Source organism: Salvelinus alpinus, chromosome 4, assembly GCF_045679555.1.
Source record: "Salvelinus alpinus chromosome 4, SLU_Salpinus.1, whole genome shotgun sequence".
NCBI lineage: Eukaryota > Metazoa > Chordata > Actinopteri > Salmoniformes > Salmonidae > Salvelinus > Salvelinus alpinus.
In genome coordinates, this window is record NC_092089.1 from 50,422,885 (window position 1) to 50,494,973 (window position 72,089).

The window sequence follows — 72,089 nt, forward strand, 5'->3', positions numbered from 1 at the left end:
TGGTACTTAACTTTTAGAAGGTTAGTAGCAAAGTTTATAATTTAAACCACCTAAATATACTCACATTCACTGAACATTTAGTAACTGCTTTTTATATAATCCTATATAATCATTCGCCATACTGTCACGTTCTGACCTTTATTTTCCTTTGTTTTTGTCTTTAGTTAGTATGGTCAGGGCGTGAGTTGGGGTGGGCAGTCTATGTTATGTGTTTCTATGTTGAGGTTTGTCATTTGGCCTGATATGGTTCTCAATCAGAGGCAGGTGTTTTGCATTGTCTCTGATTGGGAACCATATTAAGGTAGCCTGTTTTCACTGTTGGTTTGTGGGTGATTGTTCCTGTTCGTGTGTTCCTGGTTTTTTCTGTGTTCACTAGTTCGGGACTGTAGCTTAGTTGGTTTTTCGTCTGTTTATTGTTTTTGTTCATATTGAGAAGTATTCTAATAAATTATGGATACGCGCTGCGCTTTGGTCCTCCTCTCCTTCTACCAACGAAAGCCATTACACATACCTTATATTCCAATGCATCGAACAGAACGCATTTCCACCATTTTATTGGTGCGGCAGGTAGCCTAGTGGTTAGCGTGTTGGACTAGTAACCAAAAGGTTGCAAGTTCAAATCCCTGAGCTGAAATGGTAAAAATCTATCATTCTCCCCCAGAACAAGGCAGTTCACCCACTGTTCCTAGGCTGTCATTGAAAATAAAAAGTACATTTGTTCCTAACTGACTTGCCTAGTAAAATAAAAATGGGCTGTTATTTGATAACCAGAGTTTGATTTCTAAACCAGATTAGTTATCTTATTGCAGAGCACATTATACAACTGTTTTTAGAAAATATTGTATTACAAGGTATGCCATATGTGTGGGCTATGTATTGGCTAATATGCATCTGCAGCTGTTGTTTTTAAACCTTCATTCTAGCATACATGACACACATCTTTCTATCTGCATGCCTTTATTGGGTTTCTATGAAAAGTATATGATTGAATGATTCTTTAAGCCTGCAGCTAGTTACTTTAAATGAGACATATAATCGTGCCAAAACATGATTCAACAATTGAATTCACTGACAGAGGTAACTAATGAAACAGAAACTGAGATTTACATGTACAGTAGCTGGCTAGTCTGTAACATTGGCTAGCTTTCCATAAATTGGGTAAATAGTAAATGGAGTTACCTCTTCATATGATCAAGACAATTCGTATTGCATGATGCATATTTCAAGTGAACTCAAAAACAGATATTTATCTAATTTCAGTCTGGGAGCTAGCTAGCTATATCTGTTCCTCTTCATCAGACAGCAGCTGGCGTTTTCATGAGGTTGTGTTTACATCGTAGATAGAATCCGGCCATTGGCTGCCTTCATCACGAGGGGTATGTACGGGAGTTTGATTGGTTTCAAGTTTAGTAGTTCAGCAAATTTGCCCGAACGGCAGAGTGTTGAAATATACGTTTTTTATGAGAAAATATGAAGGAATTGAAGGTGCCAACACATTTTATAGTAAGAATGTTTTACTGTCATATACAAAAAATCAGCTACTCCCTCGACGGGGATCAATCAACTTCACGTTTTAAGGCTTCGGCCCACCATCTATAGTTTAATGTATAAAAATGCCGAGTTGCCCATTATTTTTGGCTACCATGGGTAGAATAAGAGATCTCAATGACTTTGAAAGAGGGGTCTCAAAAGGGCATGGAGGGTTTAAAGTGTTAAAGTGTGTGTGTGTGTCTCAGTTACCAGATCTCAACCAAATTGAACACGTATGGGAGATTCTGAAGCAGTGTTTTCCACCACCATCAACAAAACACCAAACACCAATGGTGTCGTATCCCTCCAATATAGTTCCAGACACTTGTAGAATCTATGCCAAGGCGCATTGAAGCTGTTCTGGCGGCCCATGGTGGCCCAACACCCTATTAAGATACTATATATAGGTGGTTCCTTTATTTTGGCAGTTACCTGTAGTTTAGGTCTACTGTATCAATATTGATGCAATATGGGTTTACCCCAAAGGGGGGCAGTATAGCACATAAAGCAATGAGGATGTTTTCAAGACTTTGGGGTTTTCAGTCTTCATCCCTTAGGATAATTGACTCATCAACAATACAGGCCAACTGGCCTTGTAGTCTCAATTGTAATTGTCATCAGATACATATGTGTACTATGTAATGTTGTCAGTCTGTTTCTTCAATCAATGAGAGTACTCACTGTGAGTAGGGCTAAGGCATTGGCATTGATGGCCCTTAATGATCACAGACATTATGCTCTCTCTGTGATACTGTTCCTCAGCTCCAATAGCGTGGATTCCCTATCAATGGATGGCCATCTCTAAATCAAGTGGGTGGCCTGTCACTCTCTTTCTGGCTTGACACATTTCCCACTATATATTTTGGAGTAATCAAGGCCTCCCTTTGAACGTTCCCTCTGGCCCCTACTGGTCTACCTCTCAGATCTGTAGCCATGAGAGAGAGAGAGACTGCTGTGCTCCAGAGATGGAAACCATGGATCAGTGTAGTCTCTGGGGGGAAGTCTCAGTGGGTTCATCTTAGGAGAGCTGGATGGAAGCCGCGAGCTCCACTGGATTTGGGGAGAGGCTTCGAATGGAGGACATCAATGGGTAATTGGTAATAACAGTGTAAACCCTAATGTAGTGCACCGCTGTTGGAGTTGCTGCTGTGACTGAGCCTGTGACTCTAGCAATGCAGTGGCCTCATGTGGCCCCAACCCCCCCATTCACCCCCATTGGTGACGCAAGAGGGGGGGGGGGGGGGGGGCGACAGTGGTTCAGAAGGGCCCCCGGTCTCTTGCTTCAGTCTATGGGAACTAACCAGGGCCCCGGGGCCTATTTTTCAGTGAATTATGAAAATGACAACAGGAAGGATTCCCGTCTCTATAATTTGCAGGGGGCTGGCTTGGCTAGCAGGGCCTAATAGGGGTGACAGGTACAGTACAAACAAGGGAAAGTGAGCAAGCACAGACTTGGCGATGAGGTTTCACACACATAGAGACTGTGTCCTAAAAGCCAAGCAAAAGTAATGAGATCAAGTGTTTATGATCCTGAAAAAGCGAGGGCACCTATATACTCTTGAGACTTACCATCAATTTCTCTCCCTGGAAAAGACGGAGGGAGAGAGAGAAAAAAAAGAGAGTGGGAGCTTGAATGTGATGGAGAGCTCAGTCCCATGGAGACGGGGTTGAGAATTTATGGTCAGGAAGAGGGATGAAAGTGTAATTTACAGTCCAAACTCTACCGTTCCCCTGCCCTCCCCTCTTGTAATGAGAAACGGCTGTTTTTGTTGCACAGGATGAAGGCCTGGTAGATTAGACCAGAGTAGACCCATCCCCCTAGCTATGACACATCCTTCATTTTTATTTCTGTCCCTGCTTTTACAGCCCCTGCCCAGGCTCCATCGTTTGGCCCAGTGCTCAGAGACTGCCGCCCCGCTTGCACCAGCTGGGCCATTCCCGTTCCACCTCCCAAGATGGCCTCCCGTCGCTCCCAGCGGCATGCAGTGCGGAAGCTGGCTTTCCATACTGTTGCTCCAAACCGCCATCACCTGGATGAACTGAAATTCCCCAAACGGCCCCACATTTCAAGCAGTTTTCCCATGCTTCAATGGAATAAATACAGTATTGTCTCCATATGGCCATTCACAGCCATTTTATACAGCCTATGTTAACGGTCCAGCACTGAATGTACCACCAACACAGCCCTCCATATACTCTATGTCAGGGATGGGCAACTTTGATGGGGTGGGGGCCACAAAAAAAATCTGAACTCATCATAAGGGGTTGCATAGCCACATCCATACCCACACATGCAGTCTGAGCCGGCCCTAGCCTTTTGGGGGGCCTAAGTTAAATTTTGTTGGCGGTCTCCCTCTTGACAGCAGAAAAAAACATTGTTTTCACATGCATTTCCTGCAATTCTACACATTTTGCCTGGGCCGTAGAGAAAATGTTGCAGATTTTAAGTAAGTTTGCTGCAATTCTACAAATGTAGCCATAGGGCGGAGAATATTTAGCAATTTTATAACCAATTTCATGCAAATCTACTCATTTTGCCATGGGGAAGAGAGAAAATGTGCAGTTTTACAGCTAATTTCCTGCAATTCTACACAATTTGCCATAGGGTGGAGAGAAATGTTTGCAGTCTGAGTGAAAGTGACTAAGACAATTAATGAGGGCCCCCGATCGGTAAATCCACCATGATTTTTACAAGTTTAGGTAGCTGTCTAGACTAACTTACAAATCTAAAACATTTTAGCTGACAGACTAATTGAGTGACTATCGTCCCTAGGAGGGGTGCGTCACTTGAGTGGGTTGAGTCACTGACGTGATCTTTCTGTCCGGGTTGGTGCCCCCCCTTGGGTTGTGCCGTGGAGGAGATCTTTGTGGGCTATACTCGGCCTTGTCTCAGGATGGTAAGTTGGTGGTTGAAGATATCCCTCTAGTGGTGTGGGGGCTGTGCCTTGGCAAAGTGGGTGGGGTTATATCCTTCCTGTTTGGCCCTGTCCGGGGGTATCATTGGATGGGGCCACAGTGTCTCCTGACCCCTCCTGTCTCAGCCTCCAATATTTATGCTGCATTAGTTTGTGTCGGGGGGCTAGGGTCAGTTTGTTATATCTGGAGTACTTCTCCTGTCTTAATTTAAGTATGCTCTCTCTAATTCTCTCTTTCTTTCTCTCTCTCGGAGGACCTGAGTCCTAGGACCATGCCTCAGGACGACCTGACATGACTCCTTGCTGTCCCCAGTCCACCTGGCCGTGCTGCTGCTCCAGTTTCAACTGTTCTGCCTGCGGCTATGGAACCCTGACCTGTTCACCGCACGTGCTACCTGTCCCAGACCTGCTGATTTCAACTCTCTAGAGAACGCAGGAGCAGTAGAGATACTCTTAATGATCGGCTATGAAAAGCCAACTGACATTTACTCCTGAGGTGCTGCACCCTCGACAACTACTGTGATTATTATTATTTGACCATGCTGGTCATTTATGAACATTTGAACATCTTGGCCATGTTCTGTTATAATCTCCACCCGGCACAGCCAGAAGAGTACTGGCCACCCCTCATAGCCTGGTTCCTCTCTAGGTTTCTTCCTAGGTTTTGGCCTTTCTAGGGAGTTTTTCCTAGCCACCGTGCTTCTACACTTGCATTGCTTGCTGTTTGGGGTTTTAGGCTGGGTTTCTGTACAGCACTTTGAGATATCAGCTGATGTACGAAGGGCTATATAAATACATTTGATTTGATTTGATTGTCAGTGCTTGACATAACAAGAGAAAAAATTCTGATGCACAACCACATTTCAGAATTGCACCTTGTGTATTCTACTATTCTAACTCTCAACAGTAAATTGAGACTCGACTTGATTTCCCATAAAACATTTTGGGAAATTGATCCCCAGGCCGTGAGCTGACAGTTTCACATCCCTGCTCTGTTGTTCTACTCTTATTGTGCCACTGAATGAGATCAACATTATAATAGAGACATAATGGAGACATAATAGAGCGGTTGGAGAGATTGACTGAGGGGACTGCGCAATGCTGTCAGATTTATGTCATTTTAATTTGGGCTTGTGCATCGTGGTTCAGTTTTTATGGAGACATTACATGAGATTTGTGCACTTCCTTCAGCAATGACAAACATATGCCGTGAATGTTGAGTTACCCAGGTGCTGTCATTATACATTTAAAGAGCCTGTGAAAGGCAGTCTTAATATGTGTGTCAATTATTATGGTGACTGTATACTTACTGGTATAGTACACAAATACAGATCATTGGTATAAATGTAGGCTACCGTACTGTATATCTATGGCATATACAGGCCAACTACTGTATGTGTGAAAAGTAAAAACCATTGAGAGACCACGGAGAACAAAAAGGAAATGGAAACATGGAAATGGAAATACTAATAATAATATTTGATTGCACAGGAAGAGACCGACTACTGTAAAATATACAATGATCATGCTAGTGTGTCTGCCATGTTTACTGAATCTGAAGTTTATTCAAGCTTTCACAGAAGTAATCAGATATATCATAATGATACTAATAGTCGTTATGATCAATGATATACTGATGTCGACATTTTCAGTACCACTATCCACAATATGAACGCGTATTTAACGTATACCTTCTCATGAAGCTAATATTTTTGTGTAAAGCAAATAGACCCAGGGAAAGCTAAACAAAACGTGACAATGATTGCTCAAAGATTAGTGTCAAACGGTACAAAAGCTTTAGTTGCTCTGTCGTATCAGGCTGACAGTAGTTGTATAATGCAATGATTATTTCCACTGACAGAGCTGTATATAGCACAGAACACAAAAGTCTGTGTAATATGTCAGACCCTGTTGCAAAAATACATGATTACTGAGCAGCTGTAGATGGTTTACATGTAACCAGAGGCATATGATTATGGAAATATTGATGCATTGATATATAACTGTGCCTTTACAATGGTCTCTCTCATCATATAAACTCAGCAGAAAAAGAAACGTCCTATCACTGTCAACTGCGTTTATTTTCAGCAAACTTAATATGTAAATATTTGTATGACCATAACAAGATTCAACAACTAAGATATAAACTGAACAAGTTCCACAGATGTGACTAACAGAAATTGAATAATGTGTCCCTGAACAAGGGGGGGGTCAAAATCCAAAGTAACAGTCAGTATCTGGTGTGGCCACCAGCTGCATTAAGTAGAGCAGTGCATCTCCTCCTCATGGACTGCACCAGATTTGCCAGTTCTTGCTGTGAGATGTTACCCCACTCTTCCACCAAGGCACCTGCAAGTTCCCGGACATTTCTGGGGGCAATGGTCCCAGCCCTCACCCTGCGATCCAACAGGTCCCAGACATGCTCAATAGGATTGAGATCCGGGCTCTTCGCTGGCCATGGCAGAACACTGACATTCCTGTCTTGCAGGAAATCACGCACAGAACGAGCAGTATGGCTGATGGCATTGTCATGCTGGAGGGTCATGTCAGGATGAGCCTGCAGGAAGGGTACCACATGAGGGAGGAAGATGTCTTCCCTGTAACGCACAGCATAGAGATTGCCTGCACTGACAACAAGCTCAGTCCGATGATGCTGTGACACACCGTCCTAGACCATGACTGACCCTCCACCTCCAAATCGATCCCGCTCCAGAGTGCAGGCCTCGGTGTAACGCTCATTCCTTCGACAATAAACGCGAATCCGACCATCACCCCTGGTGAGACAAAACCGCGACTCGTCAGAGAAGAGCACCTTTTGCCAGTCCTGTCTGGTCCAGTGACGGTGGGTTTGTGCCCATAGGCACGTTGTTGCCGGTGATGTCTGGTGAGGACCTGCCTTACAACAGGCCTACAAGCCCTCAGTCCAGCCTCTCTCAGCCTATTGCGGACAGTCTGAGCACTGATGGAGGGATTGTGCGTTCCTGCTGTAACTCGGGCAGTTGTTGTTGCCATCCTGTACCTGTCCCGCAGGTGTGATGTTCGGATGTACCGATCCTGTGCAGGTGTTGTTACATGTGGTCTGCCACTGCGAGGACGATCAGCTGTCCGCCCTCTCTCCCTGTAGCGCTGTCTTAGGCGTCTCACAGTACGGACATCGCAATTTATTGCCCTTGCCACATTTGCAGTCCTCGTGCCTCCTTGCAGCATGCCTAAGGCACATTCACGTAGATGAACAGAGACCCTGGGCATCTTTCGTTTGGTGTTTTTCAGAGTCAGTAGAAAGGCCTCTTTAGTGTCCTAAGTTTTCATAACTATGACCTTAATTGCCTACTGTCTGTAAGCTGTTACTTTCTTAACAACCGTTCCACAGGTGCATGTTCATTAATTGTTTATGGTTCATTGAACAAGCATGGGAAACAGTGTTTAAACCCTTTACAATGAAGATCTGTGAAGTTATTTGTATTTTTACGAATTATCTTTGAAAGATTTCTTTTTTTGCTGAGTTTATATAACATTTCCCATTCTACCAGATTGATACGTACACACACACATTAAGCTTATGTGCAGAAACACATACAATATACCCACACAAATATACATACACTTGTGTGACCACTACTTCACAAAAACATTTTGCTGAAATTCTGTAAACATACAGACAGGCACGAATGCACACACAGACACACGCACACATACACTCACAACACACATACACAACACACACAGTTTTCAATCCTAAACTTTTTATGTTGAAGATACCAAAACATTATTCTATTTGAAATTAAGAACTAAGCTATTGTGTGGGTAACCTTTGTCTAACACCAGATCAGATTGAACTAAAGCCGTATAAACGTTCTCTATATTGTTGCTGGTTTGTTTTGGAGTGGATTCTCTACAAACCAAAAATGTAATTAAAATATGTTTTCCTTCAAAACCACACATTTGTTCCAGTGCCTTTCTTTTGTTTAATCATAAAATAGAATTAAAATAAAGAATCTTAATACTGTTCATTTTCTCTATATCACTTACAACATCTACTTGCTACCATTCACAAAACATGAGTCGTCAACAATGAAAAATAGATTTTGAAAAGCACATCAGGGATTCTAATGGATTGTAGAGATCCTTGATCATTATGAAGACTCCATCTTGAAATTCTCATATTCATATTCAGTGTCTTCCACTGTTCAGCCACTGGGATCTCCATCTGCCAACTCCATGATAAACCTGGGAGCGGTGAAATGAAACATGTTGACCCTACTGCAAGGCTTACAGTGGAACCCTCCACATTGCACATTCACCCTCTTCCCTCCAAGTCTGATAAGTCCAAGACCTGATCCTCATTTATTGCAGCAATCCTCCAGTTCTCTTAGAGCATCTTCTAGAATGCATAGCAGCATTAATCCTTTTCTTCATCAGTTTGATATTGTCTCCTCTGTCCACTGTCAGTCTCTTAATAATGGCCAATGCAGGTGGGTGTTGCCTAGTCGCCTTGTTTTTGTCCCTCCTTGTCCCCACTAAGTCCCAACGTGAGTAAGGCCTAGGCTACAGTGCTAGGGGTAAGGCTGGGCGCAGTGGTGGCCTGGTTTTGGCCCTTTTTCCTCCTGCCGCCTCCCTTGCCACCCTCTCTTCCTCCTTTTCCTCCCTCTTTGCCCCCCTCTCTGCTTCCTTCTTTTCCTCCCTCTTTGCCACCCTTCTTGCCACCCTCTTTGCCCTCGTGGCCATGGCCTCGGACGTTTTCTTTGTCTCGCCTCCTCTGCTGGTCTCGTCGCTCGCCCTTATTCTTATTCCCATCTGGATAGAAAAACAGATTGAAATGCATTATAACACGACTACGACACCAAAATAACAGAGTAGTTGGGCTCAGCTTTTATAAACAGGGCTTTGATGGTGTGTGTTTTAAGTACAGTAGAGTCAGAATTAGCTTGGTAGACCTATGACATGAACCCATTAGCCCACATTCACAACAGTTCAATAACAAGTGGCATTGGGTGGATACCCCGGTTCCTAGCTTTCCTATCAGGCCCTTTTTAATACCGGCCAATTGCCACTAAGCCCCAGATATGCAGCTCAGGATCCAGAGCCTTCCATAAATGCCACCATGATGCAACACAGTGCTGCATTGGGCTGACAGGAAACACACAGCAGTGCCATAACGACAGGCCGGAAAACAGTAATCAAGCCTTTGTGAAGAGTGTGGCCGCGACTCCGAGCCGGACACGTCTTAACACTCGCAGAGACAACGGCTGATGGAACATAATAGTTCATGTAAACAGTTGGGAGCCGGTCGAGGTGAGCTCCTTTCTTAATGTCTGCCTTCCCTCTCCACTCCACCTCCCCCCGCACCCTTGTCTTCCCCTCCTCTTTCTCTCACTCTCGCTGTAGGCTGTTGTCTGGACTTCCACCTGGCACACAGTTCAAGTGCATAATTGCTCCCTAAATACAAACATCCATTAAGAGTAGCTTTCCAGGAACTCGGGATGGAAAAATCGTTCAGGAGAGAATAAAACAGAGTAATGAAAGTAAATCAACACGGTTGAAGTGGAGTGCAAGAGTCCTTCATGTCCGGTACATACAGCTATAGATTGTTCAACATGCGAGCACTCATTGACATCCTCTTGACATTGTTGATGTAAATTGCGCTACGCCACTACACCGCTAAGCCACAATGAGGTTAACATGTTGGAGCTCTAATGACAGCGTGTGTGGGTGTGTATCTGTGTGTGTGTGGCTTGCTCGTGGGTTCGATCAGGCGTGGGTGTAAACAACCTTTCACGCACATAAACGGGAATGGATGTTTGTGTCAGGTGTCAGACAGTGGTTGTTTATACTGGGCTGATGAGTACTCCCACGATGAGAGGAAACTGGGCAGTTAGGCTGAGGGATGTTTGCTATGAACTTGTGTGTTGAGTCTCCATGTTTCCTAGAAACAGAGACTCAAAACACTCACTAAGGGGGCTGGACAGCATTCGCTAAGGCTAACTGTTTGACAACAGGAGGCTCATGGAGCATTCTTGTTTGTTTGCTTTAATAATATTATATTTAAACAATAAGGCCAGAGGGGGTATGGTATATGGCCAATATATCACGGCTACGGTTGTTCTTATGCACGACGCAACGCGGACTGCCTGGACACAGCCCTTAGCTGTGGTATATTGGCGATATACCACAAACCCCCGAGGTGCCTTATTGCTATTATAAACTGTCTACCGACGTAATTAGAGTAGTAAAAATACATGTTTTGTCATACCCGTGGTATACGGTCTGATATACCATGGCTGTCAGCCAATGAGCATTTAGGGCTAGAACAGCAGTTATATAATTAAGTAATAAGGCACGAGGGTGTGTGGTATATGGCCAATATACCACGGCTAAGGGCTGTTCTTATGCACGACGCAATGCATCGAGCCCTGAATGCTGATTGGCTGCCATGGTATATCAGACCGTATATTAGCCGTGGTATATTGGCCATATACCACACCTCCTCGGGCCTTATTGCTTAATTATATAACTGTTGTAATAGGCCTACGCCTATTTTCTCCATTCTGCACCACGTGCTTTGTTAGCTTGTTTTCTAAGTAATTTGTTTGTTATTTGAATGTATTTGAAAGTACGCAAAGACAAAAAGCCATGATATTACTCAAATATGGTCCATCTCAGTATAAACCAATGAAAATCCCTATTTGGCAGTAGACCTGCAAACATTTACATATTTAAATGGTGCATATTTTGAATAAAGAGACCCCTGAAACTAAATGAGTTTCAATAAGCATTCCTATAATTTATTTAACGAGGACCTGGCAGGAGCACAGGTGTGCAGATTCTTTCCCTTTGTTCGGTAGAAAACAGACATAGGCAGACCCAATACAGTAGTCCACTAACTAGAAGTAGTTGATGTTACTTTTCTTGAGACACACGGGGCCAAAGTCATTAAAGCATCTGTCACTGTAGGGCCCTATTGGCCAGTTGGCTCCTGACATTGGGGGCTGTGTCACATTTCTTAGGGGAGTGTTGACAAGACTTGATTACTAGCTTTGTAAAGTATGCATGTGTTGCCTGCCTTGAGTAAATAAACAATTTCTGGGAGATTCATTTCTCCCGCTAATGAAAACAAAATGGAGACCATTTGAATTTGGAAGACATTTGTTTCTGTTTAGAGTAATGTGCTATAGTTAGTGAACCTGGGGAGTTACAGTAAGGGCCGTTTGTGTGAGTGTGTACAGCAGGACCTGGGCTGATTCTCTCACTGTGTAAGGACTTAATTAGACCCGTGACAAGCCCGCTAATGGACTGAGGGGGACTCCATCAATTTATGACAGCCATGATTGAAGCTCCACTCCATCCAAGCTAAACAACTATGGCCTGACAAAAGCAATCACGCATTTAGCAAATTCTGTTTTCGTGCGGGCCCATTTGTAAAAAGCTGCAGGGGGAAAAAAGGGGAGAGCTTGGCCAAATCGACACAAAGCGTGAGATCTGCAGACCAGTAAATCACTGGTGTTATACAAGCACTGCCCTCTGTGTTTTTTACAGCGGCCCCATCGGCCAAGTCTTGCAGATGGATTCACGGACTCGCTAATTTAGCACATGGCAAGTTTTTTTAAGCACATGAAAAAGGGCTCAGTCAAGGTCATGATACCCATCGCCTATGAATTAATTCACACGAGAACAACATTTATTTGTTATGCGCCTTGACAGGAGATCCTTACTCATTTTCACAACAGTGTATTCTGACACCAGAATAAGGAAAACAAGTTGAAGCTAATGCCTATCATCTCTCAATGCCACATCATACATCTCAATCATACGTCTCAGACTCCTGAGTCCTGACACACCACAGTCTGTTGTTCCAACACGGCATCCCGTTCCCTCGTTTCCCCTCCTTTCACAACACCACTCGCTACGTTTAGAAAATTGGCATTCGGCACTACACATTTATGGGGCATTTTATAATATTTCACTGTTAATTATTCTTCTCAATCCATGGTGGAAATTCTTTCCAGGATGCAGGCGTTATGCAGTGTAAATTTGCCTCTCATTTCTCAAACAGTGCTGTCCTGGTCCTGTCCAGTGTGAAGCAAGCCCACTCCTCCCTGAAAAATTACAAGCAAGAGCTCGTATATATCCTCACTCTAAGGATTTCTACATCTAATGTTGTATAATGTTGTTTCTGTGTGCATTTTTACGTATTCCATCTGTTACATATTGCATAACTGACATGATTCTTCATTGATTCTTTACACTGGGTAAACTGATGTTTGTTGAAAGCTGTTCAAAATAGTAGCAGCCCTGAAATCCAATAAGCGTACCACCCGCTCATAAAGTTTGGGAATATTGCTTGTTTACTGCACACTAAGTCCTTGTAAAGAAATGGAAGCTTCCAACTTTGATTGAACATGTACATTAATTAGCTGCCAAATTAAAACCAGGAATTACAGTGGGAAAAGTAGGAGATAGAAACAGTGACCAAATGGGCCCACCGTTGTCAGCCGATCCAAGCCATACAAAACAACTCCTTTCACTTCAAATCAACATTTACAAATCGACTCCAAACCTTTCTCTACCTTTTTATTGGGTCGATCACAAGGCTAAGCATCCCAGCCATGCTGGTCAATAAAGTTGACTGGTCCGTTTTATTTTATAAGGCAGAGTTCATTGAAACTTACTGACCGGGCCTCCCGAGTGGTACCAAATAATACAAAATACAAAAATAATACAATAAAAACACTTACTGACAAAAGGAGAGGCCTTTTGGTTTCTCGACTACTTGAAGAAATTCCATCTTATAAAACCAACTACTACTAGAAAAGTGTTATGGGCCAAAGAACAACAACGGAGTAGTACTAATTAGAGCATGATTAAGCTGTTATCAAATTGAGTGTTACCGGGTAGATTTTTAGCTGAGCAACATTAGCCAGCTCTGAAACAAGATGGCAGATGAATGATAAGAGCTAGAGCAAACATGTCAGAGCCCTGTAAACCTCATGCCTCGTTGAGCTTCAAAACAAACAGTCCAACCCCAGCTCTTATCGTCGTCCAACATAGTGCACTGCATGGCACCCTCCCATCTACCTTGCCTGTTTGGGTCTTTAGGAGTGTTTGTTTACATGGTTCCCAGTCAGAGGCTCAGTGTCCTTACTGAACCAACACTTTTGAGGTTCCAGGTCATGGTCATACATAGGGTTAGAGCAGGGAGTTTATGACTTCATCAGAAAAGGTGCTAATCACAATATTATTGACTTTGTAGTTGTGTTGAAGTGTTGTTTTGTCATCTTTCATCTACTGTCTCATTCCTGTCTTTTATCCATCCATATATTAATGATCTGTTTCACTCTATTTCCTCTCGTTGCCACTCTCCTACTGTAGGTATGTGTTAGTCCTCACCTCCTTTTCCACATGGTGTCTTCTGCACTGTGCACTTCTGTCTCTCAGTCTGTGGAGCACATGGCCGGGGGGATGACGCAGAGACCGTGTCAGGGCTGGAGGCATGAAGAAGCTCTTGCATTCTGGTCTGTGTGCCTTTCTTAAAGCCACACGTCTTGTTCTTCTTCATACAGGAACCCCATTGGCTCCATTCGCCCAGTTCACATTCTACAGGTGAGATAGAAAAGAACGGAAGTTAAATACAGTTTTACATACACACACATAGATCACATGCAACAAACCCCAAGTGAAACCAAGTAAGCTTTAGATTTCAACGGGTCTTACATGTTCACAGTGAGAAAATAATGCAGAGGAACTTATCTCACCCAGATCAGACATCACTCATTTGCCCTTGTCAAGCCCAAAGCCTCTATGTTACCAAGTATGTCCAGTTTATCTAGAGACCTCAACTGTTTTACCCCTAGTGACATGCTGTTGAGCTTTTTTTTCTTCTTTTTTTTCACCTTTATTTAACCAGGTAAGCCAGTTGAGAACAAGTTCTCATTTACAACTGCGACCTGGTCAAGATAAAGCAAAGCAGTGCGACACAAACAACAACACAGAGTTACACATGGAATAAACAAGCGTATAGTCAATAACACAATAGAAAAAAAGAAAGTCTATATACAGTGTGTGCAAATGGCGTGAGGTAGGCAATAAATAGGCCATAGTAGCGAAGTAATTACAATTTAGCAGATTAACACTGGAGTGATAAATGAGCAGATGATGATGTGCAAGTAGAGATACTGGTGTGCAAAAGAGCAGAAAGTAAATAAAAACAATATGGGGATGAGGTAGGTAGATTGGGTGGGCTATTTGCAGATGGACTATGTACAGCTGCAGCGATCGGTTAGCTGCTCAGATAGCTGATGTTTAAAGTTATTGAGGGAAAAATAAGTCTCTAGCTTCAGCGATTTTTGCAATTCGTTCCAGTCACTGGCAGCAGAGAACTGGAAGGAAAGGAGGCCAAAGGAGGTGTTGGCTTTTTAGTATGACCAGTGAGATATATACCTGCTGGAGCGCGTGCTACGAGTGGGTGTTGTTATCGTGACCAGTGAGCTGAGATAAGGCGGAGCTTTACCTAGCATAGACTTATAGATGACCTGGAGCCAGTGGGTCTGGCGACGAATATGTAGCGAGGGCCAGCCGACTAGAGCATACAGGTCGCAGTGGTGGGTGGTATAAGGGGCTTTGGTAACAAAACGGATGGCACTGTGATAGACTGCATCCAGTTTGCTGAGTAGAGTATTGGAAGCTATTTTGTAGATGACATCGCCGAAGTCAAGGATCGGTAGGATAGTCAGTTTTACGAGGGTAAGTTTTGCGGCGTGAGTGAAGAAGGCTTTGTTGCGAAATAGAAAGCCGATTCTAGATTTGATTGTGGACTGGAGATGTTTAATATGAGTCTGGAAGAAGAGTTTACAGTCTAGCCAGACACCTAGGTATTTGTAGTTGTCCACATATTCTAGGTCAGAACTGTCCAGGGTAGTGATGCTAGTCGGGCGGGCGGGTGCGGGCAGCGAACGGTTGAAAAGCATGCATTTGGTTTTACTAGCCTTTAGGAGCAGTTGGAGGCCACGGAAGGAGTGTTGTATGGCATTGAAACTCGTTTGGAGGTTAGTTAACACAGTGTCCAAAGAAGGGCCAGATGTATACAGAATGGTGTCGTCTGCGTAGAGGTGGATTAGGTAATCACCCGCACATCATTGATATATACAGAGAAAAGAGTTGGCCCGAGAAATGAATCCTGTGGTACCCCCATAGAGACTGCCAGAGGTCCGGACAACAGGCCCTCCAATTTGACACACTGAACTCTGTCTGCAAAGTAGTTGGTGAACCAGGCGAGGCAGTCATTTGAGAAACCAAGGCTATTGAGTCTGCCAATAAGAATACGGTGATTGACAGAGTCGAAAAACTTGGTCAGGTCGATGAAGACGGCTGCACAGTACTGTTTGTAATCGATGGCGGTTATGACATCATATAGTACCTTGAGCGTGGCTGAGGTGCACCCGTGACCAGCTCGGAAACCGGATTGCACAGCGGAGAAGGTACGGTGGGATTCGAAATTGTCAGTGATCTGTTTATTAACTTGGCTTTCGAAGACTTTAGAGAGATAGGCAGGATGGATATAGGTCTATAACAGTTTGGGTCTAGAGTGTCACGCCCTTTGAAGAGGGGGATGACCGCGGCAGCTTTCCAATTTTTAGGAATCTCGGGCGATACGAAAGAGAGGTTGAACAGACTGGTAATAGGGGTTGCAACAATGGCGGCGGATAATTTTAGAAAGAGAGGGTCCAGATTGTCTAGCCCAGCTGATTTGTACGGGTCCAGGTTTTGCAGCTCTTTCAGAACATCTGCTATCTGGATTTGGGTGAAGGAGAAGCTGGGGAGGCTCGGGCAAGTAGCTGCGGGGGAGGGGGGGCGGAGCTGTTGGCTGGGGTTGGGGTAGCCAGGAGGAAAGCATGGCCAGCCGTAGAGAAATGCTTATTGAAATTTTCGATGATCATGGATTTATCGGTGGTGACCGTGTTACCTAGCCTCAGTGCAGTGGGCAGCTGGGAGGAGGTGCTCTTGTTCTCCATGGACTTTACAGTGTCACAAAACTTTTTGGAGTTAGAACTACAGGATGCAAATATATGTTTGAAAAAGCTAGCCTTTGCTTTCCTGACTGACTGCGTGTATTGGTTCCTGACTTCCCTGAAAAGTTGCATATCACGGGGACTAGTCGATGCAATTGCAGTCCGCCACAGGATGTTTTTGTGCTGGTCAAGGGCAGTCAGGTCTGGAGTGAACCAAGGGCTATATCTGTTCTTAGTTCTACATTTTTTGAAAGGGGCATGCTTATTTAAGATGCTGAGGAAATTACTTTTAAAGAACAACCAGACATCCTCGACTGACGGGATGAGGTCAATATCCTTCCAGGATACCCAGGCCAGGTCGATTAGAAAGGCCTGCTCGCAGAACTGTTTTAGGGAGCGTTTGACAGTGATGAGGGGTGGTCGTTTGGAGGGAGAGGTCTATTTGGAGGGCAAGTTGGTCAGGATAATATCTATGAGGGTGCCCATGTTTACGGATTTAGGGTTGTACCTGGTGGGTTCCTTGATGATTTGTGTGAGATTGAGTGCATCTAGCTTAGATTGTAGGACTGCCGGGGTGTCAAGCATATCCCAGTTTAGGTCACCTAACAGAACGAACTCTGAAGATGGATGAGGGGCAATCAATTCACATATGGTGTCCAGGGCACAGCTGGGAGCTGAGGGGGGTCTATAAAAGGCGGCAACAGTGAGAGACTTAATTCTGGAGAGATTAGTTCAAACTGTTTGGGCATAGACCTGGAAAGTATGACAGAACTTTGCAGGCTATCTCTGCAGTAGATTGCAACTCCTCCCCCTTTGGCAGTTCTATCTTGACGGAAAATGTTGTAGTTGGGTATGGAAATCTCCTAATTTTTGGTGGCCTTCCTAAGCCAGGATTCAGACACGGCAAGGACATCAGGGTTGGCGGAGTGTGCTAAAGCAGTGAGTAAAACGAACTTCGGGAGGCTTCTGATGTTAACATGCATGAAACCAAGGCTTTTTAATTACAGAAGTCAACAAATGAGAGTGCCCGAGGACACGCAGGGCCTGGGTTAACCTCCACATCACCCAAGGAACAGAGGAGGAGTAGGATGAGGGTACGGCTAAAGGCTAAAACTGGTCGTCTAGTGCGTTGGGGACAGAGAATAAAAGGAGCAGATTTCTGGGCGTGGTAGAATAGATTCAGGGCATAATGTGCAGACAGGGGTATGGTGGGGTGCAGGTACAGTGGAGGTAAGCCCAGGCACTGAGTGACGATAAGAGAGGTTGCATCTCTGGAAGTGCTGGTTAAGCTTAAGTCATGACTCCATCTGACAGGAGCTGGTTTCAATCGTGGGGGAAATTTCTACCTTTTCAGGGAAAATATTTTGACTTTTTTGTGAAAAGCTGGGGGGTGTGAGGGGGTGAAGCAAGCAAACTTCATACTGACAAAAACAATGGCAGGGAAATTAGAGAATATATGACAAGAGCAGCTGGATTGAGCATTTTTTGGAAGGTAAGGGAGCAGGGGCAAAGCCAGAATGTCACCCTGGGGGTTGAGAGCTCCTCTCTAAAGAGTCAAGTGGCCTGGGGCATCCAGCTAGCACTAGCCTTGCAGAGTAATGCCATTAGCGCTCTATTTGCTTACTTGTGACAGAAATAATTTCAAAAGAAATCAATAAAAGTTCCTTATCATCCAGCAGGCCTCCCTCTGAAGTTCAGCTCGCTCGCTGGTGATTGAGAAACAGCAGAAAGAGGAAGAAAAAAGAACAGTGGACGAGGAGAGCTCAACAGAACACAGTTTCTCCACGTCAATGAAGTCTTGAACTGAACTCTCATATGGCAGGCGATATTCATCCGACAGGCAGAACATACTTGGCTGATGATAGCTGAAGGGTATTTAGTATACCATGTGTGATGGGTTAGGGTGAACGGGGTACATTATGGGGTCAAATATGCACCTGAGAAACATTTAAGACTTTGTGACAGGCTCTCAACACAAATATTCATCACACTTAACTTCATATGCTTAATACTCAATGTATGGGTAGTGTGGGACTTTCAGTAATATTCTCGGAGCCATTGACATTGTGAACTAACATTTTAGCCATCTTATTCAAAAGCTAATATGTGCCAAAAGGCAACATACCCTTAAACTCATAGTTCATAATCCAGTTCAGGGTCAGCTGTGAGTGAAGCTGTGGCAGGGGGTGAAAGGAAGAGAGGTCAGAGGTCACTCACCTACACACTCCATGGTCCCGTTGGTGGTGCTGAGGCCTTCAGGGCAGCTGGGGTAGCATCGCCCTCTGTGTGAATATAAGCCCTCCTTACATTTTGTGCAAAAATTTCGATTGAAACACTCCTCACAATTCTCTATTTTACATTCTGAAAGGAAAAGGGGGGAAAAAAACATGAGTCAAAGAGAGGAGAGAATAAGAAAATTAAAGCGCACTTAGTTGAGTTCATATTCATTGTGTTAACATAGTATACATGTACACGTTGCATTAACTGACAGCATAACACATCACTGTTCATTGTTCTGGCTTCAAGCTTCTGTGTTAATACAGAATAATACAGTATTACTATACAAAAACAGCAAAGTATGTTTAAAAATGTGAAGCCTTTCTGCTGCACGAAAGGATCCTCTTCTCCTCGGGGAGGACAAGAATGTAGCCTGATTTTTATCTCCTATGAGAGATTTATTAGTGATAAAACAATGGGGAGAGACTCTTTGGGGGGATTCTGCATGAATAACACCCATGTCTTAAAAGCATATGCATACCACGGCTATATTTCTTGGAAAGCGGGTGGCCGGGTACGGGCCAAGAGTAGAGAGCACATCAGCGGATTTCCAGAGGTCTCCACGCACCTTTGCCTCATTAAAAACTGAGCTTCTCCAGTCAAACAAACAACTACTTTAAATTGAGGGTAATTATGGGCACGGGAGAATGAAAAACAGACACCTTAAAGGACTACCAAGAGCCCCCCTTTCTCATCCCAACCCTTCTCCTGGCTCACCTTTTTCATTACCATCATTATCTTATTCTGAATTAATAACATTTTCTCTGCCAAAACCAGAGTGTAGAAACAGAGGCACGCTAAGCGAAGGTCACAGATGTAATCCTTACATCTCTGGGTTGGAATATATGTGAATATCCAGTCACAAAACACTAGACACCTTTCCCACAAACAACTAAAATAAAGAATGTCTTGTCGGCTGGAGTCTTGCCAGGAGTTCGAAACGAGCTAAAGGGAAGAATCCTCGTTGGGAATTTAATGCCCTAACCTCAATTATTACTTTAAGCTCTTGACAGCTAAATTTGACGTTAGTGATGTTTGGAGAAAATACTTTTACAAATGTAGACCTAATGTAAAACAAATGTGGCTAACAAGACATCTTGGGGATTTCGATATGTCCTAAACGGAAGCGGCTGACTGGATAATAACAGCAGGTTAGCCACGGAGAGGCTTGAGAAGGAGGTGGAGGAGACTAACCAGCATGCACAGCGGCCTTTCAGGATTCAGTGGAAAACATTGAAACAATAACGGCTAAGGTTAAGTTAATTTCCAGTGACAGTAAAACATTAACAAAAATGTGGGGATTAGAGTGAGCCAGAACTTTTGTTGTTTTTATCCAAATTGGATTATTTTCCCAAACCTGCTTCCTGAGTACCTAGCAGACAGACATGCTCTGAGGTTATGGCCCTGTGTTTATGTTCACAAACAGTACATATACAAATGTTTGTCAGGCTATTGCAAATACATGTCTTGAAGCACAGTACGCTCAATGTTGCACTATATTACAAAGTTACACTGAGGCCAATATGTTCAGGTAGATCCTCATTATGTATCTTGTTTTGTGATTTCAGGTAGCTACATGTATAAACAACGCTATGTGGGGTAATAACTATTGAACAGGCCGCTATATCGGTCCATGTTGCTGGAATGAGGAGTATCACACATACCAGCCCCACTTATTCCAACCTGAAACTTCTTCTGCTGATTGACTATAAGCTTCCCTGCTGCGAAGGCATCTGGACAGTTACAACTCCTCCAGGACGAGCTGTGTAAATCTGTATGCTATCTCATCTTCCTCTCAATATCAGGGCTATAAAATACTAGGGTTAAAGAGGAGGCAAACACTGTTCAAAAGAAAGCAATAAGTGCTTCTTATGCCTCAGTATGTACAGTACTAGTCAAAAGTTTGGACATACCTACTCATTCCAGGGATTTTCTTTATTTTACTATTTTCTACATTGTATAATAATAGTGAAGACATCAAAACTATAAAATAACACATATGGAATCATATAGTAAGCAAAAAAGTGTTAAACAAATCAAAATATATTTTATATTTGAGATTCTTCAAAGTAGAGCCCAGGTCATCTGATACAGCACTCCATCACTCTCCTTCTTGGTCAAATAGCCCTTACACAGCTTGGAGGTGTGTTGAGTCATTGTCCTGTTGAAAAACAAATGATAGTCCCACTAAGCGCAAACCAGATAGGATGGCATATCGCTGCAGAATGCTGTGGTAGCCATGCTGGTTAAGTGTGCCTTGAGTTCTAAATAAATCAACAACAGTGTCACCAGCAAAGCACCCCCAAACTATCATACCTCCTCCATGCTTTACGGTGGGAACCACACATGTGGAGTTCACCTACTCTGCATCTCACAAAGACACGGCAGATGGAACCAAAAATCTCAAATTTGGACTCATCAGACCAAAGGACAGATTATCTCCGGTCTAATGTCCATTTCTCGTGTTTGTTGGCCCAAGCAAGTCTTTTCTTTCCAATGGTGTCCGTTAGTAGTGGTTTCTTTGCAGCAATTCGACCATGAAGGCCTGATTCACATAGTCTCCTCTGAACAGTTGATGTTCGGATGTATCTGTTACTTGAACTCTGTGAAGCATTTATTTGGGCTGCAAATCCTGAGGCTGGTAACTCTAATGAACTTATCCTCTGCTGCAGAGGTTACTCTGGGTCTTCCTTTCCTGTGGCGGTCCTCGTGAGAGCCAGTTTCATCATAGCGCTTGATGGTTTTTGCAACTGCACATGAAGAAACTTTCAAAGTTCTGGAAATGTTCCGTATTGACTGACCTTCATGTCTTAAAGTAATGATGGACTGTTGTTTCTCTTTGCTTATTTGAGCTGTTCTTGCCAAAATATGGACTTGGTCTTTTACCAAATAGGCATATCTTCTGTATACCCCCCTACCTTGTCACAACACAACTGATTGGCTCAAATGCATAAAGAAGGAAAGAAAATCCCCAAATTCACTTTTAACAAGGCACACCTGTTATTAATTGAAATGCATTCCAGGTGACTACCTCATGAAGCTGGTTGAGAGAATGCCAAGAGTGTGTGAAGCTGTCATCAAGGCAAAGGGTGGCTACTTTGAAGAATCTCAAATATAAAATATATTTTGATTTGTTTAACACTTTTTTTGTTTACAACATGATTCCATGTGTGTTATTTCATAGTTTTGATGTTTTCACTATTATTCTACAATGTAGAAAATAGTAAAAATAAAGAAAAACCCTGTAATGAGTAGGTGTGTCCAAACTTTTGACTGGTACTATAATATGGAGAAGCACAGGACACCTCTGTTTGTTTCAAGACTACTAGCAAATCTTGGTCATGTTCACATTTTAAAATGTTTTGCATCAGAAAACTAAAATGGGTGTTTCTTATTTGGACAAGTCCAGTTATTCCCTCCCATTTTCGGTCAGATTTCTTCAGTTTGGTGACTAGTGAACATGACTTGATTCTGTTTTCAAAGACATGTACCTTATGACTGATGGAGAAAAACTAAAGGGCAATATCCCTGAACCATTTCAGTTCCATATTTGTGTTGCATCATGAGTTTACCTGTTAGGAAGTTTGTTTGTAATAGAAAAAAATGAAACATTACAGACATCTGCTATTAGATGATGTTGCAACAACCTATCTAACAAAACAACTTGCATACACCAAAACAACCTGCGTGTTCTACCTGTAACAAAATATAATGACTACAAGCTGCCTTGCTCTCTAATTGCCTATCATCATACGCACTTTCCTAAAAAATAAGAAGTAGATATAATTTACCTTTGAAGAGGCAAGTTGAGTTGTATGATTCACAAGGGAACTTGCCAAATGAATAATTCAGTTGTGTCCAGAAAATATAAATTTACTTTAAAAAGATGGATGTTTTGATACATAAATGGTAAAACTCAATGAATAGGGACTGTGAACTGGCATGAACCCCTGGCTCGCGAGAAAAAAAAAAAAAAAAGAAAGACATCCTTGAAAAAACAGACAAACAGTGCATTAGAAATGTTTTTCTTGTGAGTTTCTTCCATTCCTGTTTTCCACCCACAAGTAAGAGAAAACAGACCACGAGCTGGGCTCTTGGCACCCCTGGTTCAGAAAAAAGGTGTTTGCGCCACCAGAACCAACATGGAGGAGTTTTGTAAACATTAACATGTACACATGTATACCAACCCTATTCCACCCTATTTCAACCCACACCCCTTAAAGGAGGGCCGGACCTACTGATTTGTTCTCTGTATTTTTGTTTGCTCATTAAGAAATGCAGCTGCCTAGACTGAAGCCAAATGAGAGTTGTCTTGTGGGTGTGGTTTAATGTGGGTGTGTGTTTGCATGTGGGAAGTGTTAGTACATTTACTCTGCCAAAACAGTACACAGTTACAGTCACTCACCCTTCTAGACAACTTGAAACAGTCTAACCAGGTCTTGTGTCTGGAATTAGCCTAGGCTAGCTAGTGCTAGCCAACTTCTTTTGCCAATTAGCTTCAGCCGGGTGGTGTGCGACCGTTGAAAAAGTGTTTTGACTGGATAGCCTATGTCACGGGCTAGTTAGGGATCATCAATAAATTACACAATGTAAATGTCATGTTTAAGTTCTCATTAAATGCTTTCAATATTTCTATATGACTTTCTACAATTTATAATCAGTTTAATGGTTTTTAAGTCATTGACATTTGGAGCTATTGAAATGTTCAAATATTGTCCCATGTACACTACCGGTCAAAAGTTTCAGAACATTGTAGAATAATAGTGAAGCCATCAAAACTATCAAATAACACACATGGCATCATGTAGCAACCAAAACAGTGTTAAACAAATCAAAATATATTTTATATTTGAGATCCTTCAAATAGCCACCCTTTGCCTTGATAACAGCTTTGCACACTCTTTTTTTTATTTTTTTTATTTCACCTTTATTTAACCAGGTAGGCTAGTTGAGAACAAGTTCTCATTTGCAACTGCGACCTGGCCAAGATAAAGCATAGCAGTGTGAACAGACAACACAGAGTTACACATGGAGTAAACAATAAACAAGTCAATAACATGGTAGAAAAAAAGAGAATCTATATACAATGTGTGCAAAAGGCATGAGGTAGGCAATAAATCGAATAATTACAATTTAGCAGATTAACACTGGAGTGATAAATCATCAGATGATCATGTGCAAGAAGAGATACTGGTGTGCAAAAGAGCAGAAAAGTAAATAAATAAAAGCAGTATGGGGGGTGAGGTAGGTAAATTGGGTGGGTAGTTTACAGATGGACTATGTACAGCTGCAGCGATCGGTTAGCTGCTCGGATAGCAGATTTTTAAAGTTGTTGAGGGAGATAAAAGTCTCCAACTTCAGAGATTTTTGCAATTCGTTCCAGTCGCAGGCAGCAGAGAACTGGAAGGAAAGGCGTCCAAATGAGGTTTTGGCTTTAGGGATGATCAGTGAGATACACCTGCTGGAGCGCGTGTTGAGGGTGGGTGTAGCCATCGTGACCAGTGAACTGAGATAAGGCGGCACTTTACCTAGCATAGCCTTGTAGATGACCTGGAGCCAGTGGGTCTGACGACGAACATGTAGCGAGGGCCAGCCGACTAGGGCATACAGGTCGCAGTGGTGGGTCGTATAAGGTGCTTTAGTAACAAAACGAATGGCACTGTGATAAACTGCATCCAGTTTGCTGAGTAGAGTATTGGAAGCTATTTTGTAGATGACATCGCCGAAGTCGAGGATCGGTAGGATAGTCAGTTTTACTAGGGTAAGTTTGGCGGCGTGAGTGAAGGAGGCTTTGTTGCGGAATAGAAAGCCGATTCTTGCTTTGATTTTGGATTGGAGATGTTTGATATGAGTCTGGAAGGAGAGTTTGCAGTCTAGCCAGACACCTAGGTACTTATAGATGTCCACATATTCTAGGTCGGAACCGTCCAGGGTGGTGATGCTAGTCGGGCGTGCGGGTGCAGGCAGCGAACGGTTGAAAAGCATGCATTTGGTTTTACTAGCGTTTAAGAGCAGTTGGAGGCCACGGAAGGAGTGTTGTATGGCATTGAAGCTCGTTTGGAGGTTAGATAGCACAGTGTCCAAGGAAGGGCCGGAAGTATATAGAATGGTGTCGTCTGCGTAGAGGTGGATCAGGGAATCGCCCGCAGCAAGAGCAACATCATTGATGTATACAGAGAAAAGAGTCGGCCCGAGAATTGAACCCTGTGGTACCCCCATAGAGACTGCCAGAGGACCGGACAACATGCCCTCCGATTTGACACACTGAACTCTGTCTGCAAAGTAGTTGGTGAACCAGGCAAGGCAGTCATTAGAAAAACCGAGGCTACTGAGTCTGCCGATAAGAATATGGTGATTGACAGAGTCGAAAGCCTTGGCCAGGTCGATGAAGACGGCTGCACAGTAATGTCTTTTATCGATGGCGGTTATGATATCGTTTAGTACCTTGAGCGTGGCTGAGGTGCACCCATGACCGGCTCGGAAACCGGATTGCACAGCGGAGAAGGTACGGTGGGATTCGAGATGGTCAGTGATCTGTTTGTTGACTTGGCTTTCGAAGACCTTAGATAGGCAGGGCAGGATGGATATAGGTCTGTAACAGTTTGGGTCCAGGGTGTCTCCCCCTTTGAAGAGGGGGATGACCGCGGCAGCTTTCCAATCCTTGGGGATCTCAGATGATACGAAGGAGAGGTTGAACAGGCTGGTGATAGGGGGTGCGACAATGGCGGCGGACAGTTTCAGAAATAGGGGGTCCAGATTGTCAAGCCCAGCTGATTTGTATGGGTCCAGGTTTTCCAGCTCTTTCAGAACATCTGCTATCTGGATTTGGGTAAAGGAGAAGCTGGGGAGGCTTGGGCGAGTAGCAGCGGGGGGGGCGGGGCTGTTGGCCAAGGTTGGAGTCGCCAGGAGGAAGGCATGGCCAGCCATTGAGAAATGCTTGTTGAAGTCTTCGATTATCACGGATTTATCGGTGGTGACCGTGTTACCTAGCCTCAGTGCAGTGGGCAGCTGGGAGGAGGTGCTCTTGTTCTCCATGGACTTTACAGTATCCCAGAACTTTTTGGAGTTAGAGCTACAGGATGCAAATTTCTGCTTGAAAAAGCTGGCCTTTGCTTTCCTGACTGACTGCGTGTATTGGTTCCTGACTTCCCTGAACAGTTGCATATCGCGGGGGCTCTTCGATGCTATTGCAGTTCGCCACAGGATGTTTTTGTGCTGGTCGAGGGCAGTCAGGTCTGGAGTGAACCAAGGGCTATATCTGTTCTTGGTTCTGCATTTTTTGAACGGAGCATGCTTGTCTAATATGGTGAGGAAGTAACATTTAAAGAATGACCAGGCATCCTCAACTGACGGGATGAGGTCAATATCCTTCCAGGGTACCCGGGCCAGGTCGATTAGAAAGGCCTGCTCGCAGAAGTGTTTTAGGGAGCGTTTGACAGTGATGAGGGGTGGTCGTTTGACCGCGGACCCGTGGCGGATACAGGCAATCAGGCAGTGATCGCTGAGATCTTGATTGAAGACAGCAGAGGTGTATTTGGAGGGCAGGTTGGTCAGGATAATGTCTATTAGGGTGCCCATGTTTACGGATTTAGGGTTGTACCTGGTGGGTTCCTTGATGATTTGTGTGAGATTGAGGGCATCAAGCTTGGATTGTAGGACTGCCGGGGTGTTAAGCATATCCCAGTTTAGGTCACCTAACAGAACAAACTCTGAAGCTAGATGGGGAGCGATCAATTCACAGATGGTGTCCAGGGCACAGCTGGGAGCTGAGGGGGGTCGGTAGCAGGCGGCAACAGTGAGAGACTTATTTCTGGAGAGATTAATTTTTAAAATTAGGAGTTCGAACTGTTTGGGCATAGACCTGGAAAGTATGACAGAACTTTGCAGGCTATCTCTGCAGTAGATTGCAACTCCTCCCCCTTTGGCAGTTCTATCTTGACGGAAAGTGTTATAGTTGGGTATGGAAATCTCAGAATTTTTGGTGGCCTTCCTAAGCCAGGATTCGGACACGGCAAGGACATCAGGGTTGGCAGAGTGTGCTAAAGCGGTGAGTAAGGCAAACTTAGGGAGGAGGCTTCTGATGTTGACATGCATGAGGCCAAGGCTTTTTCGATCACAGAAGTCAACAAATGAGGGTGACTGGGGACATGCAGGGCCTGGGTTTACTTCCACATCACCCGAGGAACAGAGGAGTAGTAGGATGAGGGTGCGGCTAAAGGCTATCAAAACTGGTCGCCTAGAGCGTTGGGGACAAAGAATAAAAGGAGCAGATTTATGGGCGTGGTAGAATAGATTCTGGGCATAATGTGCAGACAGGGGTATGGTGGGGCGTGGGTACAGCGGAGGCAAGCCCAGGCACTGGGTGATGATAAGAGAGGTTGTATCTCTGGACATGCTGGTCTCAATGGGTGAGGTCACCGCATGTGTGGGGGGTGGGACCAAGGAGGTATCAGAGGTACGGAGAGTGGAACTACAGGGTCCATTGCAAACCAAAACAATGATAATGATAACTAGCCTGAACAACAGTATGCAAGGCATATTGATATTTGAGAGAGACATACAATAAGGCATAAAGTGATTGCAGGTCTTGATTGGGAGAGCTAGCTAAAACAACAGGTAAGATAACAGCAGCAATAACAGGGTGCTAGTCTAACACAGCAACAACAGGTAAAAATGGCGACGACTAGGCAGAGAGGGTCGGATTAACTACACACAGATCCTGAGTTAAAGCACAGAGCCGACAGATAAAACACAAATAAACAGAATGGAGTACCGTGAATTAATGGACAGTCAAGCAGGCATCAGCTATGTAGCCAAGTGATCATAGTGTCCAGGGGGCAGCCGTAGATGGAGCAGGGAGGCCTCCACTAAGCTAGCACGCGGCGTTTAAAGTTAGTAGCCTGGGGGGTGGTCTGCTCAGACGGAGGGGGTCTGCTCAGACGTGGTCGTGTCGACAGAGAATCCAAGCCAGATGGCGATGGCGAAAGAGAGGTTGTGAATTGTAGAATTGTGTTTGCTAACTGGTGCTAGCTTCGTGGCAGTGGCGCTAGCTGCGCTAGCTGCAAGCTAGCTGTGAGGATCAGAAGTAGTGGCTCAGGGATTACGGCAGGAATCCGGCGTTGTTGTCGAGAGACTCTTGGCATTCTCTCAACCAGCTTCATGAGTTAGTCACCTGGAATGCATTTCAATTAACAGGTGTGCCTTCTTAAAAGTGAATTTGTGGAATTTCTTTCCTTCTTAATGCGTTTGACACAATCAGTTGTGTTGTGACAAGGTAGGGGAGGGTGTATACAGAAGATAGTCTTTTACCAAATAGGGCTAAGTCTTTATTATGGCAAGAACAGCTCAAATAAGCAAAGAGAAACGACAGCTCATCATTACTTTAAGACATGAAGGTCAGTCAATATGGAAAATTTCAATAACTTTGAAAGTTTCTTCAAATGCAGTCTCAAAAACCATCAAGCGCTATGATGAAACTGGCTCTCATGAGGACTGCCACAGGAATGGAAGACCCAGAGTTACCTCTGCTGCAGAGGATAAGTTCATTAGAGTTACCAGCCTCAGAAATTGCAGCCCAAATAAATACTTCAGAGTTCAAGTAACAGACACATCTCAACATCAACTGTTCAGAGGAGACTGTGAATCAGGCCTTCATGGTCGAATTGCTGCAAAGAAACCACTACTAAAGGACACCAATAAGAAGAAGAGACTTGCTTGGGCCAAGAAACATGAGCAATGGACATTAGACCGGTGGAGATTTGTCCTTTGGTCTGGAGTCCAAATGTGATTTTTTTTGTCTTTGTGAGACGAGGTGTGGGTGAACGGATGATCTCTGCATGTGTATTTCCCACCGTAAGGCATGGAGGAGGAGGTGTTATGGTGTGGGGTGCTTTGTTGGTGACACTGTCTGTGACTTATTTAGAATTCAAGGCACACTTAACCAGCATGGCTACCACAGCATTCTGCAGCGATATGCCATCCCATCTGGTTTGGCCCTAGTGGGACTATCATTTGTTTTTCAACAGGACAATGACCCAACACACCTCCAGGCTGTGTAAGGGTTATTTAACCAAGAAGGAGAGTGATGGAGTGCTGCATCAGATGACCTGGCCTCCACAATCCCCCGACCTCAACCAAATTGAGATGGTTTGGGATGAGTCGGAACGCAGAGTGAAGGAAAAGTAGCCAACAAGTGCTCAGCATATGTGGGAACTCCTTCAAGAAAAGCATTCCAGGTGAAGCTGGTTGAGAGAATGCCAAGAGTGTGTGAAGCTGTCATCAAGGCAGAGGGTGGCAATTTGAAGAATCTCAAATATATAATATATTTTGATTTGTTTAACACATTTGTGGCTACTGCATGATTACATATGTGTTATTTCATAGTTTTGATGTCTTCACTATTATTCTACAATGTAGAAAATAGTAAAAATAAAGAAAAACCTTTGAGTGAGTAGGTGTTGTAGGTAGTGTATATTGTGTAATTTACTGATAGGGATATCCAAAAGTCAAACCAAATTTACAATGGGAATTACGCCTTAACTCCATGACTTACATTTTTTCCTTAATCATCTTCCAAATCTCTGTATTGAACGAGACTGACTTTATGATTACACTTTGTAGTCAATTTGGACACTAGAAGGTCATTTTTTGGTTCAGTTGGTCTTTAAAGGTAGACTTAGCAAAATTACATCGAGCAGCACCACAGATATTGAGATGAGCGAGATGCAAGACTTCGCTCTCACACAGTCACACACAGTATATGCGCATGTGCACGGGTTCGCTTCACGCTGTTCACAGCGTGGTAGCCAGGGCACCAAAACAGCTGAGGTTGAGCCTCACGATTCAACGTTCTTAGTTGTTGCAGAATTTGCCACACTTTGCTGTGTACTTTCTGCATCTATGTCATACCGCTGAGTCTACCTTTAAACTGTCTGAACATTACTGCAACAGAACAATAATTCTCCTGCCATGTCTCAGTTCAAGGCCCATCTCCAGCTTGACAGATACTGTTTGCTAGTCTTTATGAGTGGGTTGTTGTGTTGCATGTTATTGCTGTGGCTGCGGTCATGTGGTGAAGACAGCTCCTTCCACACATGGCATAGCAGTTCAAAGTGGAAATTACACCTCACTTACCACTGGACCACATTAGTGCCCATTGTGTGTTTACCATTATGGTGACACATTGTGATGATATGCATGTTGTACTGTGGAATAACTTGAATATTATTGGATGTGGTTTGTTTTGTCCAACACAGAAAAAATGTCAATACAAATATAGGAAACCTTCTTACTGGGGCTTTCCTGGTCAGTTCACATCATAGTCACGGAAAACTCCTCGCCCTACTTATGACACAATGCATTTAAAAAACGAACAACGAAGTCCAAGAATCCAAACTCACGGATGCATCTGTTGGTATCGGGAGTCCGCATGCCGAAGTATCCCTGTGGGCACGAGGCGAGGCACACGCCTATCTGGCGGATGTCGTTGCGCTCCAGGAGAATGAAGAGTTTGGGCTTACATTTCATACAGCCATTGTATTCGGAACATCGCTCACAGCCATTTGAGCAAGATGGTGGCCCCTCAGTGCTAACTGTGGAAAGATGAGGGGAAAGAGAGAAGGAGAGGGAGAAAGAGAACAGTCATTAAAAACCAGCATATAAGGTCCAGTTACCACAAAGTGAATAAAGAGAAGTGTTTATCTGTTGGCTACAAACACTAGATTCAACACTGGCAGTATCAGTGAGGACATGGCCCTTGTCTATTTTTGCACCACATAGCCATAAACCTGGCAGTAGTTCATGTTGCAGCTAATCTAACCAGGGGCCATGCCAAACATCTTTGTTTGAACAGTTTTCTTACTGTTTACTTGAAACTGCTCGCCGGAGATCCTAAACAGATTTTAGTTGGAGAAGCCCGGGTGTTTGGGACTGACATCCCGCGATGATCGATTCCACATCATGCCATCACACAGCAGGGGCCCCCCTGGGGCCGACTAAAAGTGACTCAGCCATCGGGATCTCGCCAATTACACGAACATGCCGGCCAAAAAGGGAAATGTGCACAAATGCGTTAAGTTTCTTCCCAACACTTCTATACAGAACTGAACATGTTTTGGTGTTTTAACCATCCGCCCACGAAGCTGAATATAACAATCTAAGAATTTTACTGAGCCACAAAACTCTGTCTCAAAGCACCCCATCTGCATTTGGCTCTCATCCACATATAAGCCCACGATCATACTTCATATCTTCATATCCCTATTCCTTCATCTTCCAAAAAGGCTAGAACTCGGACACTCTGCTCTGCTGCAGCCAGTAATTTAAATGATTGCTCAGAAAGCGTGTCAATATGCACATCCTGTTTCTAGGGGCCATTTGGTGCCAAAATGGCGGTCATCCCGGTTGATTTATAGGCCTATGTGGTATCAGCATCTAAATATACACACTCACACTGCAATCAATCTGCCATCCCTGTCTCCCAGAGATAAGTTGGGATGGTAAAAGCTTTAAAAATGTTCTCCCCGCAAATCAAATACGCCGAGTCATGGTAAATCGCTTCAAAATTCAAGGGGGAACACTGTTCACCTGGGATAAAGCTCTTACATGATAATTGACACATGATTCATAGGTCATTGCTAACTCGTAAGGTATGGTAAAACACACTTTGGGCATCGGAAATATATATTTATTGTGTAATGAAAAGACTTAAAAATTCGAGCAAGACCCATCTGATTAGCCTCTAGCCTTTCCTCTGGACATCTATTGCCATGCCGAAGCCAAGCTCCATTTACCAAAGCCAAGCTCAATAAAATTCTGACCTCTCCTGACTGCTTGGATGTTTTTGTGAGGTGGGGGTGTAGAGGGGCAGAGGCTGGTATCCTCTAAAAGCTCTTCTGAGGGAAAAGGCATTATATTAAAACCAGTGGTAATGCCTTGCACTGAGATTCACCCCGCTCTGAGGGCAGACACTGAAGCTGAGAGTAAGCTCTGTCTTTGTGGGTGCATAAGGTCAGAAAAGTGTTTATAAAACTGCTTGAAAACCAAACAACGCAACATGGTCCAACAACCATGAGCTGAAGTGTCAGAGAGTTGTTCCACTCAGTGCCTCAGAGGCAGACATGGAGAGAACTGTGGTGCTGAAGCTTTAGCCGTAAAACCCAGGGTGAATCCGCCTAAAACCCGACTATAAACATTCTTAATACCCATAAAAGCTCAACATAAACCAAGAAAGGCATAATCATAAAAAGAGGAAGAAAAGAGGGTCACTCAAAGACAACTGAGGCTACCATAATCCATCTTGGCAAAACAAATAATGAAGATGAAGAAAAATAAACAACATGTAATCTTTACTGCGGCTGTTAAATGTTTATAAGAAATGTACCACTGTGGCTCTCAGAGGCTGCATGGAAACCAGAGAAAGAGTGAGAGTGAAAGAGATTTGAAGATTTGGTAACTCACTCCGTCTCTGCCTCCGTCCCTTTGAGAGCTTGAGGCCGCTGTCGCTGTGACACATGGATCCGAGATAGACCATCGCCAGAGCCACCAGTCCCAGCTGCATAGTCCCTGGTGCTGACCGGCCACGCGGGGTCCCCCCTGCAGGCAGACGGATCAGGCGGGGGGCCCCTTCCACTCTGTGACAGGTGGATCACTCTGCTGCCGCTGCTGCTTTTGCTGCTCCTCCCTGCTGCTTCCCTCCCTCCGCTGCTTCTGTCCGCTGGGTCTCTCACTCACTCTCTCTCTGTCTCTCACTGTCTCTCACTATCGGCTGCTGCGTCCGCAACTCCCTTCAGTAGAGGATTATGCTGCTGCGGCTGCAAATCCAAACATGCCCGGGGCACAAGCCATAACGGTGGTGTGTGTGTGTTGGGGGGGGGGTCGGTTGACGATGTAATGGAGGAGCGATGCGTGGAGTATGAGAGGAGAGGAGAGGTGGAAAAAGGAGGAGAGGAGAGTGTGGCACTCCTGTCGGTTCAACCCATGAAGACTCGGCGGGGCTAGAAGTGGAGCAGGCAGCCTGTTGGAGGATCGCCAAGGAGCGTTTGGTGTGAATGAGAGCCTGAGCCCCGGAGCATGTGTCTTATTAAAGATGCTCTGAGGAGGCGTGGGGGGAGGGAGAGGAGTGGGGCTGCTAATAGAAGCTGGAGAAAGGTTCTGGACTCCTACGCGTGACAACACATCTGTCTGTGCCAGGACCTGCTGGGGAGAGAGAGAGAGAAGAGAGAGGAGTGAGGAGACAGACAGACAGACAGACAGACAGACAGACAGACAGACAGACAGACAGACAGACAGACAGACAGACAGACAGAGACAGACAGCGACAGACAGAGACAGAGAGACAGACAGAGACAGAGACAGACAGAGACAGACAGAGACAGACAGAGACAGACAGAGACAGACAGAGAGAGAGAGATGAGCTCTAAAACACCAACCCATTAAGTTAGCATGTCAAGAGAAAATCCACCTCTTGGCCAAGACTGAAACAGATAAAAGATTTTGTAACAAGAACGGAAATTATATCAATTCCAACCATGTCAACCAACAGTGAACCAATGATAAGTACTGGAATTCAAAGACAGTAACTTGATTCCTCCGTTCTTTAAACTACTTTGAGGGAAAATGTATTGAAACATTTCCAAAGTACACAGTATTACATCTGATAAGTAAAATACTTGTTTAGGGCAATCAGCATCTATTTGTCTTTTGACCTGAAATCAAAGCATAAGATAATGCACTTTCTTTCCAGATTTAAATGGACCTCAGTCATTTCCAAGCTTTGAAATCGATGCAGATTCATTCAAATTATTAGCAGCTATGGCACAATGAAACAAAATACCACAAATAGTTTTGGGTCGCTTGCTACACTTCCAGTTGCCTTTGGAGAAGAGAGTTGATTTGAAAAATATGTTTGCTCCATTCTTAAAATAAAAGAATAAAAAAAACACATAATAGTCCTTCTACAAACACTTGGAATGAACAGCCTTGTAACATTGGTGCAGAGATCTTCTCAGATAATGTCAAGCTATATTTACAGCTCTTGCACACGGAAGACATAAGGCATAGCTTGTCTGGAACAGTGCAAACAGGGTCTCCTACCCCAAGGGTGAAACAGCAAAACAAGGCCATATTTGGCTGTTGTACTTATTGTGGCTTACAGAGTAGGCCTACAAAGACATTTGGGTGAGTTCTTAAAGAGCAACTTCCCCTAAAAAAACAACTTCTCATTTAGAAAACAGCCTATGTGGCATAGATATGAGTCAGAAACATGTATTATACTGTCAAAATGTACTACAAAGTGTAAATAGGATAATTTTGGTCATAGTCAGTCTCGACCAAAACATAGTTGTTGTTTTTTTACTTGTGGCCGTGACTGCATCACAATATAAATGAAAGTTGGATTTGTTTCAATCCTGGTCACATACCGACAGCTGGCAGCACACAAGTAATCATCAATACTGGGGGCAGCTAGCTGCATGGTTGACTTTGGATATCCCTATGGGGCTAGTTAGGGACCATCGGGTAAATTACAAAATGTACATAGGACAATTTGTTAACATTCCAATAGCTCCAAATTCCAATGACTTCCAAACCAACTATAAATTGTAGAAATTCATATACAAAATGAAAGCATTTAATGAAAAAACTAAAAAGGTGTGCAAATATTGTCTCATTTACATTGCGTAATGTATTGATGGTCCCTAACTAGCCTCGGAGATAGGTTATCCAAAGTCAAACCAATTTTGCCACAGTTTCACACCAGCCGACTGAAGCCAATTGTCTAAATAATTTAGCTCTCTCTTCCCACCTGCAAACAAACACGAGACATGCACATCAATCCCCACCCTGAAACCAACTCGCGGTTGAATTCAGTCATGGCCGCTAGCATTTCTTAATGAACCAAATCTAAAACGAGGCCAAATCAGGAAGTGCAGACACCCTTTAACATTCCAAAAGGACCTATAACGTCCCTACAATAACCTACAATGTCTCTAAACTGCGCTATAGCGTCCCTAAAGAAAGCCGGTATCAAACCTGCAAGAATCCCAGCTAGATCTTACCATGCTTGTCTTACATTACTGCCACAACCCCGCAAGGCAGTTTAGCCTCCAATTCTGACCCTAAACTCAAGTGGCTGTGCAAGGAATCCAGATAAATTACAAAAACAGAGAGTAATCCAGTGAACTCTGTAATAAACTAAGGAGGACTGGAATGAAAAATAACACAGCATTCATCCACGTGTCATTAACTACACGGCAGAAAATAAATACAGATTGATAGCCAGTGTGGCTGAGATCGACCAGGCAGCCCCTTTCCAGTGAGCCCATTTGTGTAAAAATGTCTTGCTATTGTAAAACAATATTAATGTGAGCAGGGACAGTATTTAATTACGGGGTCTAGTCCATCATGCTGAATAAAAGCGTCTCTCTGAGGGGAGTCTCTGAGATTAAGGGCCGCTGTCTGGGTCCCTCTGTTGCGGCGAGTTAGTATGTGAAGAAGTCACATACAAACACACACATTCATGCCACATACACACACAACTGCTGCTAATAGACTCTTATTATGATTGCTATATACTGCACAATTTAAACACTTGCTCACCAAAACACGTGTAAATATTGGACTATAAATTGTGCCTTCCTGTATTATACTTATGCTAAAATATTTTTTATATTCTACTGAGCCATTTACTTTATGTTCATATTCTTATATTTTATTATTTATTATTGTTGTTGCATTGTTGAGAAGGAACCGGTCACGTTCGCTGGAATAAATATCGAACCAAGGCGCAGCGGATGTTGAGTTCCACATAATTTAATAGAAAGTGAAACTTAGCAAAGCAAAACAAAACAATACACTAACAACGAACCATGACTACAGAGGTGCTATGTGCACTAACTCAAAACAATATCCCATGAACACAGGTGGAAAAAATGCTACTTAAATATGATCCCCAATTAGAGACAACGATTACCAGCTGGCTCTAATTGGGAATCATACCAATCACCAACATAGAAAAACAAAACTAGAACCCCACAGAAATAATAAACTAGACTAACCCCCAGTGACGCCCTGACATACTCTACCATAGAAAATAAGGGCTCTCTATGGTCAGGACGTGACAGAACCTGTAAGTAAGCACTTCGTTGGACGGTGTATACCATGTGTATCCTGTACATATGACTAATAAAACTTGAAAAACACACAAAGTAAAGAAGCTGAAACAGAACTACAACAAGCACACACACTAACACACCACAGCAGCATATAGCCTATCGCACATACTGTGGTCCACATGCATACGGACAAACAGTTTGACACGCTAAATACTCCTCTAGGGAGACTGCCTTGCCAAGCCATGTCAAAGATCTCAGTTAACCTGGTTAAGAGGATCTTGGGTTCTGAGAATATGAAATATACTTACTCTGAGAATTAGAACCTAACAAGGATAAAGAGTGGGACTTCTTTATTTCCAAAAACACCCGCATACGCACCTGCACCCCAGCTTTCTCCGCTGTTGCTGCCCGGGTTTATTTGCCTTTTGAGTTGAATATTAGACACATTTCTTCAACAACTCCCCCTATATTTACTGTCAAGACCCAAAAACGCTAAGGTTTTTTAATTGAGAAGGATGCTTTGAGAGCGAGGGGGACATGCCCTGGACCAGGGGAATGAACAACCTAGAACAACACGTCCAGACAAGGGCTGAGTCATTTAGGAGATGTGCTAGAGACTGTTTCACATTAAAATCCGCCTACGACTCTTTACTACCTACCACTCTGTCCCATCCATCCATATCGGACCTTTATATTACAGCGTGGCGATAAGCCTAGAAGTGGCTATGGACTACTCAGATAGAGAGAGAAGGGGGGCTAGAGAAGAGAGAGAGAGAGATGAAGAGAGATAGAGTGTAGTGTGTGAGAGAGCGAGCGAGAGCGATATGATGAAGAAAGACAAAATAGTTGAAAATATTGATAAGAAAGCAAGGCAGATCAAGAGCAAGATGGGCACAAAACTCACAACATAAGTGTCATCCTTCCACATGACAGCTGACCTGTCCTCTGGATATGAAGAACATCTCACTGAGCTGCTCTGGGGTCACAGTGGCACTTCTTGACAGTTTTCTATGTGCTCTGTCTCGGTTCCCTCATCCATTAAACAGACACAAGCACTGTGTCCCCTTCTTCACTGCCAGCTCCATTCATCTGAATGGAACTGAACTCCCTCATCAAATAGTCAAGAGATTCAATTGCCCTGCTTTGTAAGTCCTTTTGATTAATCAATTATTAAATCAGGCAGGCTCCAGTGAAAGGGAGCTCCCGCTCTGGGAATTTGTTGAAAGTGAGAAAGTGCCACTACACAGAGCTCAGAGTCAGAAACCTAGCCTACCGATGAACCTGTCAAAATAACGCAATTTAGATCTCACAGAGGCCTAATTCACTGGCTGATGTGGTAGGAGCAGTACAAGAAAATGTGAGCTCAGTAAAGCAATAATGGAGTGACACTATCATACTCTATTGCATCTAGCCAATCAAAAATCAGGACTGTCTGCATACCCTAATGTAAATTAAGTTAATTCAACAACATTAAAGAGACCAAAAGTGCATTCAAATAGTCCTATTTATTATGGTTAGCCAAAACCAATGTTCTGATTGTGACTCCCAGAACATTGTACATTTTGGGGTCCTAAAATCAGACACACTTATTCTCAGTACTTGACTTGGACTGAATTAGGTGCAGGAACTCAGCAATACTTTTGAGCTAATAATACTATTCTATAACAGGTGCAAGAACTCAGAGGTGCCGGTAATAAATTCCAGTGAGCTCCTGCCCAAATCAAGCACTGCTTATACTGTAGAATCATGAAGCCAAAACAGCCATCTCCACTGTCAACTTCTATGTAATTTCAAAAAATAAAAATCTCCCTAAACTGCACGTAAATCCAGCAATATTTCAAAAAGCTGTCTTTAGCTCTCTATCGTATTTAGCTATTTTAAAGCTGCAATATGTAACTGTTTGGGCCATCCAACCAAATTCACATAGAAATATGAGTTCTAGCTATCATTGTCATTGAAAGCAAGTCTAAGAAGCGGTGGATCTATTCTATGTGCGCCATTTCTATGCTTCCTGTTCTTAAGTTTAGTTTTTGCATCTTTTACTTTAGATGGCTGAAAATACAATATTTTAGGTTATGGAAAATATATTTCACAGAGGTTTAGATGGTACAATGATTCTCTACACTATACTTGCTTGTTTTGTCACATAAACTGAAATTAGGTGAACTATTAGAATTTTAGCAACCAGGAAATGGCATTGAGATTTCTGCATAGTGCACCTTTAAACTCAGAACACTAGCAATTGCAATCACCAGCAAGTGTGAGTGGGACAATGAAAAAGAGCAGAGCAATAAACAGGCCATAAACACAACCAGTGGTAAAGCACTGAATAAAGTAAGAGTACACACAAACGTTTCGTTCCACTCCCACATTCCATGCCCTATCCTCCCCAGTACCGCCACAAGCTGCCTTGCCTTCCTCTGCTTCCACACAGGCACAGGGAAACAACTAAAAACTGTGGCAGCCAACAGAGCCTGCTCTGGTGCTACTTATGGACTCCAACACACCTCCTATCCTCCTGTTTTTGTAAGATAATGAAATTACTGCTAGGTGGTGCCTGCCACATGGGCACCGAATGGAGAGATTGGCTCCAGCGTAAGGGCTTTTAACTGAGCCTTTTTCTTTCGATTCAGATCCAGATTATTTGGTTCAACAACTGCAGGCAGCAAAGAAACAGGAAAGTTATGTGCACTTTCACCCAGGTATACAGTACATCAATGTTTGATTTACTTTTATTTTCTTATACTCCCATCTCTGCCTCCGGGCTGTAAGCTCTCGTCGCATTAGCCAAACCCGCCCACAGGTCGATGATAGGGGAGACAAACACGATGGCCAGCTGCCTCGAGACAACAGTCCAGCATAAACAGAGAGGGGTGCTGATGATCTGGTGCTTCTGTCCCCAACAAAGGAGGGCCTACAGCAGCACCTAGATGTTCTGCACAGATTCTGTCAGACCTGGCCCCTGACCGTAAATCTCAGTAAGACATGGTGTTCCAAAAAAGGTCCAGTTGCCACGACCACAAATATAAATTTAATCTAGACAACATTGCTCTAGAGCACACAAAAAAAGATACCTACCTCGATCTAAACATCAGCACCACAGGTAACTTCCACAAACATGTGAACGACCTGAAACACAAGGCAAGAAGGGCCTTCTACACCACACCATTAATTAGGCCAATACCCGCTAATTATCAAAATTCAGAAAAGAGCTGTTGAATTCTACAACCACCTAAAAGGAAGCGATTCCCAAACCTTCCATAACAAAGCCATCACCTACAGAGAGATTAACGTAGAGAAGTGTCTCCTAAGCAAGCTGGTACTGAGGCTCTGTTCACAAACAAACAGACAACACAGAGCCCCAGGACAGCAACACAATTAGACCATGAAAAAATGTATATGATAATTACTTGACACATTGGAAAGAATTGACCAAAAGCAAAGCAAACTGGAATGCTATTTGGCCCTAAACAGAGAGTACAAAGTGGCAGAATAGCTGACCACTGTGACTGACCCAAAATTGAGGAAAGCTTTGACTATGTACAGACTCAGTGAGCATAGCCTTGCTATTGAGAGAGGCTGCCATTGGCAGACCTGGCACTCAAGAGAAGACAGGCACTCTACCCACAAAATGAGGTGGAAACTGAGCTGCACTTCCTAACCTGTCAAATGTATGACGATATTAGAGACACATATAGTGCCTTCGGAAAGTATTCAGACCCCTTGACTTTTACCACATTTTACTCTAAAATGTATTCAATTAAAACAATTTCCTCAGCAATCTACACACAATACCCCATAATGACATGACAAAAACAGGTTTTTAGAAATATTAGCAAATTTATTAAAAACAAAAAACAGAAATTCTTTATTTACATAAGTATTCAGACCCTTTACTATGAGACTCGAAATTGAGCTCAGGTGCATCCTGTTTCCATTGATCATCCTTGAGATGTTTCTACAACTTGGAGTCCACCTGTGGTAAATTCAATTGATTGGACATGATTTGGAAAGGCACACACCTGTCTACATAAGGTCCCACAGTTGACAGTGCATGTCAGAGCAAAAACAAAGCCATGAGGTTTAAGGAATTGTTCGTAGAGCTTCGAGACAGGATTGTGTCCAGGCACAGATCTTGGGATTGGTACCAAACATTTCTGCAGCATTGAAGGTCACCAAGGACACAGTGGCCTCCATAAATTTTAAATGGAAGAAGTTTGGAACCTGCAAGACTCTTCCTAGAGCTGGCTGCCCGGTCAAACTGAGCAATCGGGGGAGAAGGGCCTTGATCAGGGAGGTGACCATGAACCGATGGTCTCTCTGACAGAGCTCCAGAGTTCCTATGTGGAGATGGGAAAAACCTTCCAGAAGGACAACCATCTCTGCAACACTCCACCAATCAGGCCTTTATGGTAGAGTGGCCAGGCTGAAGCCAATCCTCACTAAAAGGCACATGACAGCCCGCTAGGAGTTTGACAAAAGGCACCTAAAGACTCTCAGACCATGAGAAAAAAAGATGATCTGGTCTGATGAAACCAAGATTGAAGTCTTTGGGCTGAATGCCAAGTGTCACGTCTGGAGGCAGTGGTGGAAAAAGTACCCAATTGTCACACTTGAGTAAAAGTAAAAATACCTTAATAGAAAATGACTCAAGTAAAAGTGAAAGTCAACCTTAATACCTTAATAGAAAATGACTCTAGTAAAAGTGAAAGTCAACCAGTAAAATACTACTTGAGTAAAAGTCTAAAAGTATTTGGTTTAAAATATATTTAAGTATCAAAAGTAAATGCAATTGATAAAATGTTCTTAAGTATCAAAAGTGAAAGTAAAAGTATAAATTATTTCAAATTCCTTATATTACGCAGACCAGGCGGCACGATTTTCTTTTTTCTTTCTTTTCATTTACGGATAGCCAGGGGCACACTTCAAAACTCAGACATAAATTACAAACGAAGCATTTGTGTTTAGTTAAATCTGCCAGATCAGGTAGTAGGGATGACCAGGGATGTTCTCTTGATAAGCGTGTGAATTGGACCATTTTCCTGTCCTGCTAAGCATTCAAATGTAACAAGTACTTTGGGGTGTCAGTGAAAATGTATGGAGTAAAAAGTACATTATTTTAAAAAGTAAAAGTTGTCAAAAATAAAAAAAAAAGTAGAATAAAGTAAAGATACCAAAAAAATACTTAAGTAGTACTTTAAAGTATCTTTAAATGGTACTTTACACCACTGTCTGGAGGATATCTGGCACCATCCCTACGGTGAAGCATGGTGGTGGCAGTATCATGCTGTGGGGATATTTTTCAGCGACAGGGACTGGGAGACTAGTCACGATCGAGCAAAGATGAACAGAGCAAATTACAGAAAGATCCTTGATGAAAACCTGCTCCAGAGCGCTCAGGACCTCATACTAGAGTGAAGGTTCATCTTTCAATAGGACAATGACCCTAAGCACACAGCCAAGGCAACGCAGGAGTGGCTTCGGGATATGTCTCGGAATGTCCTTGAGTGGCTCAGCCAGAGCCCAGACTTAAACCTGATCGAACATCTCTGGAGAGACCTAGAAAATAGCTCAGAAGAATGGGAGAGACTCCCCAAATGCTGGTGTGCCAAGCTTGTAGCGTCATACCCAAGAAGACTCAAGACTGTAATCGCTGCCAAAGATGCTTCAACAAAGTACTGAGTAAAGGGTCGGAATATTTATGTACATTTGATATTTCAGATGTTTATTTTTCATAAATTAGCAACAATTTCTAAAAATCTATTTCTGCTTTGTCATTATGGGGTATTGTGTGTAGATTGATGAGGGACACAACAATTTCATACATTTTAGAATAAGGCTGTAACCTAACAAAATTTGGAAAAAGTCAAGTGGTCTGAATACTTTCCGAAGGCACTGTATTTCCTTCAGATTACACAGACCCACAAAGAATTAAAAAACAAATTCAATTTTGATAAAATACCACAGTGTGCCATCACAGCAGCAAGATTTGTGACCTGTTACCACAAGAAAAGGGCAACAAGTGAAGAATAAACACCATTGTAAATACAACCCATATTTACATGTATTTATTTTCCCTTTTGTAATTTAACTATTTGCACATAGTTATAACACTGTACATAGCCATAATAAGACATTTGAAATGTTATGAGTGTAAACTATTATGAGTGCAATGTATAGAGTTAGTTTTTTATTGTTTATTTCACTTTTGTTTATCTATTTCACTTGCTTTGGCAATGTAAACATGTGTTTCCCATGCCAATAAAGCCCTTTGAATTTAATTTAATTGAGAGAGTGAGTGAGTGAGAGTAGAGCGAAAGGAAGAGAGAAGGAGAGAGGCAATGATAGTGAGGAAATAGGTGGTAGGAAGGCGTTATCAGTAGTCACTCTCCTTCATGTTCTAGGCCCCATAGACTGCTCAGCACCATTGACACTCTCTAATCTAAAGCAGCAGGTAGTAGTAGCACCATGCAGGGCATCTGCATGTGCACGTGTGCCGAAAAACACCTGGCTCTGCCACTAGAATGCTTCAGGAGCCTCCACAGCCCATTTGGGTAATCAATTCCTGTGCAGGGAAAGCTGGGTAAAATGTCCTACAGATGTAGACTACAACACTATAGGACTGCCTGCTATGTACAGTACAGTAGATCTCTCCTTCCTTCCTCCTCCACCTCCTTGTCTGATCTCTCCCACTGAGTTGTACAAGGAGGAGAATTCCTCTGTGTTCCCAGCACCACCCTGCTCTTTCAAACGCACCCATAGTCTATAGGGCGCCAGCAGTCAGGGTTAGCCACGCTGTGTGTCCGCATGCCGCACATGCTAGCACACCATGCTGACTTACAGCTGCCTACATTGGTCTTCTGAAGAGAAAGGAAAATCTATTGGAGATCCCCACCTGCCCCAGTCCACTCCAGCATCTCTCTCTCCCATAATCTCGGTCTCCAATTGTCTGTCTCCCTCCTGCCTATCAATCTCTTTTTGAAGCGGAACTCAAGTGGTCAGTGTTAATGTAAGACTGGTGGAGAAGCAGACAGAGACAGACAGATACAGACAGAGACAGAAAAACGGAGAGAAAGAAAGAGAGCGAGAACAAGTGAGAAGGAGAGGGAGCGAGAGGGAGATAGGGAGAGATAAATGGAGCCAGTGCTGTTTTAATTAACTGCTAAATTGCTGCTGCAACATGTGGAGTGCCAAAATAAATGCTCAATTTCTGCACACTCTATTCCCTAAATATGCTTGAAAAGCGACCAGCAGGAAAAAAAGCATGCCTTCATACAATCAGGGCACCCCTAATGGATACAAACGGAGGCATTTAGGATGTCTCAAATTTCAGATTTTTTCCCAGAAAAAGTGAGATAAATATGTTTTATTAAATATCATGGGGTTCCTTATACACACAGGTTACTGAAAATGAGATGATTCCTCTTCCGACATGCATTTTTGAATGTTAATGACAGTAATATATTTTTCAGACAAAAACTATTTTTCCTGACACTGACCTGGTTCTGCATAATAACAGCAAATTCCATAATGTTGCATTTCACAAAATAAAACAAGATCAATTTCAATGTCACTGACATTTAAAAAGTTGAATACTAAAATCATTCAATAATGAAAAAACCTAATAAAAATAAAAATAATAATAACACTTCAAAAATACTTTCATTTTGACAATGAAATGAGGGTTGTTTATTAGAGGTAGGCCTATTATTCGTCATTCATTAAAAGTTGATTAAGCCATAGTAGGCTAATAGGCTAGCCTAAAAAATAAGTAATTTAGATGTTGATATAATTTATTCCCCATATTACTAAAACGAGAATTACAGAGATCCAAACTATTCCAAAATGCATTATCAGTTTCCAGTCATACAGAATCCACAGGAGAATAACAGCTTGGAAATTCGACCTACCTGTGCATTGCAAACATCTTATGGTGAGATCCAGTGAGTTGTCGGGTCTCAATTTCCTTTTTTATAAGGGGAAATTCGTAACTTGTTTGGTTTCAAAGAACTCCTCCTACATGACCCCTTCACATGAGATGAGAAAGAGATATTAGATCATTATAGAGAAACAAATCGTTCCCTTTTTTGTATTTTATCAGTTGGCAATTTATGTTGCCATCAAACATTTGGGCTCTCCGTGTGCATTATTTATGAAAATTAAAAAATCTGCAACTCATTTCAAATAAAATGAGAAACTAATCTTTCAAATGCAATCCGCTGAAAAATGTTTGTATAACTTTTGCTATTTCTTTCAGTCAGCGCAGTTATTTATAAGAAGGATCGTGCTAGTAAATCACTCACTTGATGCAATTTCCACATAAATCCAATTTTAAACGTCGGAAACCTTCCAACTCAGACAAGTCATTCACAATCCTGGGGTATTTGCATCCAACCCCATCTAGTGCAGGAGTCTCCGCATGCATGAAGTTGAGTTGGCCCCACCCCTCAAACTCACACAGACTGCGAGACGAAAAACCAGAGGTGGAGCACAGTTGGGTTGTGCTGTTTGTTTATATCAACAAATCTTGTTAAATACCATTAGTTCTAACCTGTGTTGTAATGAAGCACGAAAAAATACCCGTAACTTTCGGCCATCAAGCCTTGCCCAGCTGGATTGGTTTACCCTTAACGTGAGGCATTTAAATTTGGGCTATTACGTCAACTGATAGGCTACAATCTTATTTTACGGGCCAAACGACTTTTCTAATGATAATATGTTTCTTCCTAAGATAATATATTTTGACCTTGCATTTAAATACATCCTCCTCCGTGGTTGTGCATAGGTCTAGTCATTTTTACTGACAACTAGGCCTACACTAATAAGACTATTGAATCAATTTGATTATGCATATCTCTCCTTGTCAGGTGTTTCCTGCCAGCGCGCGAACGTGTAGTTTTGGCGCAGTGTAAGGACCGTGCAAAGGATGCAAAAGAAAGGTAGACTTTGCCCAAATCGAAATCACCATTCAAATGTTGAGTTAGCTGTTTGTTTCTTTTTTGTTGTTGTTGAATTGGCCATATTTGCGGTAGGCTAATATTAACTGGCAATTGGAATTGTTAAATGAAATAGTATTGACTTGAAGTAAAACGTTTGGTTACTACAGTAGGTAGGCTATGCCATTACTATCCTAAAATCCTACTAGAGTACAGTAGTAGTGTATGACTCTGAGGGGCAACGTTTTCTACTCATAGCATTTAGGCTATACAGGATACATAAGTTGTAACTTACCGAAGGTGCTACCTTTCTTTTATTATCTAGGATAGTAGCCAAAATATATCGTCCATGGTGGTTGTGAATCTGTCATTTTATTTTCAGTAGCTGATAACACTAACTCTCCTTGACAGGTGTTTGCCGCCATGTGTGCAAAAGAAGAGCGCGAGAACTGGACGTTTTGGCGCCATGTGCGAACAAGGTGAAAAATGCCAAACAAATAATGTTGTCTTTTATATGACGAAGTATGTTTGATTCTTTTGAAGTGTCCAGTTTTGCTGAAGTAATATTGATTGCCAACAGTGTTGGAAAAGGTACCCAATTGTCATACTTGAGTAAAAGTAAAGATACCAATAGAAAATGACTAGTAAAAGTGAGTCACCCAGTAAAATACTACTTGAGTAAAAGTATAAAAGTATTTGGTTTTAAATATACTTAAGTATCAAAGTACATGTAATTGCCAAAATATACTTAAGTATCAAAAGTAAAAAAAAATATATAAATCACTTCACATTCCTTATATTAAGCAAACCAGAAGGCATGATATTCTTGTTTTATTTCATTTATGGATAGCCAGGGCACAATCCAACATTTAGGGAGTCTGTCAGATCCGAGGTAGTAGGGATGACCAGGGATGTTCTCTTGAGAAGTGTGTGAATTTGACAATTTTCTTGTCTTGCTAAGCATTCGAAATGTAAGGAGTACTTTTGGGTGTCAGGGAAAATGTATGGAGTAAAAAGTACATTATTTCTTTAGGAATGTAGTGGAGTAAAAGTAGTCAAACATATAAATAGTAAAGTACAGATACCCCAAAAAACGACTTAAGTAGTACTTTAAAGTATTTTTAAATAAGTACTTTACACCACTGATTGCCAATCATTATCTTAAATGAACTGTCTTTGTCTTTAGGTAGAAAAAAAAGGCAAGGAGGGATGGAAGCAACTGCTACATGGGCAAGACTAGGACATACAGTATGACTTCGAAGAGCAAGGTTAGTTCATTTGTCTCAATTGGTAGCCTATTTGTGATTGGGAATCCCACAGGGTGACGCACAATTGGCCCAGCATCGTCCGGGTTTGGTCGGTGTAGGCTGTCATTGTAAATAAGAATTTGTTCTTAACTGACTTGCCTAGTTAAATAAATAAAATACAATTCAAATGATCTGCCCTTTCTAATATGGTCTAAAAGTACTACCTTTTCTAATGTTCAATAACTTATTTTAAACCACCTGTTTTGCATAAGGTTATAGAACTGTGACAGAAGGGGCATTATTAAATGTAGGCTATACTGTGTGGGCCAGTAGGCAGAGTGGTCCTGGAGTCATAGCAAATATTGAATAAGCCATTGAGTTCCCAAAATGTTGCACTTATTGTCATGAACAATAATTAACCTAGTCAGAGAGCAAAATAAACACAATTTCAACAGAAAAGTTGCAAATATTATATATACCTCCAAAACCCTGGGCCCTTTTAAACTAAATATGGTGTACTTCGTTCGTGTATCTCTTAACGCTCCCCACATATTTCCTTCATACCACCTCTCCATTTTGCAGAGGGGCAAGGTCGAGAGTGTGTGCTATTCACTAATAAGGAGCAGGAAAGTTTTCTAATTAGTTTTGGCCCACCAATCCAACTAAAAGAGATGATGTATTATTTACACCAGAACTGGCCTCATATAAACCAATCTTGCATGACATGGAATGATCATGCTTAAAGTGTTGTTTAGTAATAGGAAACTCATAGTTCCATCAATCTCTCTCTTGCTCTCGCTCTCCCTTTCCATGTGATGAATAACAGTCAGCACACTTGTTTCTCTTACTTAAGTGTTGCAGAGTGTTTAGATACCCTTTTTTTTTAGAAACCCATCAAATCAACCAGAGTATTTGTGCAAATAGAATAAGAGAATGAGAGTGAGAGTAGAGAGAAATGACAAGCATAGACAAAATGACAAGCTTAGTAAGCTTCTGCACTGACAGTATACATTGTGTAGAAAACATTAAGAACACCTTCCAAATATTGAGTTGCCCCCCCCACCCCCATGTTGACTCCAATGCTTCCCACAGTTGTTTCAAGTTGGCTGGATGTCCTTTGGGTGGTGGACCATTCTTGATACACATGGGAAACTGTTGAGCGTGAAAAACCCAGCAGCGTTGCAGTTCTTGACACAAACCGATGCGCCTGGCACTTACAGTACTACCATACCACGTTCAAAGGCATTTAAATATTTTGTCTTGCCCATTCACCCTCTGAATGGCACACACAATCCATGTCTCAATTGTCTCAAGGCTTAAAAATCCTTCTTTAACCTGTCTCCTCCCCTTCATCTACACTGATTGAAGTACATTTAACAAGTAAGATCAATAAGGGATCATAGATTTCGCCTGGATTCACCTGGTCAGTCTATGTCATGGAAATAGGAGGTATTAATGTTTTGTACACTCAGTGTATTTTAAATTAACCTCAATCTCAAAACCGTTTATATTTCCTCATAATCCAACAGGGGGCCATAAACAGCAATTCCTGGAGATTCTTCAGATCAGTGATCCTTGTAAACTGTGAATTTTGGGCGAGAGGTTCCCAGTCTCCTTTTTGTTGGGGCTCAAACCACAATATGTGAGACAACTTACAGTTTATAAATCGCTTTGGTACTATTTTCACAAATATGTGGTGAATTGTTTTACTCTTAGTACAAAACTCCAAACTGGTAACACTTGTAACACAGCCAGTCTTACATTCAAAACCTTTCATTGTGCATTAATTTTGTTTGTAGACATCTTTCACCACACAACCATTGATCCAAAATACAAGTTTACTGTGAAATATAATGAGTACATTAGTATAATCACCAAAACACAACCTAATTGTCACGGATAGCTAGGAGTGGTGGGCGTGGAGTCAGGCGCAGAGAGCAATGCTTCCAATGCTTATATGTTTATTAAGCTGGGTCTAGCCAACAAACAGGCAAAAATACCCCAAAACAGGTATGTCCCCAAAACCAGGGAAAATAACAGACAGCAAAATACGTAAGCACAACAATCTCACCACTGACAGTGAGAATAAGCCCGCACAAAAGCAGGTGGGCCCTGGACATTTAAATAGGCCAATAATTAACAACAAATAAGTAACAGGTGAAAACAATCAAGACAAAACTAACAGAAAAGGAAAACAGGGAGAGGAGCCGGTGGAAATCACTCAGCAGTGATGGATCCAAGATGCCCTCCACCGGTACCTCTCCCCGGCACCTCTCCTCCGGACCGTACCCCTCCCAATCCACGAGGTACTGCAGGCCCCTCACCCGGCGTCTAGAGTCCAGGATGGAACGTACCGTGTACGCCGGGGGCCCCTCAATGTCCAGAGGGGGCAGAGGGACCTCCGGCACCTCACCTTCCTGCAGGGGACCAGCTACCACCGGCCTGAGGAGAGACACATGAAACGAGGGGTTAATACGGTAATAAGGGGGCCTCCCGGGTGGCGCAGTGGTCTAGGGCACTAGCGCTAGCTAGCTGTGCCAACAGAGACTCTGGGTTCGCGCCCAGGCTCTGTCGCAGCCGGCCGCGACCGGGAGGTCCGTGGGGCGACGCACAATTGGCCTAGCGTCGTCCGGGTTAGGGAGGGTTTGGCCGGTAGGGATGTCCTTGTCTCATCGCGCATCAGCGACTCCTGTGGCGGGCCGGGCGCGCTAACCAAGGTCGCCAGGTGCACGGTGTTTCCTCCGACACATTGGTGCGGCTGGCTTCCGGGTTGGATGCGCGCTGTGTTAAGAAGCAGTGCGGTTGGGTTGTATTTCGGAGGACGCATGGCTTTCGACATTCGTCTCTCCCGAGCCCATACGGGAGTTGTAGCGATGAGACAAGATAGTAACTACTAACAATTGGATACCACGAAATTGGGGAGAAAAAGGGGGGTATAATTCAACAACAACAAAAATCACCAAAAAAATACAGTAATAAGGGGGAGCTGTAACTTATAACACACCTCGTTTATCCTCCTCAGGACTTTAAATGGCCCCACACACCGCGGCCCCAGCTTCCGGCAGGGCAGGCGGAGGGGCAGGTTTCGGGTCGAGAGCCGGTCATCTTCTGCCCACCAGCCTGTTTTAGCGATTCCTGGATAGCTCTCCAGGTCTCCTTTGAGCGCTGCACCCACTCCTCCACCGCAGGAGCCTCGGTCTGGCTCTGATGCCACGGTGCAAGGACCGGCTGGTAGCCCAACACGCACTGGAAAGGCGACAGGTTCGTGGAGGAGTGGCGGAGGGAGTTTTGGGCCACCTCCACCTCCTTTTGGGTACCTCGCCCATTCTCCTGGCCGGTCCTGGCAATACGACCGCAGAAACCTACCCACATCCTGGTTCACTCTCTCCACCTGCCCATTGCTCTCGGGGTGAAAACCTGAGGTCAGGCAGATCGAGACCCCAGACGCTCCATGAACGTCCTCTAAACCTGGGACGTGAACTGGGGACCCCGATCAGAAACTATGTGCTCAGGCACCCTGTAGTGCCGGAAGACGTGGGTTAACAGGGCCTCCGCAGTCTGCAGGGCCGTAGGGAGACCGGGCAACGGGAGGAGACGGCAGGACTTCGAAAACCGATCCACAGCGACCAGGATCGTGGTGTTCCCCTGAGAGGGGAGAAGGTCGGTGAGGAAGTCCACCGACAGATGTGACCAAGGCCGTTGTGGAACGGGGAGGGGCTGTAACTTCGCTCTAGGCAGGTGTCTAGGATCCTTACTCTGAGCGCACACCGAACAGAAGGAGACATAAAACCTCACGTCCTTCGCTAAAGTGGGCCACCAGTACTTCCCCCTAAGACCCCGCACCGTCCTCTCAATTCCCAGATGACCCGAGGAGGGTAGCGTGTGGGCCCACCGGATCAATTTGTCACGAACACCAAGCAGCATGTACTTCCGGCCCGCTGGACACTGTGGTGGCGTGGGTTCTAACCGTGACGCCCGCTCGATGTCCGCGTCCACCTCCCATACCACCCGTGCCACCAGACATGAGGCCGGAAGTATGGGAGTAGGATCGGTTGACCGCTCCTCGGTCTCATAGAGACGGGACAGCGCGTCGGCCTTAGTGTTAAGGGAACCTGGTCTATAAGAGATGGTGAACCGAAATCTGGTGAAAAACATGGCCCACCTTGCCTGGCGAGGATTCAGTCTACTCGCTGCCCGGATGTACTCCAGATTACGGTGGTCAGTCCAGATGAGAAAAGGGTGTTTAGCCCCCTCAAGCCAATGTCTCCACACCTTCAGAGCTTTTACCACAGCCAGCAACTCCCGGTACCCCACGTCATAGTTTCGCTCCGCCGGACTGAGCTTCCTCGGGGGGGGAAAAGCGCAGGGGCGAAGCTTCGGTGGTGTGCCCGAGCGCTGTGATAGCACGGCTCCAATCCCAGCCTCGGACGCGTTCACCTCCACCATGAATGCCAAAGAGGGGTCCGGATGCGCCAATACGGGAGCATCGGTAAACAGCGCCTTCAGACGACTAAACGCTCTTCCCGCCTCTGCTGACCACCACAAACGCACCGGTCCCCCCTTCAGCAGTGCGGTAATGGGAGCAGCCACCTGGCCAAAACCCTGGATAAACCTCCGGTAGTAATTGGCAAACCCTAAGAACCGCTGCACATTCTTTACCGTGGTCGGAGTCGGCCAATTACGCACGGCTGCAACGCGGTCACACTCCATCACCACCCCAGATGTGGAAATGCGATACCCCAGGAAAGAGACGGCTTGTTTGGAGAACACACATTTCTCAGCCTTGACGTACAGGTCATGCTCCAACAGTCGCCCAAGTACCCTGCGCACCAGAGACACATGCGCGGCGCGTGTGGTGGAATAAATCAGAATGTCATCGATATTAACCACCACACCCTGCCCATGCAGGTCCCTGAGAATCTCGTCTACGAAGGATGGAAAGACGGCTGGAACATTCTTCAACCCATACGGCATGACACGGTAGTCATAATGGCCAGATCTGGTACGGGAGAGATGGTCTTCCACTCATCTCCCTCCCGGATACGCACCAAGTTATACGCGCTCCTGAGATCAAGTTTTGTGAAAAAGCGTGCTCCATGAAATGATTCCACCGCCATAGCGTTGAGAGGTAGCGGGTAACTAAACCCCACTGTGATGGAATTTAGACATCTATAATCAATGCACGGACGCAGACCTCCCTCCTTCTTCACAAAAAAGAAACTCGAGGAGACGGGTGACGTGGAGGGCCCAATGTACCCCTGTCCCATAGATTCAGTGACATATGTCTCCATAGCCACTGTCTCCTCCTGTAACAGCGGGTACACGTGACTCCTGGGAGGTGCTGCGTTTAGCTGGAGGTTTATTGCACAATCCCCTCGCCGATGAGGTGGTAATTGGATCGCCCTCTTTTTACAGAAAGCGATAGCCAAATCGGCATATTCTGAGGGAATGCGCACAGTGGAAACCTGGTCTGGACTCTCCACCGTCGTTGCACCGATGGAAACTCCTATGCACCTACCTGAACACTCCTCTAACCACCCCTTTAGAGCCCCGTTTCCATGAAATCTTAGGATTGTAAATAGCCAACCAGGGGACCCCCAGCACCACTGGAAACGCAGGAGAATCAATGAGGAAGTGACTAATCAGCTCCTTATGACCCCCCTGCGTTACCATGTCCAGTGGAACTGTGGCCTCCCTGACCAGCCCTGACCCTAACGGTCGACTATCTAGGGAGTGCATGGGGAAGGGTTGGCCTAACTGCACCAACGGAATCCCTAACCTATGAGCGAACCCGCGGTCCATAAAACTCCCAGCTGCACCTGAATCGACTAGCGCCCTATGCTGGGAAGAGGGGGAAAACTCAGGAAAAGAGATTAGTACAAACATATCACCAACAGGGAGCTCTGGGTGAGTCTGGTGCTGACTCACCTGGGGTGTCCGAGCAGTGCTCTGCCTGCCCTCTCGACTCCCAGACGAGCTCCTCCAGCGCCGATCGGCAGTGTGCCCTCCCCGACCACAACTGGTGCATGAGGAGACTCCTCCTCCGGTTCCCCTAGATGCAGCACCCCCTAACTCCATGGGTGTTGGAGTGGGAGTGCTGGGGGGTGGAACAAACAGGACCCGCTCTGGACGCCCGCGAGCAGCTAGCAGGTTGTCCAGTTGGATTGATATGTCGATGAGTTCGTCTAGGGTGAGTGTGGCGTCCCGACAAGCTAGCTCCCTGCGGACGTTCTCCCGGAGGCTACACCGGTAGTCATCCATCAGGGCCCTGTCGTTCCACCCCGCTCCAGCTGCCAGGGTCCGAAACTCCAGCGCGAAGTCCTGCGCGCTCCTCGTTTCCTGTCTAAGGTGGAACAGCTGTTCACCAGCCGCTCGACCCTCCGGTGGGTGGTCGGACACAGCCCGGAATCGGCGGGTGAACTCAGGGTAGTGGTCCCCAAAACCAGGGAAAATAACAGACAGCAAAATACGTAAGCACAACAATCTCACCACTGACAGTGAGAATAAGCCCTCACAAAAGCAGGCGGGCCCTGGACGTTTAAATAGGCCAATAATTAACAACAAATAAGTAACAGGTGAAAACAATCAAGACAAAACTAACAGAAAAGGAAAAAGGAATCGGTGGCAGCTAGTAGACCGTTGACGACGACTGCCGAGCGCCGCCCGAACAGGGAGAGGAGCCACCTTCGGTGGAAGTCGTGACACTAATGATATCTTCTCAATGTAGTTATTTTAACAACCAGTTAATCCAATAGCAAAAAATGTAAGATATGTTTAAAAATTGCGCATTGAATGTCGTATGCTACAGTACTGTAAATTACAGTACATTACACTGTTTTCACATTAGGCAATAGACTTACAATACCCATTAAAATGGACCCTGAAGGAGGGTGGTACACTCATAGGGTCTGTCTTGAGCATTTGGCATTAGGTTCTCATCAAAATTGCGGTAAATATCCTCATTGTTCATGCATCTGGGGAAAAACCTTTTGGCATGGCGAATCCAAGCCTAACATAGGTCTGGATTGAAATAATTTCATGCCTCATTGATGGCCTGAAGGAGGATGGTCCGCTCATGGGGATGGCAATTATACATTTTCCACCTGTTTTTTAATCAATCAATCAAATGTATTTATAAAGCCCTTTTTACATCAGCAGTTGTCACAAAGTGTTTATACAGAAAACAAGCTTAAAACCCCAGAGAGCAAGCAATCGGATGTAGAATCGTGTATTGTAATTTACAGTATTGTTTTATACTTATGTATCGTAGTGGTCCTTTATGTGGCTCAGTTCATAAGAGCATGTCACAGCAACACCAGAGTTGCGGGTTTGATTCGCACTGGGGTCACATACCAAAATGTGTGGACTGTTGTCACTTTGGATAAAAGTCTCTGCTCCATAAATGCCATATATTACGGTATTACAGTACTGTATTGGCCAATGCAATTTTAGTAAAACATGTTTACTGTATATAGGGGATGCATTTCTTTCTAGTTTTGGACTTCCTGGATTATTTGTGTATTGGTATTATATTATATTGATATTGTATTACTGTACTGTAGGAGCAAGAAACTAAAGCATTTAGCTGCACCTGTTTTAACATTTGCTAATCTGTGTACACGACCAATACACTTTGATATGATTTGTTACATACAGTACATCTCTGATCTTGTCAATATCAAATGTTCAAAACATGTACTGTTAAGTAAAATCATAATAGTCATCATCATAGTAGTACATTGGAGTATATAGAATTTTTTATGTTTCTACTTTACAGGCATACCTTTTCATTATGTAGTTCTCAAAATCTGTAATAGACAAACAAATTTACATGTAAAATATAAAATGTAGTAATAAGCATGGATAGATCCCAATAAGGGGAACAGTCTTTGAAGAAGGCAAACAGAAGGGATTTAACTTCTTATAAGGCAATTCCAACTCATACAACAGTGCTTGAAAAATGGTCTCAGTTAAAAAATATGAATTTTCTTTTAATATTGTTTTGTATAAGAACTGCACACAGTAATGACTCTTGCAGAAGCAAGTCTGCAGATAGTGTCCTTTTCTCCTCTAGTTTTCCTCAGTGGACCAGGCTGTTCTTTTCAGTCAGTTATGAGGAAATTAATCATCTGTGATTGCTGAAATCCACCCTACAGGTGTTTAATCCAATGCTTTCTGAAAAGAGTGTTGTCACCCACATTATATATTCAAAGGGGAGCAACAGTGGCCAGCATTATGTTGAGGAACATATGGTTCTCCTACAGCATGAGTTTGCATATTAATGGTATTCACAGTTGCTGCAAGATAGTAGTGACCCTTCATGTTGTCTGAGAGAAGACTGGAGTTCAAAAGCTGAACTGATGCCAAACAGAATAATTGCTTTATAACCAATAAAAGAGGCCTTGCACAAAACATTAAAGGTGCATTATGCAGAAACTGCTCCACCATTTTCTGGTTGCTTAAATTCTAATAGTTCACTTAATTTCAGTCAATGTGACAAAACAAGCATTGTAGGCCAGCATCCCGGAGTCGCCTCTTCACTGCTGGCGTTGAGACTGGTGTTTTGTGGGTACTATTTAAGGAAGCTGCCAGTTGAAGACTTGTGAGGCGTCTATTTCTCAAACTAGACACTCTAATGTACTTGTCTTCATGTTCAGTTGTGCACCGGGGCCTCCTACTCCTCTTTCTAGTCTGGTTAGAGCCAGTTTGCACTGTTCTGTGAAGGGAGTAGTACACAGCATTGTACGAGATCTTCAGTTTCTTGGCAATTTCTCGCATGGAATAGCCTTCATTTCTCAGAACAAGAATATACCGATGAGTGTCAGAAAAAAGTTATTTGTTTCTGGCCATTTTGAGCCTGTAATCGAACCCACAAATGCTGATGCTCCAAGATACTCAACTAGTCTAAAGAAGGCCAGTTTTATTGCTTCTTTAATGAGCACAACAGTTTTCAGCTATGCTAACATAATTGTAAAAGGGTTTTCTAATGATCAATTAGCCTTTTAAAATGATAAACGCTGGAACACAGGAGTGATGGTTGCTGATAATGGGCCTCTGTACGCCTATGTAGATATTCTATAGAAAATCTGCTGTTTCCAACTACAATAGTCATTTACAATATTAACAATGTCTACACTGTATTTCTGATCAATTTTATGTTATTTTAATGGACAAAAAAATTGCTTTTCTTTCAAAAACAAGGACATTTCTAAGTGACCCTAAACTTTTGAACGGTAGTTCTGTTTTACAGCATAATAGCCACGCTTTATTGTTGTATTTTCTTTACAGTTGTTCTATTAAATGTCTAAATTTGGAAAACGAGAACTCTGTGCACACGTTGGGGGCAAATTCTTATTAGGAGCCTTGGGAGAAAATTTTTAAGATTCTTCAATTTTCATACATTTGGTCCTAAATGGCATCCCTATGGCTTTTTGGACCTTATTTACAAGTCGTTTGATTTTAGTTTGCCTGTTTTTGTAATAGGTGAATCTATTATGTACAAAAGCATATATATTGACACTGTATAGCAGAGCACTAGTAACAAACAACCATCTTGATCAGCTTCTTATTGTTTATTCGACATATTCAAAGCCAACTTTTCATTTTACTATAATTTGGCACCTTCTATGTCAAATTGTAACATGTCAAAGATTAGAATAAGTTAATGCCATAATTTGAACCCACCAACCCGGATGTCTATAGATTCTTGATGTGACCACAGTGTTTTTCTTGAACACTTTCTTGAATTTGGTGACCACACAGTCTCTATAAGCCATATATTTAACATCTCAGTTGGAGCATCAGAAGGAATGTTACCACTTTCTACAGTTAACACTGTTATTTTCACAGTATAACAGAAAAAGAAAGCAAATAACAAGCAGCATAATCCATGTGTGATGGGGCCAGTTTGACCGGAGATCCCTAAGTACTTTCTAAGTCGCTGTTAACGACCGCAATGGTCGTTTAGTCATACGCACATCCACTGCAATCCCTCTCGAAGTTGCAGTGCCACATATCGCTCCGCATGCCAAGAGACGTCCTGAGGGAGCCATAAAACCGAGTCAGACAGTCTTTTTGGTGTCAGATATGATATTTTTATGCATGCAAATATTACAAAATAGACTTTATTAAGGTCATAATTTCTGTCATAGTCTATCAGCCAACGGTAGTTAAGGTCATCGTAATACCTCCAGGGTAGAGTGCAGCAGAGTCAGTTTAACGAGGGGCCTGGGGATTAATGATGCCTAATGATAGGTTTATGACTCCAAAATCAGACTGTTCGGAACAGCAGGACGTGAATGTCAAAATAAAATATATCAATGTGCTTCAAATCCATCACACACAAAGGAAAATAATATCAACTTAAGTTGCCAAAAAGAGGAAAGAAAGAAAAATAAAATGAAATGAAATAAAACACAGTCCCTGTTGTTCACCACGTAATAGCAAAAACATGCCTAGTTCCTAATGCAGAATATAAGAATAGCTGTTCTCAGACTACTGTACTAACATAAGTACTTTAACCTTTTGGGCATGGACAAGCCTTGCTTGATCATGAGCACTTCAAAAATAACAGATGGGACTGGCTGGGAATAGTTATTGATACTGTAGATGGATAAATGTTCTGCTGGCTGCAGTTGATATTTTTGCCCAAAAAACTGAAAACAGAGAGGGTTGTTTTACATACTGTGTTCATATGAGATGTTGCTCAATAAGTCAGAACATCCCACGTTGTTGGCTGCAATTGTATTCAGCAGTTAACAATCTAGATGGAAGTCAATATAATTGTGAAGAAATTGTGAGGTTTTTATTTGGGTGGAGGAAAAACGTGTTTTTGGATAAAGTCTTTACTTAAATGCTATCTTCCAGAATGTCTCATTCTTGTCTGATTGAACTAATCAGTTCAGTGGAGTCTTTTTTATCTCAGTTAGGCACACTTACTACACTTGCAGCCACTTTACATTTGCTTAAGGCCCTCTGAAATGAGTTATGTGCTTTTCCACTGCTGCATGCAACGAACACACAGCTCTCATTCAATCAGACACAAACTGGGCTTTCAACTTCCCACTGTAGGGGACATCACACCTACTGCTGCTGGAGCTTAGAGGGTTTGTATTGGCTGGGAAATATTTCAAACTGCGACAAAGACAGCTTGGATAAAAATCGTAGACAATGCACGAGGCAATTTATTGAGAATGGGGACCAATAAAGCATAAGTAATGCAAACATGCACATCTTTTCAAAAGTCTAATCCTAGCTCACACTTCTTGCCAACCCTGTTCAATATCCAACTAGCTCATTCATCCACATGAGTGTATGCTTGACTGGATACATTATTTAACTCCTTCAGAGCTACTACCATTTTGCCATAGTGCCTTAGCCTACACTGTACCCTGCAACGTGGCACATGAGTTTGACAGGTTTACCCACTTGTGATGTTTTTCTGCATTTGGCTGGCAAAGTGTTAAATGTATAACCTGCATGAATTTAGGTCCCTTAGAGTCTTAAATTGTTTGCTTATGTCTCCTATTTACAGACAAAATGTCACGGCTGTTGAAAGATGAGGACCAAGGTGCAGCGTAGCGTACATTTTCTTTATTAAATAAAAAATGACGCCGAACAAAACAATAAACACTACAAAAACAAACCGTGAAGCTCAAAGGCTATGTGCCCTAAACAAAGTCAACTTCCCACAAAAACAGGTGGGGAAAAAGGCTACCTAAGTATGGTTCCCAATCAGAGACAACGATAGACAGCTGTCCCTGATTGAGAACCATACCCGGCCAAAACATAGAAATAGAAAATCATAGAAACACTAAACATAGAATGCCCACCCCAACTCACACCCTGACCAAACCAAAATAGAGACATAAAAAGGATCTCTAAGGTCAGGGCGTGACACAAAACTACATCTGAGACTTACTGTGAAGCTAGCTAGCTATCTGCCCAGTCATCTGTGGTGAAAGCTTCATGACCCCATGTCATCATATCCAGAGTGCACACAAACTGTAGCTCAGTTGCCATGCTCACTTTGAATTACACAGATGCAGTGCTGATCTGGATTAGACACTAATGGATGGCTTAACCCCTACACCATGCAATGGCATTGCCGTGGGCTTTGTAGGAGGGAAGGATCTCGTTCTCACAGTACAGCCTATTTACACTGCTCGCTATTTCAAAGATAGGTGTAATTGTGAAGGGCAGATGCTGGCTATTGTGTGGATTGGATAATAAAAAACAAAAAGTAATGAGCATGTAATCAGTTCTGCCCTCCCAAGCAAAAAGGCAGTAACTGCTCAGAGTGGAACTGAGAATAAATGCTTCAAAGTTGTTTAATTGTCCAGCCAAATTAATTCTAGGGTTATCATTGGAGATGTAATGATCTGTTGCCTTACTATGAGTAAATGTTTTATTCATGTTGACAATGACGTCTGACATGACCTTTGACCCAGTTACTGCCTTCTTCCTTGGCATGATATGTTATAAATTGCAGGGTAATACCAAAGCAAAGAGCAGTATCTGCCATTTTTGTTAGTTTACTATACTTCTTATTTATGCTATTAATACAAGAGCAGTGTAATTACTGACAGTGTAACAGAGTTGAAACTGCATCCTTTGTGTGTCTTCCACTAAGATACCAGTTGCATTTACATAGATATGTAGGTTCTGCATTAGTCACATTACATACTGTGTTTGACAAGTAGCCCATGTCTTGTTATAAGAATAAATGTGAAAAGCAGCACTGAAATTGTTTGAATTACATGAAATGATTACCTTTCTTGTAATATATAATGATGGAACATGATAATACAAATGATAAAAAAATGACCATGAGATTGCTAATAAAAACATTTTATTTGTATTTTTTCAAATGAGACTTTTGAATGAATAAATAACAGCTTTAAGAATACATTTTAAACATATTTACATGTTCATATTCACAAGATGTAACGTTCGTCTGAAGAAGTGGACCATGGCGCAGCGTAATTTGTGGTCATCATATTTATTTCAATGAGAACCAGCAACAAAATAGCAAAGTGAAACCAAAACGAACGTACCGTTCCGTAGGCTACAAGAGCTGTACCAAAACAAGATCCCACAACATAGGTGGGAAAACAGGCTACCTAAGTATGATTCCCAATCAGAGACAACGATAGACAGCTGCCTCTGATTGGGAACCACACTCGGCCAAACACAAAGAAATACAAAACATAGAATGCCCACCCCACATCACACCCTGACCTCACCAAATAGAGAAATAAAACGTCTCTAAGGTCAGGGCGTGCGTGACACAAGAGGACCCAAATGACATTTAGCTACAATTGATAAAATGCTGAATAGTTACATTTCATTTTTAAGTAAAACTTCTTCAGTGTTCTTCCATATCACTCCTCATCCTCTGTAACGGCCGTCAAAGAGAGGAGACCAAGGTGCAGCGTGGGATGCGTACATACTACTTTATTTGAAAGAACGAACACTAAACAAAATAACAAACGAACCGTGATGCTATACAAAAAGGAGTGCTGACAGGCAACACCACATAGACAACTAGCCACGAATACAGGTGGGAAAAGGCAACCTAAGTATGGTTCTCAATCAGAGACAACGATAGCCAGCTGCCTCTGATTGAGAAGCACACCAGGCCAAACACACAGAAATATAAATCATAGAAAAAGGAACATAGAATGCCCACCCAAATCACACCCTGACCAAACCAAAATAGAGACATAAAAAGCTCTCGACGGTCAGGGCGTGACATCCTCAGCAATGCTGTTCACAGCCAAGTCATTCCAGAACTGCCTTCGATTTGCAGGCATCAGATCTTGGATCCACGCCTCAACTGGATCTCAGCCATCTCTGCCAGCTTTGGTGCTGCTGCCTTCTTCAGCTTGACGATGGAATTGCCAGCTTTCCATGCCAGGATGTTTTCCTTTTTCATTTCGACCATCTCCACCTTGCCTGCATTGGAAGTAGCGACCACATGGAGGAAGTCCCCGAAGTCGTACACCACACCTCCAGGTCGAGCTTTCATTTCCTGTTCCACGCCATGGTGGAAACTGTCTGCACTCATGAAGGTGTGTCCTGGCTCGAAGAACTTGAGGGTGATGTCCCCCATCAAAGTTGAGTCAGCGTTGACAACACTCACGAGTGATGTTAGGAGGCACCAGTTTTTGTTTTGAGAAGTGCAGTTACCCACCCAATACACTGCATGCTTGACATCTCTCTCACTCTCCAGTGCTGTTACGTAAAATGAAGTAATCTCCTTGCCTTCCAACCAGCTGTTCCTTCATGCCATACCACTGAGATTGTTTTCTTCTTCTTTTGAGACTTCTTTCCAATGGTGGCGAATGTCTCGTGATAGGCAACGATTCTTCTTGTGAACAATGCTGTTTCCACACCTGGCATGCGAGGGAGCATGATGAGCATCAACGCTCCTCACAGACCAGTCCTCAGGCCAATCTTTCTGTGCATCAGCCTGGTAATGGCTTCTGCTCTGCCCTGCAGACTTCTTATGTTCCTCATATTTTCTGCATTGCATGCAGTCGGGGTTGGTGATGGTGAATTCAGGTGCTGCATGGCTGTTGTCTTGGCAGGCTTGGGTTTCCATGGCCTCATTCTCCCTGTGCTCCATCTACAGATGATGACCCTGCACCAAACAGAGCTCGTACTCCTCCTCTCCAAGCTTCACAAAGCTGATGTTCCTTCCCTTTACCGCCTTGCGATAGGTTTCATAAACGCAGCTGGCATCTTTGTTCTTCTCCTTGTAGTCATTATGCATGAACCAAATATTGACGTCACTAGGGAGGTAGAAGCGATGTGGGGCATGCTCTCGTCTGTAGTGGCTGATTTGGGGATGGAAGGACTCAATGTGTTGTAGGATTGGATTCATGTTCAATTTGCTCGCTGAAGCTTTCTTTCCCCTCTGATCCTTTGGTGGAATCATTTTGGTGGTGATTGACTTGCCCATCATTGTGACAATCAACCTGTCATTTTTGGGCTGGTAGCCCAATGTTGTCAGAAAAAACACTTTGCACACCTGTTGTGCAGAACCGCTCTGGTTTGGAAGATGGTACAGAATGACCTGCTGCGTCGACTGTCAGCACCAACAGTGACATTTTTCTTAGATTGCTGTACCACCATGTGGAAGATCCATGTCCTCTTCTCCTTATACTTCATCTCCCAATACTTTTCCCATATTTCCTTTCGCCTAACCTCTGAAATATTCTGAGTACATTGCCTCTTGCATTTGGGACCACATGGCTTACCCATTGGTGGAATCTTGGATTTCTTGTTTGATACGTGTTCTGGAGTTGTGTCCAGGGGCTCAGCTGCCACTTGTGCTGGAACATCCAACTCTGAAGGTGGATGATAATCTTCATCATCATCATCATTGGCAATTGATTTCTCTTCTGATAGACTGATGTCTAAGGAGTCAGGGACCACCCACTGGTTCTCTATTTCTTCAAATAGTGTTGACACTGTGACTTCAGTTAAAGGGGGTAGATCAGGAATCTTTGTTGGAATGTGGCCCTCAAACTCAACTGAAATATATAGAGCAAATAATCAGGGACATGCATCCTAATGATTCTATTCTGTCATGGATGATAATAATTAATACTGACATTTTCTGGTGTGCAAACATATGATCATAATCCTTTTCAGTTATTCTATAATATAGGATATAATCAATGTTGATTTTATCTTGTGCAAACATTATCTTAATAATTTTCACTGTCATAACTCAGTTCATCTATTAATTTCATACCTGCTCCCAAAAAGGCTCTTACATTTTCATTTTTATTTACAAATACAAAAAAATTGCATGGATGGACATTGACAGGAATAAAACCTAGTATTGACGTGGTTGTACTGTCCTAATACACCCTCACATGGCAACTTTGATCCGCATAGATACTAATCATCTAGGCCACAGGGATTGGTGGAAGTCATGCAAAACAGCTTTTTCCGCATTCGTGTAATGATGGCACTGAAGCAGACACATTGAGCACACGTTTGGCATGTCAAAGCCTGTTTTACTAATTACATATGCCACCAACAAAGATGATGGATACAATTTGGGATTTTAACTTTCCTGACCAGGACAGTAACGCAATACTGGAATATAAAAGAAAAACAGAAACCCTGAACATGTGAGTAGATATATTATTAATGAGCTAGCAATGCTGTGTGTGCGCTCATCCTGAAAACGAGTGTGCGTGGCTTTTGACAATTCAGTATGGGGTGCACGTCCAACTTGACCGTCAGCTGGCTAGAGATCGTGTGTGTGGTGTAACGTTACGGATTCAAATAACCCATTGAATGTCAGAATACAACTACAAGGATTATATTAATTCTAGGTATAATAGATTGAAGCTAGTATAAACTGCTGATCGTCTCTTATGGGAACATGTAGCACAAATCTATTGCTTCATGCTAATGCTAGCTAGGTAGGTTTGGACGTTTTGGTAGGGGCGCGTCAGTTTTAGCTAGGTGGCTGTCACTGGCTAGAAATCATGTGTATGTTGTACTGATTCAAAGAAACCATCAGATTAATTATATGATTATATATCATTATATGGCTAATAGATTGACGTTAGTGTCAATTGCAGATCTCTTATGAGAGCAGGTAGCATTGTTAGTCTATGCTCGCTAGCTAGTTAGCTGGCTTAGCTTGCTAGCTAGCTAATTCATTTTGATGTCAGATCTACTTAGCTAGCTAGTTCTTACCAGTGTCTGGATGTCGGCGTTTCAGAGCAAGTTCAACCGTAATTTTCCCTGTGCCATGGTGTTGTATCCCTAGATTAGCAATGTATGTGTGTGTAGCTGTCAGTCAGTGTCATACAGGTTCGATTGCATCACTATCAGAATAAAATGATATGACACAAATGTAAAACGCAGTAACTGCAGCCAAGGGCAGGTTGAAACCAAGCTAAAAGGCAGTAAGTTCAGTTACTGCCATTTACCTTGGTTTCACAGTAACTTTTTGCAGTTACTGCTAATACGACCCCCATTTTCTCAAATACAATACAATAGAGGCATGATACTTGTCCACATGATTAAGCATGCATTTAATGTAACAAAAATGACATTAACTAATTTTCGACCAAATGAGCAGTTACTGCCTTTTTGCTTGGGAGGGCAGAGTTGGGTTTCGGTTATGGATTTGTTTATGCATGACTAGATAGATTTTATTAAACAAATTTCAACATTGATCAGTGACTATGGCAGAGTTTCATTCACACAGTTCGCATTCCAGCTGAAGTGTAAATTACCTTTTAAAAGTATGTTATAGTGAGCTGCTCTATAGCACACCTCAGATTAAACTCAGCCTAGGTGTATTGAAGCAGACAGGTCCACTGTAAGTAAGAGATGCCAACGCACTTCCTGCATATCTGATTTACCATCTTTCTATCTGAAAGAGACCCAAGCTACTGGTGTTTTAGGCGTAATAATGATTGAGATATCCTGATAACTGATTGAATCTCTGAATGTCTCCATAAAATGAGTCCATAAAATGCCTTTTTATTAGAGCTGAGCACTAGACCAGTTTGGCTGCAGTATCATTGGTTTATTTTTACCCTTCTCGACTCCTAGGCTGTCTGTTTATCTTCATGAGTACCTGCATAATTACATGTCGGAGACATGTTTGTGTCTTTCTTCTTCCTCCGAATCTTATCGAGTTCTAAAATTTCTGTCCTTCCTTCCACAGCCCAATATCATATTCATGGACAGAATGAAAGCTCATGGACAGGGTGGAGGTGCAGGGCTATAAGTGAATAGAAAGGAGTGAAGGACACCATCTACAATGTTGGGGAGCTTAAAAAAGACAAAACACACATTGTGTGACTGATGAAAAATGAATCAGCTGGTCTGTATTTTGTCATCTCAGCATGACTGCTTTTCCGGAATATTATACATCATCGAAATCTTATAATTATGGATTTGCAAAAAAATAATACAATTATGGAATTCAGGGTCTACTATTTTGAAACAACAGTCTCGGAAAAGCTTTGATGTCTGAATCTGACACAGAGAAGAATAATTGTGTCTGTGCTGACACAGTGTACCCTGCTATAATCGATTGCAGAGAGGACATCATCCATTTTGTGTGGAAGACTGCTTGCCGTTGATTCTGTGACCAGGGCCGAGGGCTCATATTCAAAAAGTATCTCAGAGTAAGAGTACTGATCTAGGATCAGGTCGCCCCTGTCCATATAATCTTGTTCATTTTGATCTAAAACCTAAAACGGATGCTATATCAGCACTTGAGACTCTTTGTGAGTACATGCCCTGTCTCTTGACTTATTCTGTAGCCCTGAATGGGCTGACATGGTCCTGAATGGCATAGTGGCCCAAACAGGGTGTGATGCAGACACCCTAATCCTCCGGGGGCACGCACATTGTCTACAGTGGCGTGGCGTTAGCAGATCAACTGAGGTCTACAGCATTTGCAGAAAAGTTCATCTTTTTTTTCTTCTTCTTCCCATACACCCCGCCTCCTAAACAGGAACACTTCGGTCCATTACCTAATTCATAGAGCTAGGCAGACAAGAACCTGGTCACAGGCGAGTTTCACTTAGTAATCCTGGAGAGAGTTGGAGGGTGATGATTCAAGGGAGTTAGTATTGATGGATCTCTTCCTCTTTCCCACGTCTAAGCCTTTATGATGGATGGTATATGGTGCACACCTTTTGACATTAACAAATAATATTATGTTGACTCAACCCATATGTATTTCATCGGCAATCCACACTTCCCACAAATTAATCAGTTTCTCAGACTTGGCGGGATTACGCTATGGTTTTTAACAAATACATTAGCATGATCTCAAGTATAAAGTTACATGACTTCCATCTAAACGTGACTGATTCACATATGATCACATTATTTTGTTATAAATCATAATCAGCTATTTAGATGGCATACATTGATCTCTATGCTCCAATTCTCCCTGAAACGTGTAACGTGCAAACTATCCCAGATAATACTTTTCCAAACATACAACCTGTCATTATGTTACTGCTGACCATATTTACTCAGTAAATTGACAGTGTTGGGTTCAGACAGGAATTCCCTAGTGCTTTTTACCGACTTTCTGCTCTGCTCCATATGTTTTCACTACATGTCCTACCGCCCTGTGTTTCCTATCCAGCTGTTGGCTAATCTTGATTATACACAGAATGTTCACAAATAAATTGAGATGTTTTAGAAAGTGATGCTTTAATCATTGTTGGAATATAATTGATCAATAACTCCACAAATGTTTATATTAATCGTGAACAATATTGATTGTAAAGTTATCCATATTAGGTTGTAGATTGATTCCTCACGAAAGCCAGAAAAAAATACCATAATTTGGGGAATTTTCACCATATTGTATCTATATAGAAGAGTCAGTTACAGTTATACCTGTGTTGTCTGTTGCCAGTTCATTGTGTTCGTCAAGTTTACCAGCGGTTTCCCCTTGCTCCTGTCTTTTTTCTAATTCCTGTTGTTTAGTTTTCCTGGTTTTGACCATTCTGCCTGCCCTGAGCCTGCCTGCCGTCCTGTACCTTGTCACACTACCCTGGATTATTGACCTCTGCCTGCCCTGACCCCGAGACTCTCTGCCGTTCTGTACCTTATGGACTCTGATCTGGATTATTGACCTCTGCCTGCCCTTGACCTATCATTTTGCCTGCCCCCTGTTCTAGTAATAAACTTTTCTTACTTCGACACTGTCTGCATCTGGGTCTTCTCCTGAAATGTGATAGAAGGATTGTTATTTTTTACATTTGTATCTAAAAGCATAATTTCTACATTTTCATTTTGATTAATCATTTATTACATTTTGGCCTTACCCAGGCCTCCTTCGAGATTCCATAATGTGCTACAAAGCACCCCTTGTGTGCACTGTCAGTAATACCGTATACCCCGGAGTGGTACAGGAATGGTATGGAAATCAGGTCACCTGACTGCTGATTATTACGCACGCCTGTCACACACACCAGCGCTTATTGACACTCACCTGGACTCCATCACCTCCTTGATTACCTGCCCTATTTATGTCACTCCCTTTGGTTCCTTCCCCAGGCGTTATTGTTTCTGTTTCATGTCTATGTGCTGTTTGTGTTTCTTGTTTTGTATTATGTTCCGTTTATTTATTAAATGTATTCACTCCCTGAACTTGCTTCCCAACTCTCAGCGTACATCGTTACAAATCTGGATACCACCCAACCTTACCGTAGAGTATATTATATTTAACCTCTCGGGTACGTGAGACGTTAGCGTCCCACCTCTTCAACAGCCAGTGAAACTGCAGGGCGCCAAATTCAAATACAGAAATACTCATTATAAAAAATTCAGAAAACAAAACATATTTTACATAGGTTTAAAGATTAACTTCTTGTGAATCCAACCACGATGTCAGATTTTAAAAATGCTTTACAGCGAAAGCATACCTTACGATTATTTGAGAACATAGCCCAGAGGACAAATTATTAAAAACAGTAACCAGCCAAGTAGAAGAGTTACACAAGTCAGAAATAGAGATAAAATTAATCCCTTACCTTTGATGATCTTCATATGGTTGAACTCAGAAGACATTCGTTTACTCAATAAATGTTCCTTTTGTTTCGATAAAGTCTCTTTATATCCAAAAACCTCCATTTTGTTTGCGCGTTTTCTTCAGTAATCAACAGGCTCAAACGCAGTCACAACAGGCAGACAAAATCCAAATTGTATCCATAAAGTTCATAGAAACATGTCAAACGATGTTTATATTCAATCCTCAGGTTGTTTTTAGCCTATATAATCGATAATATTTCAACCGGACAATAACGTCGTCAATATAAAAGGTAAACATGAAAGGCACTCTATTGGCCGTGCGCATGAAAAAGCTCTGTGACACGGTAGGGTCCACTCATTCAGACTGCTCTTACTCCCTCATTTTTCAGAATACAAGCCTGAAACAATTTCTAAAGACTGTTGACATCTAGTGGAAGGCATAGGAACTGCAATTTGAGTCCTAAGTCAATGGATACTGATACTGTCGTTCGTCCAAGGTGGCTTAGCAGTTCAGACGTCTTTTTCTGTTCCGTATTGTCGTGTCCTGTATATATATATATTTACACCTTTCTTCGCATATCTTTTATTTATTTTATTATCCAAGAACTCAACTACAAAAGCTTTCCTGCAAAAGCTTTCCTGCAACCCGCTTCACCAATTACAAAAAGTATTATTTACCTCAATCTGAAAATCCATCGTGGAAGCTAGCCAGGGGCTAATTCAGAAGCTAGCCTGAAAGCTAACCAGAAGCTACTCCGATAGCTAGCCAGAAGCTAATCTGTAGCTGCCCCGAAATTAGCCGGTTTGCTGGCTAGCGTTGGTGTTTCAGCTGCCCACGTTTAGTGGTCATCAGCTATTCCTTTAGCTCGATAATCTACCGGCACTTTTGTGCAACGCGACTCGGACCGGAGCATTCCGGGACTTTTTTTCTCTCAGTTTCCCCGGATTCCAGCCGCAGGCTCTGGACACTTGCACCTTGATTTCGCAGCTAGCTAGCTGCAAACCGTGTGACTATTGGCTTACGTCGACCCCGGAGCAAACTCAAATCATTCTGGAGCTAGCCAGCTGAGGAGTTCCATCACCATCCGGACCCGTTTCTTTTGTTGCTGCTGCAGATACGGAACCCCACCGGGCCTTCACGACTGACTGCCGCGACTGACTGCCGACGTTATCTGCCCGAGGGATTTATCCAACTGGCACCTCCGTCCCGACGTTACCTGAACGCTCATCTGAGGCCCGCTAATCGTTAGCTGTCTTATCGGCTGCTATCTGAACAAGTATATCGGACAACTATTATTATTATTATTATTTATTTTATTTTTTTCCTTGGGTCACTATATCTATTTTGCCAATTTGGATTGATCCCCTCTACCACACGGAACCCCACTACACGGAACCCCACTAACCTACCGACGGAAACGCACGAGGTATCTACAAACAGACCTCCATCCTATGCTGCTACCGATAGCCATATACCCGGCCAGCTGTCTGGATCGCCACGACCCCAACCAACCTCTACTCACTGGACCCTTATTGATCACTCGATTAGCATGCCTCTCCTTAATGTAAATATGCCTTGTCCATTGCTGTTCTGGTTAGTGTTTATTGGCTTATTTCACTGTAGAGATTCTAGCCCTGCTCTCTATACCATATCCAACCTCTCAGTTCCACCACCCACATATGCGATGACATCACCTGGTTTCAATGATGTTTCTAGAGACAATATCTCTCTCATCATCACTCAATACCTAGGTTTACCTCCACTGTATTCACATCCTACCATACCTTTGTCTGTACATTATTCCTTTAAACTATTTTATCGCCCCCAGAAACTTCCTTTTACTCTCTGCTCTAGTAGCTCTAGGCGACCAATTCTCATAGCTTTTAGCCGTACCCTTATCCTACTCCTCCTCTGTTCCTCTGGTGATGTAGAGGTGAATCCAGGCCCTGCAGTACCTGGCTCCACTCCTATTCCCCAGGCGCTCTCTTTTGATGACTTCTGTAACCGTAATAGCCTTGGCTTCATGCATGTTAACATTAGAAGCCTCCTCCCTAAGTTTGTTTTGTTCACTGCTTTAGCACACTCTGCCAACCCGGATGTTTTAGCCGTGTCTGAATCCTGGCTTAGAAAGACCACCAAAAATTCAGACATTTTCATCCCCAATTACAAGATTTTCAGACAAGATAGAACGGCCAAAGGGGGCGGTGTTGCAATCTACTGCAAAGACTGCCTGCAGAGTTCTGTTATACTATCCAGGTCTGTTCCCAAACAATTTGAACTTCTACTTTTAAAAATCCACCTCTCTAAAAACAAGTCTCTCACCGTTGCCGCCTGCTATAGACCACCCTCTGCCCCCAGCTGTGCTCTGGACACTATATGTGAACTGATTGCCCCCCATCTATCTTCAGAGCTCGTGCTGCTAGGCGACCTAAATTTGAACATGCTCAACACCCCAGCCACCCTACAATCTAAGCTTGATGCCCTCAATCTCACACAAATTATCAATGAACCTACCAGGTACCACCCCAATTCCGTAAACACGGGTACCCTCATAGATATCATCCTAACAAACTTGCCCTCCAAATACACCTCTGCTGCTTTCAACCAAGATCTCAGCGATCACTGCCTCATTGCCTGCATCCGTAATGGGTCAGCGGTCAAACGACCTCCACTCATCACTGTCAAACGCTCCCTGAAACACTTCAGCGAGCAGGCCTTTCTAATCGACCTGGCCGGGGTATCCTGGAAGGATATTGATCTCATCCCGTCAGTAGAGGATGCCTGGTCATTTTTTTTAAATGCCTTCCTCACCATCTTGAATAAGCATGCCCCATTCAAGAAATTTAGAACCAGGAACAGATATAGCCCTTGGTTCTCTCCTGACCTGACTGCCCTTAACCAACAGAAAAACATCCTATGGCGTTCTGCATTAGCATCGAACAGCCCCCGTGATATGCAACTTTTCAGGGAAGCCAGAAACCAATATACACAGGCAGTTAGAACAGCCAAGGCTAGCTTTTTCAAGCAGAAATTTGCTTCCTGCAACACAAATTCAAAAAAGTTCTGGGACACCGTAAAGTCCATGGAGAATAAGAACACCTCCTCCCAGCTTCCAACCGCTCTGAAGATAGGAAACACTGTCACCACCGACAAATCCACTATAATTGAGAATTTCAATAAGCATTTTTCTACGGCTGGTCATGCTTTCCACCTGGCTACCCCTACCCCGGACAACAGCACTGCCCTCCCCTCTGCTACTCGCCCAAGCCTTCCCCATTTCTCTTTCTCCCAAATACAGTCAGCTGATGTTCTAAATGAGCTGCAAAATCTGGACCCTTACAAATCAGCCGGGCTAGATAATCTGGACCCTTTCTTTCTAAAACTATCTGCTGAAATTGTTGCCACCCCTATTACTAGCCTCTTCAACCTCTCTTTCGTGTCGTCTGAGATCCCCAAAGATTGGAAAGCAGCTGCGGTTATCCCCCTCTTCAAAGGGGGGGACACCCTTGACCCTAACTGCTACAGACCTATATCTATCCTACCCTGCCTTTCTAAGGTCTTCGAAAGCCAAGTCAACAAACAGATTACCGACCATTTCGAATCCCACCACACCTTCTCCGCTATGCAATCTGGTTTCAGAGCTGGTCATGGGTGCACCTCAGCCACGCTCAAGGTCATAAACGATATCGTAACCGCCATCGATAGGAAACAATACTGTGCAGCCGTATTCATTGACCTGGCCAAGGCTTTTGACTCTGTCAATCACCACATCCTCATTGGCAGACTCGACAGCCTTGGTTTCTCTAATGATTGCCTCGCCTGGTTCACCAACTACTTCTCTGATCGAGTTCAGTGTGTCAAATCGGAGGGTCTGTTGTCCGGGCCTCTGGCAGTCTCTATGGGGGTGCCACAGGGTTCAATTCTTGGACCGACTCTCTTCTCTGTTTACATCAATGATGTCGCTCTTGCTGCTGGTGATTCTCTGATCCACCTCTACGCAGACGACACTATTCTGTATACTTCTGGCCCTTCTTTTGACACTGTGTTAACAACCCTCCAGGCGAGCTTCAATGCCATACAACTCTCCTTCCGTGGCCTCCAACTGCTCTTAAATACAAGTAAAACCAAATGCATGCTCTTCAACCGATCGCTGCCTGCTCCTGCCCGCCTGTCCAACATCACTACTTTGGACGGCTCTGACTTAGAATATGTGGACAACTACAAATACCTAGGTGTCTGGTTAGACTGTAAACTCTCCTTCCAGACTCACATCAAACATCTCCAATCCAAAGTCAAATCTAGAATTGGCTTCCTATTCCGCAACAAAGCATCCTTTACTCATGCTGCCAAACATACCCTTGTAAAACTGACCATCCTACCAATCCTCGACTTCGGTGATGTCATTTACAAAATAGCCTCCAAAACCCTACTCAATAAATTGGATGCAGTCTATCACAGTGCCATCCGTTTTGTCACCAAAGCCCCATATACTACCCACCACTGCGACCTGTACACTCTCGTTGGCTGGCCCTCGCTTCATACTCGTCGCCAAACCCACTGGTTCCAGGTCATCTACAAGACCCTGCTAGGTAAAGTCCCCCCTTATCTCAGCTCGCTGGTCACCATAGCAGCACCTACCTGTAGCACGCGCTCCAGCAGGTATATCTCTCTAGTCACCCCCAAAACCAATTCTTCCTTTGGACGCCTCTCCTTCCAGTTCTCTGCTGCCAATGACTGGAACGAACTACAAAAATCTCTGAAACTGGAAACACCTATCTCCCTCACTAGCTTTAAGCACCAGCTGTCAGAGCAGCTCATAGATTACTGCACCTGTACATAACCCATCTACAATTTAGCCCAAACAACTACCTCTTTACCTACTGTATTTATTTATTAATTTATTTTGCTCCTTTGCACCCCATTATTTCTGTCTCTACTTTGCACTTTCTTCCACTGCAAACCAACCATTCCAGTGTTTTTTTAGTTTTTATTTTACTTGCTGTGTTGTACTCACTTCGCCTCCATGGCCTTTTATATTTGTATTTATTTATACATATATTTGTTTGCCTTCACCTCCCTTATCTCACCTCACTTGCTCACATTGTATATAGACTTATTTTTTTTCACTGTATTATTGACTATATGTTTGTTTTACTCCATGTGTAACTATGTGTTGTTGTATGTGTCGAACTGCTTTGCTTTATCTTGGCCAGGTCGCAATTGTAAATGAGAACGTGTTCTCAATTTGCCTACCTGGTTAAATAAAGGTTAAATAAAAAAATAAATAAATAAATAATGGCATTGAATAGAAAACTACAAAACCAAAAGAAATCCTACTTCCTGAATGGATTTTTCTCAGGTTTTCGTCTGCCAAATCAGTTCTGTTATACTCACAGACACTATTTTAACAGTTTTGGAAACTTTAGAGTGTTTTCTATCCAAATCTACCAGTTATATGCTTATCCTATCTTCTGGGCCCGAGAAGCAGGCAGTTTAATTTGGGCATGCTTTTCATGTTATTGACTT

At 43.2% G+C, this 72,089-nt stretch overlaps 1 protein-coding gene and 1 long non-coding RNA gene across 3 annotated transcripts; one reads left to right on the forward strand and one right to left on the reverse strand.

Moving 5' to 3' along the window:
- Positions 1-5,990: 5,990 nt before the first annotated feature.
- LOC139573874 (R-spondin-1-like) lies at positions 5,991-44,247 on the reverse strand. 2 transcript variants are annotated; one of them, XM_071397811.1, is made up of 7 exons: positions 44,139-44,247; positions 43,746-43,862; positions 32,183-32,917; positions 30,124-30,315; positions 18,665-18,808; positions 13,830-14,036; positions 5,991-9,239 (listed from the first exon to the last, which is right to left on the reverse strand). In XM_071397811.1, the coding sequence occupies exons 3-7, from the start codon at positions 32,280-32,282 to the stop codon at positions 8,986-8,988; spliced, it is 897 nt and encodes a 298-aa protein (XP_071253912.1). In that variant the 5' UTR covers positions 32,283-32,917; positions 43,746-43,862; positions 44,139-44,247; the 3' UTR covers positions 5,991-8,985. The 2 variants fall into 2 exon arrangements, with proteins under 2 accessions (XP_071253912.1, XP_071253911.1); XM_071397810.1 differs by having other exon boundaries at positions 32,183-32,920.
- Positions 44,248-44,685: 438 nt separating this feature from the next.
- LOC139572496 (uncharacterized) lies at positions 44,686-46,039 on the forward strand. The gene is made up of 3 exons (XR_011674432.1): positions 44,686-44,774; positions 45,183-45,250; positions 45,958-46,039. It is a non-coding gene; the product is annotated as an uncharacterized lncRNA (long non-coding RNA).
- The last annotated feature ends 26,050 nt before the right edge of the window (positions 46,040-72,089 follow it).

What these genes read in the sequence shown, in the direction of transcription:
- LOC139573874 (XM_071397811.1), bottom strand. Translation starts at nt 32,282, where the DNA reads ATGCAGCTGGGACTGGTGGCTCTGGCGATGGTCTATCTCGGATCCATG. An exon ending in CGATACCAACAGATGCATCC is followed by an intron (nt 18,809 to 30,123) that starts GTGAGTTTGGAT and finishes TTTTCCTTTCAG; the next exon opens with AATGTAAAATAGAGAATTGT. An exon ending in CGGGACCATGGAGTGTGTAG is followed by an intron (nt 14,037 to 18,664) that starts GTGAGTGACCTC and finishes TCTCACCTGTAG; the next exon opens with AATGTGAACTGGGCGAATGG.